Source organism: Phaseolus vulgaris, chromosome 10 (assembly GCF_000499845.2).
Source record: "Phaseolus vulgaris cultivar G19833 chromosome 10, P. vulgaris v2.0, whole genome shotgun sequence".
Classification (NCBI taxonomy): domain Eukaryota; kingdom Viridiplantae; phylum Streptophyta; class Magnoliopsida; order Fabales; family Fabaceae; genus Phaseolus; species Phaseolus vulgaris.
In genome coordinates this window covers 28,156,764-28,228,852 of record NC_023750.2, presented here as the reverse complement: position 1 = coordinate 28,228,852, position 72,089 = coordinate 28,156,764, and the positions used below count along the sequence as shown (strand labels likewise).

Sequence of the window (72,089 nt, the reverse complement as noted above, 5' to 3'; positions counted from 1 at the left end):
GGATATCACAAGAGACCTCCCGTGGTTTCTTGGAATGATTTGAAAGAGTGTATGCGCGTGAGGTTTGTTCCTCCTTTTAGGAAGGAACACTTGTTGAAGTTCCAAAGGCTTCATCAAGGACATAGGATGGTAGATGAATATTTTCAAGAATTTGAAACATCTTTGATTAAAATGAATATGCATGTTAATGAAGAATCAAAGATAAAATAGTTTGTAAGTGGTTTACGAAGAGAAATTAAAGATTTGGTAAAACTACATGAGTATACTTCTTTAAAGAAAGTGTTTCACTTAGCCATTAAGGTAGAATCACACCTTTTGAAAACAACTTTCAAAAATACTCATGATGATAGTTTCTACAACTCTTCTAGGAAGGATGCAACCAAAGTTTCTACTCAAAATTCTCCTTCAAATTTTTGCAAAGAAACCACTTCTTCCCAACAAGTTTCTACCTAAAATCCTTCTACCCCTAAGTCATCCACCAAAACTTTAAAAACCAAATGTTTTAAATGTTTAAGTTTTGAGCATATAGCTGCCAATTGTCCAAATAAACAACCAACAAAGTTAAATGAGGTAAAGCAAGACCAATTTACCATAAACAACAAAAGCGAAAATGAAAGAGAAAGAGAAGGACAAGATAAATTAGGCCTCATTCCTTTACCTCCAAGGTTTTTTCCTTCCTTATCTTTTTCATTACCCAAGGTTCCTACTCATACACCATATTGGATAAAGAATGTTAAGGATGAATTTTTCATACATTCTAGATTTCCAAATAAATTCATTTCTAATCAATCTTTTCCAACATGGGCTATGTATAGGACATCTTTTTCTGAACTCCCAACATTTCAATGTACTAAGTCATGTTTGCCTATTTCTTCTTGTATTCTCTTATCTAATTGCAAACTGACTTTGTTTTATGCAGGAGTACTGAATTCGTGGACGAATTCTCTCCAACTTGGGGAGTATGAAGAGAATCAGAAAGATGTTATCAATAGAAGAAATGGACAAGGGCCAAAGCATTTAAAGTTCTTCTTATTAGTCTTTGCAAAAGATGAGGCCCAAGCCCAAAGCCCAAGCCCAAGAAGGCCCAAGCCCAAGTCCAAACCATGACGGGCAAGGCCAAACATTAAATAAAAGAGCATCATTTGAATGACTCTTGTAGGAGGTGTGGATATTAAATAAATAGGTGTGAATGTATTAGAGAGAGTCACATTGTCCATGTGACTTAGTAGGGGGTGTAGGTGTAGTTTTTTAGGAGGTGTCATAGTAGAAAAAGGTCACACCTCCCATGTGACTTGTTTTTGGTGGGAATTTCAAATGAGTTTTATTTGAAATTTCCCACCTATTTTTCAGCACCTCTAGGCTATAAATAAGGTGCTTTCCTTTGTAATTTTTAGATTGGAATTTTATAGTAGAGAGACTATACTCAAATTTGGAGAGAAATTGTGAGTTTTGAGTCTTCTTCTTCCTTTGCCTTATCTTGTGAGCAATGATGAGCTTCAAGTGGCGGCACTCCATCACTTATCTTGGTTCAAGGTTCCAAGTGGCGTGAATGGCTTCTTCCAATTCTCAAAATCCAGCAAGCATCTTCCTATAAGTGTTCTTCTTCCTTTTTTTTCAATTTTCCATTTGGTAGTTTTTGATTCCTAGAGTTTTACTTCATTTTCTACCGTTTAATTTTGTGTTTCCAACATTGTTTCCTTGATTCTGTTTGGTGCAGTATCTTAGCTTTTCAATTCTGTCCAGTTTTCAATTTGTGTTCTTCCTTTCTTGTTGTTTGATTCCATTTGACAATATATGGACTTCCATATGAGTTTTGGTTGGTGCAAAGTCTTGGTGAGTTCTTGAATTAGAACATTGATCCAATTCTAAGTAAAGTGCCACTATGACCAGCTCAAGTTGCTCCTAAGAATGTCAAAGAATCATGTATTCTTGTAGTTACATTCACATCAAGGAGGGTGCACCGCTTCTCAGCGGAAGAAGTATGCACGAGCAGTGATGTCGGTAGAAGCGCAAGAGGCAGACGACGCCCTTGACATCGACCTTGTCTTCACCGGGGCCGACCTCCGAGATGTTGTCCCCCACGACAATGACCTGGTGGTGATCTCAGTAGTGACCGCAGGGAGAAAGGTACACCATGTGCTGATGGACCAGGGAAGCTCGGCAGACGTGATGTTCTGGACGACCTTCAACAAGTTGCAATTGTCCCCCGACCTACTAAGGCCTTATACTGGCTGCCTGTACGGCTTCGCGGGAGACCAGGTGGAGGTGCGTGGGCACTTGGAGTTGAGGACCACCTTCACAGATGGTGTCGCGTCCCGTACGGAGAACATCAGGTACCTCATCATCAATGCCCCCTCTGCATATAACGTACTGTTGGGTAGACTTACGTTGAACAGGCTGAGGGCGTTGGCGTCGAAGAAGCACATGAAGATGAAGCTGTATGACTTGGGAGGGAAGGTGATTACGATCAAGTCAGATCAGAAGGAAGCTAAGAGGTGTTATGAGAACAACCTCAAGACGAAGAGAGGGGTATTCATGGTCACCACCAGGGCCCCAAGTGAAGAAGGGATCGCCCCAGTAGAGATTGCCCGAGTAGAGATTGCCCGAGCAGAGATCGCCCAGGAGAGGCGACCTGAACCAGCAGGGGAAGTCCTGGAGAGGGAGATTGGAGGTAGGACGTTCAAGCTTGGCAAATCACTGGGCCAAGTAGCACAGGACCAGATCGCCAAGGTCATAGCACGACATCTGGATGCCTTTGCATGGTCCGCCTCGGACATGTCAGGCATAGACCCAGACTTCCTGTGCCACCGCCTCACCATGGACCCCAAGGTCATGCCAGTCCGTCAGAGAAGAAGGAAGTTCAATGAAGAGAGGCGGCAGGTCATCAAAGAAGATACGAAGAAGTTGCTGAGCGCCGACCACATAAGGGAGATCCAGTACCCTGAGTTGTTGGCCAACGTGGTCTTGGTGAAGAAGGCCAACGGGAAGTGGAGAATGTACGTTGACTTCACCGACCTCAACAAAGCATACCCGAAGAACTCCTATCCTCTACCAAGAATCGACGCCTTGGTAGACGGTGCCGCGGGCTGCAAGATGCTCAGCTTCCTGGATGCTTTTTTTTGGGTACAACCAGATCAAGATGCACCCCAGAGACGAGTGCAAGACAACGTTCATGACAAAGTTGTCTTGTTACTGTTATACAGTGATGCCCTTTGGGCTCAAGAATGCAGGCGCCACCTACCAGAGGCTAATGGATAAAGTGCTCGTGCCCATGATAGGGCGAAATGTGCAAGCCTACATGGACGACATGGTGGTGACCTCGCAAGTGAAAGATCAGCATGTGGCTGACTTAAAAAAGCTATTTACAACAATAGCCAAGTACAGACTGAAGCTGAACCCCGAGAAGTGCGTGTTCAGAGTGGAAGCGGGTAAGTTCTTGGGTTTCCTTCACACCGAGCATGGGATAGAGGCAAACCCCCGAGAAGTGCGCTACAATCCTTGCGATGAGAAGCCCAATCTCAGTAAAGGAGGTGCAACAGCTGACTGGGCGGATGACCGCTCTGTCCAGACTTGTATCAGCTGGAGGAGACAAGGGTCACCCTTACTTCCAGTGTCTGAGGAGGAATAACAGGTTTTTCTGGACCGGGGAGTGCGAAGAGGCGTTCCTCAAGCTGAAGGAGTACCTGACCAGTCCTCCAGTGTTGTGCAAACCACAACTAGGTTCTCCGCTCCGCCTGTACTTCACTGTGACGGAGTGGGCAATCAGTTCGATCCTCGTGCAGGAGTAGGACCAAGTGCAAAGGCCTATATACTTTGTGAGCAAAGTATTGCAAGGGCCTGAGGTAAGGTACCAGGCCCTAGAGAAGGCGGCTCTGGCGGTGGTGTTCTCAGCTAAGAGACTTCGCCATTACTTTCAAAGCTTTACAGTGGTGGTAATGACAAACCTGCCTATTCACAAGGTCCTGCAGAAACGGAATGTGGCGGGAAGGATGGTACGATGGGCAATGGAAATCTCAGAGTTCGATGTCCAGTACGAGCCCCGAGGTCCTATCAAAGGTCAAGTTTACGCAGATTTCGTGGTAGAGCTCTCCTAGGCAGATGCACACCAAGAGGAAGCCAACTTTCGGTGGATGCTCTCTGTAGACGGGTCCTCTAACCAACAAGGCAGCGGGGCAGGCGTCATCTTGGAGGGATCAAACGGGCTATTGATCAAGCAGGCCTTACGGTTCGCCTTCAAGGCCAATAATAATCAGGCGGAGTACGAAGCCCTCATCGCAGGCATGTTGTTGGCGAAGGAGATGGGAGCGCGGAGCCTGTTAGCGAAGAGTGAGTCCCTATTAGTCACAGGTCAGGTGATTGGTGAATACCAAGCCAAGGACCCTCAGATGGCTGCCTACCTAGGGTATGTCCAGATTCTGAAGGGGTCATTCGCGGTGTTCGAGTAGGTGCATGTCCCAAGAGAGCAGAATGCCCGAGATGACTAGCTAGCTAAGCTCACTAGTTCAGGCAAGGGGGGCAGGAAGAGGACAGTCATACAGGAAACCTTGAAGACACCTCAAAAATTCACCGTAGATAATTGGGTGGGGGTGCATCAGTCAGCACGACAAGAGGAGGGGCGAGGAGTCATCAGTCATTGACTCAGGAAACACTGCAAACTCCCAAGGTAAGCCTGTATCCAGTCCTGGGGGTGGAATCAATGCTGGTTTGCCTGGTCGAACAAGGAGACACCTGGATGACGCCCTAAAAGCGCTACCTGGCCGATGGGATACTCCCGCTAGAACCCACAGAATCCAGGAAAATCAAGAAAAATTCTGCCAAGTACACTCTCATTAACGGAGAGCTGTACAGACATGGGTTCACCCACCCAATCTTGGTATGTGTAAGCGGAGACCAATGCGTACGGATAATGGCAAAGCTTCACGAAGGGGTATGTGGGAGTCACATCGGTGGACGATCTCTAGCATCAAAGGCCATTCGTGCAGGATACTATTGGCCAACCGTAAGGGAAGACTGCACGAGGTACGCACAACAGTGCAAGCAGTGTCAACAGCATGCTGACTGGCACAAGGCGCCGCCAGAGGAGCTCAGATCGATTTATAGCCCTTGGCCTTTTCATACATGGGGATTTGATATCCTGGGACCTTTTCCTTTGGCGATAAGGCATATGAAGTACCTCGTCGTCGCCATAGAGTACTTCACGAAGTGGATCGAGGTTGAGCCTGTGACCCAGATCACGGCCCACAAGATCACGCACTTCGTGTGGAAGAGTATAGTGTGCTGCTTCGGGGGTACCGAAACGCTTGGTTTCTGACAATGGCACACAGTTCGCAAGTCAACAGCTGGGCAAGTTATGCTCAGAAGTCGGAATAAAGCAGGTGTTCGCATCAGCCGAGCACCCCAGACAAACGGGCAGGTCGAGTCTGCCAACAGAGTCCTGCTCAGAGGTCTGAAGAGGAGGCTCGAGAAGGCCAAAGGAACTTGGGCAGAGGAGGTTCCTAGAATAGTGTGGGCTTACCACACCACTCCCCAGTCCACCACCAGAGAGACACCATTCAGTTTCGTGTATGGGTCGAACGCGATGATCCCAATAGAGATCCAGGAGAGCTCGCCACGCTTCCAGAACTTCGTAGATGAAAAGTCCAACGAAGAGAGAAAGGTGAACCTGGACCTACTGGACGAAGTCAGGGAGGAAGCGAGAATTAAGGCTGAAGCATTGAAGAGAAGGGTGGAGTACAAGTACAGCTCGAAGCTGAAACCTCGTCAGTTCCAGGTCGCCGACCTGGTGATGTGGAAGGCCCACCCGTATCAGCTAGAGAACAAGTTGTCCCCCAAGTGGACTGGTTCTTTCAGAGTGATAGAGGCCCTTGGGAATGGAGCATACAGGCTTGAAACGCTAGAGGGAGGTGCGATTCCTCGTACATGGAATGCGACCAACCTCAAGTTTTATTTTAGTTGAACAGTAACATTGTACATTGTTCTTAGGGGACACTTTTTTTCCCTTATAAGGGTTTTTTAATGAGGTCACCCAATAAATTTTGATTGAAGTATGTTCTCGAATTTTTGTACAATGCAGTTACGAACTGTTCACCTTGCGTTAGAGGTCTCGAGAGCGGGAAAGGTAGGTTCGTAGAGAACACCTCCCCCCTCGAGTGAGAACGCCAAGGCTGAACAAAATAGTTTGCCAGTTAAATCCTCCTCGCCTTTGAGCGAACATGAGGTCAGGTACGAACTGTTCACCTTGCGTTAGAGGTCTCGAGAGCGGGAAAGGTAGGTTCGTAGAGAACACTTTCCCCCTCGAGTGAGAACACCAAGGCTGAACGAAATAGTTCGCCAGTTAAATCGTCCTCGCCTTTGAGCGAAGATGAGGTCAGGTACGAACTGTTCACCTTGCATTAGAGGTCTCGAGAGCGGGAAAGGTAGGTTCGTAGAGAACACTTTCCCCCTCGAGTGAGAACGCCAAGGCTGAACGAAATAGTTCGCCAGTTAAATCCTCCTCGCCCTTGAGTGAAGATGAGGTCAGGTACGAACTATTCACCTTGCGTTAGAGGTCTCGAGAGCGGGAAAGGTAGGTTCGTAGAGAACACCTCCCCCCTCGAGTGAGAACGCCAAGGCTGAACAAAATAGTTCGCCAGTTAAATCATCCTCGCCTTTGAGCGAAGATGAGGTCAGGTACAAACTGTTCACCTTGCGTTAGAGGTCTCGAGAGCGGGAAAGGTAGGTTCGTAGAGAACACTTTCCCCCTCGAGTGAGAACGCCAAGGCTGAACGAAATAATTCGCCAGTTAAATCCTCCTCGCCCTTGAGTGAAGATGAGGTCAGGTACGAACTGTTCACCTTGCGTTAGAGGTCTCGAGAGCGGGAAAGGTAGGTTCGTAGAGAACACCTCCCCCCTCGAGTGAGAACGCCAAGTCTGAATGAAATAGTTCGCTAGTTAAATCCTCCTCGCCTTTGAGCGAAGATGAGGTTAATTACGAACCCGTTCCCTTGCGTTAGAGGTCTCGAGCGGAGGAAGGGAAGATTCATGGAGAATGCCTTTCCCCCTCGAGTGAGAACGCCAAGGTCAAACGAAATGGTTCACTAGAGAAATCCTCCTTCGCCTTTGAGCGAAGGTAAGGTCAGATATGAACTTTTCCCTTGCGTTAGAGGTTTCGGGACTGGGAAGGGTATGTTCGCAGAGAACACCCCCCCCCCCCCCCACCTCGAGTGAGAGCGCCAAGGTTGAATGAAACAGTTCACCAGTGAAATCCTCCTTCGCCTTTTGAGCGAAGACGATCGCTTGGGTTAGAGGTCTTGATGGTGGGATAGGTAGGTTCGGGAAGAACGCTGCCCCCCATCGAGTGAGAACGCCAAGGCCGAACGAAATAGTTCACCAGATAAATCCTCTTCCGCCTTTGAGTGGAGAGGAGACCAGTTAGAAGTTTTCCCTTGGGTTAGAAGTCTCGAGAGAGGGGAAGGTAGGTCCTCAGCGAACACCTCCCCCCTCGAGTGAGAACGCCTAAGCTAAATAGCCCAGTTCACAACTAAATTCCCCCTTGACTTTGCACAACAAGGAAGAGGTCAGATAGAGGGTCTCACCTTCTCAGGCTTTATGAAACAAGTTTGAAGGGTGATTCTCATAAGTTCCCTCACCTTTTGCGTAGGGGGATGAGATCAGTTACAGGTTAGTACGCGAACCCTCACTGCCTATGAAGGAGCCTACGGTAGGGTCTGGGTAGAGAAGCGTGCTACCTAAGGTACAAGTGTTGGTCAAAGGCGTTGTTAATAGCGTCAGCGCGAGGTCCAACAATTAGTAGTCGAAGACGAAGAGCGTAAGTTAAGCGAAATAGAATAGCAGCATTCAAACAGACTAAGATCGATAAAGTTAAGGCAGTTAAAGGACACAAACAGATGTAAGTAAATAAAGCATTCATAAGAAATAAAGATTGTTTGATAGAAGACCGAGTACAGTTTAAGATGGTGGTGCCCTGGGCACGATCTGTCCATCCACAACTTGGTTCGATGTTGCGAAGGGGGAGGCGTCCATCTCAAGATGCGCACAGGAATCCTGAGTAAGGGTGTCCTCGGACCCCGCGGCATATGCATCAGCCGCATCCTCAATCAGTTCAGCCTCAACTTGCTTGAACTTCTCAGCTTGTTGAGTGAGCTCAGCCTCCACGCGACCAAGCTGCACTTCCTGATTAGTGGCTCTTTCTTCAAGCTTGGCCATCTTGGCCTTAGTCGCCTCAGCCCTTTTCCAGCTCCACCGCCCTGGTGCGCAAGGGCAAGACCTTTTACTCGAGATCGGTGTACTCTTGACCTTTGTCGAATACTCGTTTCTTGATCTCCTTCTTAGTCTGGCGGAGACTGCTTATCTCTTGATCCGCGGTTTTCCGGTTGGTAAAGATGAAGACCAGCTGGGCCTGTTCCTCCTTCTTTTTCTCCTCTGCCAGTATCCAGAATTTCACAATTTTTCTTCAACGGATTTTAATTTGATAAGTAAAAACAGCCAGCACAAAATTAAAACAGAGTGATCCTAATCCTGGAATTAAAAACAGTCTGAAGAAACTTCAAGAGCATAATGGAATTGATGTATAGAATTTGTATGGATCTAACACACAAATATGAACTCAAATCTAAAAGGAAAAAAGCACCAAAGGATCAAACAATTTCAGAATAAAAAACTGGACTCAAAGCAAATCAAGCAACCAAAAATATCAAAAACAGCACTACATGAAATTGATGACAATTTAGGAGAAACATGACTTGACAAAACATAATTGGATTCAAAAATCAAAATGACTCAAATGAACATAATATGAACCGATTAAAATTGCAATAAAGACTCAATTAAACCAAAAACAGAACAATAACACAAATCTATATGGAATCCTACATAAAATTTGCAAAATAGAAGCTCAAGAACAAATTGAACATGAATGCACCGATTGGATTAAACCAAAATAGCATCTAACATAAAAACAAACTAAAAAACAACAAGACAATCAAGGATTCATGAAGAACAACATGGAATTGAATGAACACAAAAAAAAAACGAAATAAGGCATTTATCTCTTGAAGACCATGGCTCTAGATACCAAATGATAGAGAAGTGCCTTCATGATTTGTAGAATTGTTGGTGATTGGCGGAAGCTTTATGGAGTGTAAGCGAAACAAGGTCCTCCTAGGAGCTATGGTGACCTTGAAGGTGCATGTTAGGTAGGGATTGAGAGTGGTGAGGCCATCTCTCTTTGGTAAGGGGGAAATTTGAAGATCAATAGTCTAACCTAAGAGGTTTTTGGGCAAGAAGTGAAATTGGCACAATTTGTCAGCAATTCACTAAGTATATTAATCTTGCAAATACATGAGCTAAGCCCTCTTATTTATAGTGTTTAAAGGGCTGGAAATTCAAAAGAAAGTGGAGGGAAATTCAAATGAATTCCCTTCCAAAAGTAGCGCCTAAATGAGCACATGGGGAGGGGTGTGTCTAGTTTGTAAGCTCACCCCCTCCATGGGCTTTCTAGATCGGCCTTGTAAATTTAGAGGTTTTTAGAAACTCTAAGTTTACCTAGGTTGGTGTTTTTAGGTGCCAAAATTAATTCTAAGAAAAATTACAAATAAAGTTCCTATACTAATTTTGACAAGAAATTAAAGTCTACTCTAAACTAGAGTTTATGGCATTTGAACATGTAAAAGAACGTCCTATTGGATCCTTTTGGCCATAAATCTAGTGGTTGACCTAATTTGACATGTTGGTGGCCTTTCAATGGAGTTGGTGTTGGGGTCTCTTCCATCACAAAGGGAGGGAGAGACACTAAAAGACTATCTAAATAGGTTCTATGCGGTCACAGTGAGACTTCAAACACACGATGAAGAGATGATGGTTGCCACTTTCATACAAGGGATGACAGTAGGGTCGTTCAACGATTCGTTAATTAGGAATCCAGCAGAGACATTCCCCGAGGTACGTGAACGAGCTTTCGCTCACATTGAGGCGAAAGAGGCCGTGCTCAGGAAGAATGACAGTTCACGCTCAAAGCAACCTAGGCCTAAGGAGAGCAACTGAGATCGATCCCTAAGGGCTAATCAAAGGCCAAGTGTACGTAAACTTTATGGTGGAACTTTCATCCAAGGACTCTCAGCCTGATCCTAATGACTTCCAATGGGTCCTTTCGGTAGATGGATCCTCCAACCAATAAGGGAGTGGAGCTGGGGTCCTTTTAGAAGGACCAAACGGGCTCTTAATCGAGCAAGTCCTCAAGTTTGCATTTAAAGCAAGCAACAATCAAGCTAAGTATGAAGCCTTGATAGCAGGGATGTTGCCAGCCAAAGAGTTGGGAGCTCAGTGATGAGGAGTTTAGTTGATCTGGTATATGGTGAAGATGATCGAGCCTGGGATAGGTGTAACTACCTAAATAGGCACCCTATGAAGTAAGGCATCATGAAATTGATGCAGTAATCATACCAAGGGCCGCTCAGTAAGGGGGCCGGAGTTATTCGTGAGATTCAACTTGAGGTAAAGATTGTCCTAACCCTTAATGCATCACTTACTTAAAGGTAGACGTTTTACCAAGGTAAGCAAATTATTGCTTTACGCTTAAGTTAGCAGAAATTTGTTATATTGGTTGTGTTAAGGTGAAAAGAATGAGTTAAGCATTGAGGCACACATTTGTATACAAAAGAAGGTCTAGAAATGCTAAGGAAAAGAGAAACACGCATAAATTGTTCAAAGGATCATAAAGTCAAGTAAGTGTGGCAAGCCAATAAATATTACAGTACATAGCTATTATGAAAGTTAAGTTTGTCCTCTCTCAGTTCGCCGTCGACCACGGTTTTGCCCGGGTCCAGTGCAGAAAGGTCCATGGTAGAATGGACTACTGTTCCTTGCTCTAGGGCAATTTCAAAGATGGCTAAGAAGGATCGAGTAACGTCATCTTTGAAAGACTCATTCATCTTGTTGGAGTCTTCTTCTTTATGAGCCATCTCTTTCTTTAGGTTTTCTATCTCGCCTAGAAGCTTGTCCTTCTCTTCGGATAGGGCCAGTGCCTTTTGGGTCTTCTCGGTATAGAGATGCTAAGCTTTTTGGTGTAGGCCATTACGTCGACTGATCTCCACTTGAAGGTCGTCCATTTCTTGGCTGAGTTCCATGATCTCCTTACTTTTGTGGTCTTCGGACACTTTGCGATCTTCCACTTTGTCATCGGCCAGGTAAGCCAAGGAAAAAGCTTGGCTGAATTTAAGGAGTCGCGATGAAGGGAGTCTTCGTCATGGATTGATAACCTGTTTTTGTCTTCGTGGGGTAGAAAGAAAGCCTTACCATGAGCAAGGTCTTCGAAGTCAGCATCCCATAAGCTTTTTTTGCATGAACTTTCAGCCTCACACTCTTGGATGGTAACAACCTTCTAGTGTGGAGCTCGACCATCCGAGTTGGAGTGTTCAGGGAGAGGAGCTGCCTCTCGCCTTTTTCTCTTGAAAACAAGGCCTGAGTTGGTTTGCTTGTCCTTGTCAGAGGGGACTGGAGCAACCTCGGCATGGGCCTTCCTTTTTGGTGCCAACGATTCCTTGCTCATACGGGAAGCTACTCTCATATTTCTAACGCGCTCAACCATCTCTGCTTTGCCAATGTTCGAAAACATCCTTTCTACAAAGAATAAGACAAGTAAGTGGTTAATAACAGTGGTATAGGTACCTTTACAAGGGAAGGAAATGAGAAGTACCAGTATAGGCCTTCAAGGCGTCAGGGAGATACTCTTTAGTTAGTAGATAAGAGGTGTTAAAGACAACCTTCAAACTTGTCAAAAATTCACATATACCCTGGTCTTTTGGAGACAAATCTTCTAAGCGCCAAACACCTTAGAATTTAGGCTCAAGGGTCCAATACAGGGGAAATCAACCCATAAGGGTTGGATCTCTTGTTGAAGCTCAGAATTTAAGAAATTTACCTTTAAAATTTTTGTATGAAGGCTGGAAGAGGGTAAGCAAAGGTCTTCCAGGGGCACCGTTCAAGGACACCCACAGTTTACTACTCATGTGTTTACCCTCAAAGAAATAAAGAAAAACTTCCATAGTTGGTGAGATGCCAAGCTGTGAACACAAAATAATAAAAGCTCGGATGAATGCCCAGTTATTCAGATGTAGCTGGGAAGGAGCTACATTAAGCTCGATCAGTATCTCCTTTTAAAAAATGGATAGGGGAAGACGAAGGAGAACCTTCTTGAAAAAGGTGGCGTAAAACTAGAAAAATGGACCATCGAAGTCCGATGACTCATCACAGTAAATAGGTTCCCCCTCCCTACACTCCACAATTTTTACACATCCCTCATATTTTTTACTCATGGCACACCCGTTTTCTCTCAACTTCCTGAGACATAAATGGGTAGTGTAATAAGAAACCTCTTTTAAAAGCTCTTTTTTGGCCTAGGGATACATTTAACCATAATCCATTGCAGATATAGCTAGAACGTAGGTATAAACACAAACAAAATACAAGCACAATTTAGAACAAGAAAAGAAAGCGAATCAAAATAAGATTACAGTTTAGGCAATGCAATCAGTAAGATGAACAAGTAATTGGAAATAGAGATTAGTGGGGAAAAATACCTGGTGTGACGGAGGTGGGTGATAGCTCGACGGTGAGAAGGAGTGTGCGAAGAAAGTTTTTGAGTAAGAGAAAGTTTTGACAGTGGAAGTTTACGTAATGGATAAGGGAGGAAAAATGGGTTTTTAATTATTTGATAGAAGGAGATGAAGCGGCAGCGCTTCCTCGTCGTTGATACACGTGCCACGTGGACGCTCTAGATTTAGTGTGGTGGGATGTCTCATCAGGAAACACTTTGGTAACCGCGCCTCACCTACCCTCTGCGAAAGCGACATGTCAGTTTCCAACACTAGAAAGACTCTTCGCCTAGTCAAGCTCAGCTCGAACCTGGGGGGCTAGTGTATTGGACAGGAGTGCTCGGGACCTCGGTCCAAGCGTTTAGGTCAGCTCAGTTTTTAGGCAAATATGGGCCCAAAGGGTGGCCCATGAGCTTGACCCAGATGCTAATAAAGAGCTAAAAAAAGATAGTTAAAATAAAGGTGCACGTAAAATGTTTTATTGTTGTTAACCACTCGAGAATAAAGGTGCACGTAAACAATATGTTTTTCTGTTATAATTATATGCTTTCTGTTGAGATTGTATTTTCATTAGTGAAAACTGTTGAAGGGATATCTATAAAAGGGGTTTGAGACCCCGAGTAAAGGTACGCTATTTCTGAATACTTAAGACTAAAACTGATTTGATATCTTGAATGCTCTCACTGACTTGATCGTCAGAGTGTGATCAACAGGTAGAGCCCCCTTTGTCCCAACAAAGCGGCATCCCAGAGCAACAATTGGAGACAAAGCAGAAGAGGAGCTTGCCCATTTAGTCTATTCGAGGTCAACCGACGAGAACAATTATGATTGTACTTCCAACCTATAACATCGATTTTGGTTATTTCTCTAACCTTGCGACAAATTGTTTGACTTGAATTACTAGAATTGGAAAAATTACCTTGCCTTTGTCAGTTGCTCATGCATTGCACCTCACTCTTGATTAGTTTCTAGATAATGACAATGACCATTTGGATTGGTCACCTCGACAAAAGTTACATCTAAGAACTTATGGAGAGGAACTAGAATTTTCAACACGCAATTGTTAAGGAAGTGTGAGAATCAAAATCTCTCCCAAATTTCATAGAATACTTCATCTCATCCTTGTCTAAATCTACAAATTTTAGATTTGACATAAACAAAATGGAAAAAATGGTCAAAAACTTACTTTTCACATCATTCCAACACGTTAAGTTGATTTGATTGTGACTATTAAGATAAGTTTACAAAGATTGCCAAAGAAAATTCACTCCAGTTTGAAGATGCAACAAGACAATCAAATCCGTTAAGTTTTCAAGATTAAGTTTCTTTGTTTGTTTCTTGCTTTTGTTTGTTATGGTGTTGACATTAAAGATTCTAGGACCTAGTGTGAAATGGATTTTTGGAAGAATTGAAACAAGTCTTCGAGAGTTGCTTAAATAAAAATATTAAGAAAGTTGGAGAAATTTGCACAAACTATCAAATAAAAAGGTAGTGCTTTTTATTGTCTTTGTTAATGTACTGGACAAGAATGTTCGGGACCTCGACCTAGGTAGGGATCGACTCAAGAAAGGTAATTAAGATAAAAGATATTTTATCTGTTGTGATATTATTTTGAAGATGAAAGATATAATTGAGCACTTGAGAATAATGGTGCACATGTTAAACAAAATATTTTATTGTTGTTAGTCCCCGAAGATAAGTGGTGTCCATGAGCTGGTGGTTATTTGTTATTATTTTATGCTTTCAATAGAGATTATATTCTCGTGAGTGAAAGTTGTTAAATGAATAACTATAAAAGGGGCTGAAGACCCCAAGTAAAAAGACGTTGTTTTTTAATACTAGACTGAAGCCAAATACTTATCTTATTTTAGTAAGTTCTCACTGACTTGATCATCGGAGTGTGATAAACAAGTAGAGCCCCTCTGTCTGTCCCAACAGAGCCATGTTCCAATGCAACAAGAAGACACAAAACAGAATCTAGAGGAGATAGGTTAGAAGCGAAACTTTTCACTTAAGTCAAATGGCGAGAAAATCAACCGACGATAAAAGTTAATATTTTTTAAAAGCTAATCGTTAAGGTTTGTTAGGAATAAAATGCATGTTTATTACGACATACTTCACAAATAATATTAACTTTAATTTTCAGTTGTTTTAGAATTATTTATCAAACAAAGTTAGAGTTTTATTTTAATAATTGATAATCAATGTTGAGTTTGAATATAATTTTTATTATATAAATGATCAAGATAATATCATAATTCATAAAGAAACCAGTTAAACATAAATTTGTGATAATACGGTTGCTTTGCCAGATTTCTTTTATAGCTACACGGTTTTATTTCTTTAAATTTCAAGTAAGTTTGTTGTACTTCACAAAAATTAAAATTAATGACTTTAATTCTAAAATTAAAAAACATATTTTAATCTCTTTTTCACAAATATTATTAAACATTTCATTTACGTTATTAATAAACTATAAATAATTTCTATAGGAATTTATGTTGATTTTTTGCGTTCTTAATATCTAATATCATGTTATATTTGTCTTTCATATTCAAAATATTCAATTTTAAGGATGTTCAAATATAAAAGCTTTAAGCAGAATGAATAAACCCATTTTGTTTCAAATTATAGTAATTAAAGATCAATTTTAAATTTAAAAAACTAAAAAAAAAAGTATATACAAATTTAATAGACTATGCAGAGAAAATTGGTGGTGTCCAAACAATAACTATTAAAAAATTTCATATTTCATAAAACTTTTCTTACAAATATTTACTAAAACTTAGAAAAATGTATGAAAAAGTAAAAAAAAAACACTCATTTTTTTATGTGTTTTAGATAAACTCTACTAAAGAAAAAAAATGTAATAATAACTTTAAAACTTTTAAGGACGCTCACATGTTTTACTCAAATGTATTAATATTATACACTCTTTTTTTTTTCTTTTCCCTTTTGCACTTATTCATTTACTTTACATTTATAAGCATGTTTCAATTTTACCACCCAAAATTTATATATTTATAATTTGATTAGATTTTTAATTAATATATTATATTATTTTGATACATAAGTGATAAATCACATAGAAATCGAGATCAATAATACTATATTTTTTTTTTTCTTAATTTATTTCGAAAACAAAACTATAATAATGTCAAATCCTAATAATATTATCTCAACAAAGTCCAACATATATATTATAACTTATAATCCTATATTAATGTTCTAATTGTAATAGATAGAATCAAGTCATATGTGCAGGTTTTAAATAATTACGTTATTTTGAATAATTTCTAATTCTAGAGAAACTCAATCGAATTTAAACATGGAAATACATTTATATGATGATAGAAATGAAACTATATGATAACCAGACAAGTTGATATGAGAACAGAAGAAAATTTTATGCATGCATGTACATAATAGACGTGCACTTGAATTTGTCACAACATTGCCAAAAATATTTGATTCCAAGTATCAGGAACTCCAGGCAAACACCAATGAATGCAATCTGCATTTCTTGGGTTAGCCTTTTCCTCCTCACTCAATAATTTTCCTCCACTTTCAGTGTAAACAGAGGAATGAGCATCAATCCTGTAGTCTGAGATCTGTGTTATGTTGATAAATGTCACTGCCACTTTCATTCTCTTCACCACTTTTTCCACCACCCTCATCATGCCCTTGTTAGACCCACTTCCCCAATGGTTCTTTTTCCCAATTGGCTTTGTCTCATTGAAACATTTCACACCATCTTTCTTGCCCCAGTCTGCACTTCTGAAAACATCACACATTCATTTCACAAACTTTAGAGTTGCTTAGTCATGACCAGGTTTTCAGTTTGTGTTTAAATCATTGCTTCAAGGTACAAATTTGGTGGCTAAAACTTTAAGAAATTAAGATAAAGCTTAAAGTTAAGACCTTGTGTGTGTTGGGGACATGGTTGTGAAGAAAACTTGGGTTTTGGTTGGATCAATAGTTGAGTCAACCCAGTTGGCCCATGTCCTTAGACCTAAGTTGTAAGCAATTTGATTGTCCAATTCTTCATACCCTTCTTCTCCATTGGCAAATGAACCCCATCTACAATCAAGATAAACACATTAGACAACATTTTTTCCCCGTTGATTATATTAACCATTAGAAATCAGTCTTGATTGAAAAAAAAACTTAGGTTTTAGTCCATTTTTTGCTAACATTCTATAAATATAATTATAAATTATCTACTTATTTTTTCGAAACATTTATTGGTTAATGTCATGAAATGAAAATTCAACCAAAATGTTAATCTATCATGTAAAAGAGCCTCAAGCTTTGAATATCACATTAAATAAGCTTTGGATTTGGTTTCATTTCAAGTACTGTAATGTTATTGAGCTGAATCTTTAGTCTTCATCAAAACTTACAGAAGCTAAAATTTAAGTTACTCACATGACTAAATAGTGAATTCAACCTTTGGTTTTGGTGGAGGATCAAAGTTATGGTTGACTTAGTTTTGATGGAAGAAAATGATCATGAACAAAAAAAGGGATGAGTGTGACACAGACAATGATGATCTTTTACATAATTTATTTTAGGTGACATGATGTAATAGCCTTTATCTAGGTTCAAATTAAAGATAACTTACAGTGCTTTAACCTTTATATCACTCATCCACCATACATAGGTATTGAAAACAAGGATATCCACCCCTGTCCAGTTTCTTGCACGATCCATGATCGAATCAACTCTCACTATCTGCTTCTTGGGATCCCTTATGGTAAAGAACTCAGTGTTGGACTCCACAAGCATTGGTGCCCAATAGAATTCTATAGTGGTATTGTATTCCTACATGATATGAAGCACATATACAGTAAACAAGGATCAATAGTTTTTGAATTTTCACGACAGAATATACAAAATTAAGACTACTTATATTTTTTTCTAGTTTGAGATGAGTAAGATTATCTAAATCAATTGCATATCTAACACTAAAACAGCACAAATCTTGATTCACACTACTGATAGAGATGTTGATTATTTAAGAATAACTGTTATTAGTTCTGTAGCATATGTTTAATCTATTAATGCTTAATCTACATGATTCACCATCAATCCATTATCAATACCTTGGCTCTGAAGACTGAATGAGTCCCTCGTTTCATTGACTTCTGCTTTTCAGGTATGATCCATTCAACCATACACACAAAGGATTCCCATTGGCTTTTTTGCAGTGAATCCCCTACGAATACCAGCCTCTTTCCTTGAAGCTTCTTGAGAGCCAGCACTGGATTAAACCTATAAAATTTTGTAATTTTAATTTGGGTTATATAAGGTAAACACACATCTCAATAATCTTTTCATAGTTATTTTATATATTTATACATTGTTATAATGAGATTATTTTTTATACACTTATAGTGTACTCTTTTTTACATATGAATCAATTAGAAACTACTGTATGAATTATTTCAAAGTAGATAACTTTCAACTATATATACAACAATTCATGATTGGAGAATAGTTGCAACCTGATATTATATAATCTATGAAGTTAAATCTGCAATCATAATAATATGTAGGCATGTTATGAAGTTTGAGACCTACTTGGGCAAGGTGCAATCTTCTGGCTGCCATTGCCAATAGTGGTAGTCAGAATCTACCCTCCCATTCTTGACACAAGAATAAGGCCTACTTATATAAGGGCAAATTTTGTCTGAATACAAAGGCTTTATTGAACTGTTAAACACCCATTTTCCATTGGTAAAATCGCACTCCTCAGGGTCATAAACAAATCCATCATTAAACCATGCAGCATCAGCAATAGGAACCATCTCTTGTGTCTTTTTATCATCTTTTGGGCAAAATACAACACGAGACATCATTAATATGCATTAGAGGCAAACACTCGTGATAAAAATTTAATGAACACTAAGTTGGTTAAATATAGTTTTCATTTTCATTTTCATTTTACAATTGACCAAAGTGTTGTGTGAAGAAGGATGATAAATAACAACACCAAAAGAAACAACACACATGTTCATAATGTATGAGGACTTACTTGATTTAGGCTTGGTACCATTTGTAGGACAAGGTTTGAGATTGGAAATGGATCTGGAAGAAATTAAGTTGAAACTCTCTGCATACAAGATGACAATGAAAAGTAGAACACAGATTTTGATGGTAGGAAATTTTCCACTGGGGGGCTTCATTATTTTTCCTGAAGTGATTCTGATGATGGGGGTGAGGGAATTGAAGCTTAAAATGTTGGAAGAAAAAGTTTTAATTGATGGAGAGTACTTACCTTGGAGGAAATTGTTCATGGTCTTTTTGAGTATGAGTGAAGTTGAATCATAGGCATTGGTTCAAAATAAACTTAGTTAAAGTATACTGGAGGCAAATAAATGACTTGAAGAGTGACTCGTGCTTCTCTTCTTTTGTTCCTGTAACTGGAAGACAAGCATTTCTTCAGTTTCTGTGATTTGTTTATTGCTTGTGTGAAACGTGTGAGATTTATAATTTATTGGAAGCTTTGTTAAGTCTCTCTTGCTCCATATGATTTGTACTAAATAAGAGCTCATAGTAAAAGAGAACTCATATTTTTTACATTACTTTTCTAATATTCAGTATCAATTACTATACTCTTTTGATCTTAAAAACTATAAAAATTATGCTTACTAAAAGTATGTTTGATAAAAAAAATTAAATGTTTGATGATCTTAAACCATTATATTCTCAATCATTCTCCTTATGAAGTTATGATACACGGTCAAATTTAATTAATTCTTTTTTCTAAAATTTTAAGTACTTATCACATGAACATTTGTCAAATTAATTCTATTGACATATTAGTATCGACTTTTATTTAATAATATCTTTTTAATTGACATTAAATTTTTATTATCGAGTAATGAGAAAATTAGTTTATACATTTACATTTACATGTTTTGCTCATATTTCTTTGTTTAAGAATCTCTTAACAAAATATAAATTTCAAACAATCTCATTAGAACTAATTGGTATGCCATCAATCCTCTCCATGGCAATTAGTTTAATTAGCTCTATTCCTGTATACAAACATAGTTCATTATTATTATTATTGGTTAAATCATATAAAAATAAAAAATACACAAAGGAATACATATAAAAAACATATTTGTTTTACTTTTTAAGAGTGTCCTAAACCCTAAACCCTCACATTCTAATATAAGTCTTAATTATCACTAATAAATTTGATCTTTCTTCTTTCATATCATTGAGATACCCTTACACCAGTTATACTTCTGCTAGCAGAGAAGAGAATATTATATGTTAAGATAGATGAATAAAAAATACTAAACAAAAGAGTGACCTAAATTAGAATCAAATAGAGAAGGAGTGTTAAATGAATTAGGGAAAGAGTACAAGGAAAAATAATTAAGGAGAGTACAAAAGAGGAATTTGTTTTAAAAAAAATAAACTGAATTACGTAAGATACTATAAAAGTAAGCAAAGGTTCTTCAAAAGTTTGAATATTGTAATAGGAAAATGGAAGCCAATAAAAAATTGATTTTATTCATCGGTTCAAGCAATTCATGAACTCATATCTAGTTATTTTAATTAGTTTTTCATGTGGGATTTCTCTTTTTAGTTATGGGACTCACTTTAAAAAAGTGGTTGAAAATTTCATTTACTTATTTATTTATATATCTAAATAATATTATTAGTTACATTTATATTCTCATTTATTTCTTTTAAAACTCTTTGTATATTTAAGGTATATACATCCCATTTAAAAGTTAAAGTATCCCTTTTTCTTATAAACATCATTTACAAGTGTTTTTGTCTTAAGCTAATTTAGTTTGACTATGAAATAAGTAATCCAATAATTTTTTTCCACCAAAGATCAATTTTATACAATATTTAGAAAATTTGATCTTAAGTTTAATGCAATTTTTATATAATAATTAAAAAGTTTGAGTAGGTGACTCGTGTGTTATTGGAATAACGTGACACTTGACATTTATTTGAAACGGATGTTTAAAACTAAATTAACCTAATTTAAAAGTTGAAAACTAAATAAAAAATTATAAATTGTGAAAAAGTAAATTCTGTTGAATATGATTTTTTTTTTATAAAACTAAATTAAATTGTATAATATATTATATTTATCTTAGCATGAGTGACACTACAAGAAAATAGCAATTTAGTCACCGAGTTTAGTGACCAAAATATAGTCGTCGTAAATTGTGACTGAAATAGCCACCAACTATTTTCAATATCGAATTTGCGACCAAAAAAACGATTGAATAAAGTATCAATGATTTTAGTTAGTTTTCGACTGAAACTACGACCGAAAGTGAAAGTAGCAAAAAAATGTGATCGCTAAGTCAGTGACTATATTGAGAAAATTAAAAATAGTTAAATTTGCGATCGAATTAGCGACCGATTTTGTGTATTTTTTTGCGACTGAAATAAATTCGGTGGCTAAATAGAAATGCTAATTTCTGTCACCAAATTAGTGACCAAAATTTGTTTATTTTTTAGCGATCAAATTCATTTTGGTGGCTAAATGGAAGTGCTAATTTCTATCACCAAATTAACGACCAAATCTATTTATTTTTCAGCGACCAAATTTATTTTAATGGCTAATTGGAAGTGTTAATTTTCGTCACCTATTTAGCGACCAAAGTTGTTTATTGTACTGGATAGAGTGCTCGGTGCACAGTTGGAACTCGGTACACGGGGTGAGTAGGTCAGCTCGGTTATTGGGCCTAGGGTACGGGTCATGAGTTTGGCCCAGGTTGTTGGTAAGCCTGTTGTGACATAATTAAAGTAATCTTTTTATACAACAGTATAAGACGACTTGTAAATGGGCATTTTTGAACCTAGGAGTACGCTTGGTACATGTGGTGCCTAAGTCAAGTAAATGTTTCTCTTAACTTAACTACATGTGTTATAAGACACATATTGGTTAAGTTGCATGTATGATAAAAGATAACATTGCACCATGAGTAGGGTGCCCACATGAGAAGAATATCTCCCTGATGTTGGCGTATAAGTTAATGCCTTGCTGGCAGGTGGTTGTTCTGTTATTATTTTATGCTCTCCTTAGAGATAAGATTCTTTTTTGTTGTAGTACCTTGAGAGAAAGTGCTCATAAACAAAAAAAAATTCTGTTGAGTATGCTTTCTTATATGATTCCACTAGCAAAGTAGAGATGATTCTTTGACATTCTATGGAATCAACTTGAGTTGGATAAAGAATAGGCACTTTTAATAGAATTGGATCAATGTTCTATGTTTCAAGAACTCACAAAAACTTGCACCAAACACCAAACTCACATGGAAGATCCATCTATTGCCAATTGAACCGATTAAAAAGTGTATAAAAGCAAATGAACCGAATAGAATTGCTTAAAATTGAAAAGCACCGAACCAAAAGCAAAGCAAAGGAAGAAGAACCGAACAAAGCTAGAAATAAGCTGAATTACCGAACATAAAGAAGTTAAACATGTTTAGAAATTTCGTATGACATGTAGATGAAATGAAAAGATGAAGAAGAGAAGAACTTATGGAGATGAAGGACTTGGTTTGGTGATCACGCCACTTGGATGGTGAAGGCTCCAAGATAAGTGAGCTAATGCCGCCACTTGAGAGAACCAAATGCACTCAAGATAAGACAAGGTGAAGGAGAAAACAAAGTTCTCACAATTCTCTCTCAAATTGAGTAGAGTTTCTCTATTACCAATTTCAATTCTGAATTTTACAAGAACCCACACCTCTATTTATAGTGTGAGGGTGCTGGAAAATAGGTGGGAAAATTCAAATAAAACTCATTTGAAATTCCCACAAAAAACAAGTCACATGGGAGGTGTGACCTTTTTCTACTATGACACCTCCTAAAAACTACACCTACTCTCCTAAGTCACATGGACAATGTGACTTTATTTTACATATTCATACTCCTTTATTTAATATCCACATCTCCTACAAGAGTAAATCAAATGATGCTCTTTTATTTAATGCTTGGCCTTGCCCCTCATGGGATGGACTTGGGCTTTGGCCTTCTTGGGCTTGGGCTTGGGCCTCATCTTTATTTTATGTCTTCTTTTAATTTTGAGAAGACTAGAAGGAAGAACTTCAAATGTGAAGGCGAATGTCCTCTTCCTTCATTAATAAAAGCCTCTTTTATTTGATTCTCATCATACTCATCGAGTTGGAGAGAATCGTCCACGAATTTTGAATCCCTGCATATAACAAAGTCAGTTTATTTTTACAATTAAAAGTGGAAGAAAAAGGCAAACATGACTTAGCATTTGTAAACAATGGGATTTCAGAAAAGGAGGTTCTATAAATCGACCAAGTTGGAAAAAATTGTTTGGGAATGATGATATGTTTTGGAAAAAGACCTCTTAAATGGTGAAACCCATTAAGAGGTAAGAAAAAATCATCCCTAACATTTTTTAACCAATTTGGTGTTGAAATAAGAACCTTGGGTAATGAAAAAGATAAAGAAGAAGAAGACCTTGGAGGTTCCTTTTGAGGCATAGCACGAGTCAACATGTTGGATTTAGTGGGCAAAGTGGTGTGACTCGGTTTAGTACTTACTTCTTTTTCTTTCTCATTTTCTCTTTTAGTTTTCATTTTTATTTGGTCCCCATGAACCTCTTTGGGAGAGAGGGGTTTTAAGATAACCTTGCACCCTTGGAAAGAAAAAGACATTGTATTGGATAGGCCATCATGTAAAACATGTCTATCATATTGCCAAGGCCTTCCTAAAAGAAGATGAGTTGCTTCCATGGGCACAACATCACATAAAACCTCATCTTTATACTTTCCTATTGCAAAGTTAATGAGGACTTGTTTATTAACCATGATTTCACCTTTGGGACTTAACCATTGCAATTTATAAGGCTTGGTATGAGAGATAGTGGGTAAGGCTAACTTCTCCACAACTCTTGTACTAGCCACATTAGTGCAACTACCCCCATCAATAATCAAGGAACATAACTTGTTGTTGATAAGACATCGAGTGTGAAAAATATTTTCTCTTTGAGCATCATCCAAAGATTTTGGAATTGTTCCCAACATACGCCTTATCATCAATAAGTCACCTTCACAAGGATTTTCGCTCTCAATCTCACTTGATGGCTTGGAAGGTGAAGAATGCCTAGATGAATTGGAATCATGCTCACTAACTACTACCGCATTATGCACAAACATATTCCTTTTAGAAGGGCAATTAGAAGCTATGTGACCATAACCCATACATTTAAAACATTTCTTGCTAGACGGTTTAGTTGGTGATTTAGGCATAGAAGTAGAAGGCTTAGATTCCTTTGGTTTGAAAGAAGAATCTTTAGAAGGAAATTTAGAAAAAGACTTTTTGTTCTTCCAAGAATTGTTGTAGTAACCATCATTGGGAGTATTTTTTAAAGTATTTTTCTTAGCAAGTTGGGCTTCCACCTTCATTGCAAGATGAACCAAAGAACCCAATGATGAATACTCTTGAAGTTCAACAATATCTTGAATATCCTTCCTTAGACCACTCACAAACCTAGCTATCATAGCTTCCTCACTCTCACGCATTTTAACCTTAAGCAAAAGCATTTTGAATTCTTTGTAATAAGCATCCACACTTCTTAATAGAACATATTCCAGAAGAGGCAGATCGGGACTAGAGCTGGTCGCCAAGGTCAACCGGTGAGGAGGTAAACCAGCAAGAATATTTATATATACTTCTTAATTCTATAAATGGTTAGGGTTGTCGACGGATTGAGACACTTTAAATGTCCCTTTTAATATGTTTTTATTTTTTGAAAAAAAAAATATTAGAAATGTTAGCATTGAAAAAGTATATCTATTAAATACAACAAATTTATATATAAAATAAAAAATATAATTATTTGAAGTGTTTTTTACTTTTAAGAAAAACTCAATGATATTACATTAAACATTTTTAACTTTGTATTATATTTGAGTTGAGAACTTGAATTCCCTATATTGATAAAAAAAAAACATAACACTATAAAACTAGTAATGTAACATATGTTGGGTGGAAAGAGTTTTGTTGCGGCAGCGTTGGTTTTGATCCTTCTGAATGTAGGGGTGGTTTGCCATGGCGGAAAGACAAGCCCTTTCATCAGGAAAGGTAAAGAGGACAGATGATATGCCGTTTCACAGTGATGTATTTGCTCTTTCTCCTCAGCAGGTTCCTCTTTCTCCTCTCTCTTCATATTTTAGGATCATAACTCACAATTTGGTAGGTTCAACTTTTTTTTAATAACTTTCTCACTTCAATCACAATTTTAAACGCTTTTCAAAACTCTGTCATGTATTTTAAAATGATAAGAGCTTGGTTCTCTTTCTTAATTATAAAGGTCTATAAAAAAACGTTAACCTAAATACAAATATTACAATTAATTAAAATATATATAAATATGGACTAAAAAAATAAAAGAGTAACTTTGATTTATCTTTTTAATATAATAATTTATAAATAAATCAAAATTGACTCTTTTATATTTTAAATTTATATTTATATATATTTTATAGTAAATAAATTATAATATCAGAGTAATATTTATAATTTTTTTCAAATTTAATCTAGCATACTTGAATAAATCAAATTAGTTTAATTTTGGATTAAATTTGTTTAGATCAAGTATTAAATTGGATTACGTATTTTTTATAAACTCTAAAATGATAAACAGCGGTTTAAGTCAGCTTAGAAATTATATATTAAAAAAACTTTAATATCATGTTACTATTTGAACTAAAAATGCAAAATAAATTATTATTTTAGAGATCTAAATTCCCGTGTCTATAGGTGGGTCGTATTGCATTTAGGCGATTTGGAGGTTCAACCCACCAAGATGTAGTTGGAAGACAATCCATCAAATATCTTTATGGTGTGGTTGAAGATGTTTTTGTAATGAGGAAGAATGCACACAACAGGATACAACAAAGGGAGTTGCCCACCTTGAAATAAATCGGCGTCAAGCTAGATGATGTTAAACGAGCGTTTACTAGGAGACAACCCAGTCCACATTTAGTTTTATGTTGTTTTGTTATCATTATTTTGATTTTACCTTTCATAAACCATGTTTTCTTGTAGGGATTCTCGCCCAGGCTAGTCCAATCTCGCTTAGGCGAGTCAGACGACGAAAAAAATGGTGCTCTCTAGAGTCATCTCGCTCAAGCGAGACAAATTTCATTCAAGTGAGTTTGGCGTCGAAAAATCTCGCTCAAGCGAGGGAATTCTAGCTCAAACGAGCAATTTTTGCAAAAACAAAAATAAAATAAAATTCTCAAAGGTAACTCAATCCTTATATGTCTTCCGATCAGTTTGGAACTTATGTATTTTGGCCTGGGGACATGTTCTATTTTTCAGAGGGGCGGATCCAACAAATGAAGTAAGACTATAGATGGAGACTATAACAAAGAGCTTGATGACTTCTTAGGAAGAGAGGATTGAATAAAGATATGGTTTTATCTTTCTAATTTTCTTTTCTTGTCAGTTATTTGAATTTTGTTTTTTTTTTTGGGTTGTTTTGTTTTCTGTTTATTTGTTTAGTTTTTTTTTATTTACTTTTTGTTTTAATTTTCTATTAGCTGCTTATTTGGTTATTTTTTGAATTATTTTTTAATAAATTTCAGTTTTAATTGTTGAATAGTTTTCTATTTTTATTTTTCTCAAATAAAAAAGAACTAGAATATTAATTTTGAATTGTGGAAAAAAATTGTGTTTAAATGTTAAATAGTAAGATGAATTAGACACAAAATTATGAATGAATCCTTATTCAAATGTAGTTGAGATTGTGATACATGAAAATTTAACTGGATGATTGATTAAGACAGATAATGACAAAACAAAAAGGAATGAGACCATTTAAACCAAGTGAGTGTGTGAACCTTAAACAGTTTTGAGAGTTTTACTGATGAATTAACCATTGTGGTTGCTTATTTTTAATTTTTGTCATAAAAGAGCATGAAGATGATTGAGGCATTTGTTTGTGTTAATTAGGAATCTAGGGCCAAATAGACAACCTTAATTTTATTAAAAATGTTTTATATATATATATATATATATATCATATCCCTTTTGAGCTAAGAATTTTTGTTATTATTGCACCCTAAACCTTTAATGCTATATTTTCCAATCCTTTGACATCTTTAAGGAAGGAGAACATAGAGGCAATATATATATATATATATATATTGAAAAGGGAATGGTTGGTTCTAATTGTTGAAAGCTCAAGAAGTTAAAAATAGGAAGAATTTATTCCTATTAATGAGAAAATGGTGATTAGATAATACATATGTGCTATAATTGGATTGTAGGTATGTTCTTCTTCTTTAAGATGTGCATTTTGTTATCTGAAAAAACCAATATTTTTTGGAAGTCGAGCCTCATTACAACCCTGGAAAAGACATCAAGATTCATGTTTTTGATATATTTGTGATTTAAAGATGAAATGAAAAGCAACTGTGATTTGTTATGATTCAATGAAAATAGAAAGAAACACTGACCTGTAAGCATATGAGAATAAAATCCTTAATGAATTGTCTTTTTATTGTTTTGATTTGATCCTAGAAGTTGATTGTATCTATATTTCAATTTGGAAGCATCATAAGTTTGTAATTTAATTTGTTGTTTAGTAAATTAAGTTGTTTGATATTTAAATTCAAATATATTCATTTACTTTGCTTGAGGACAAGCAAAATTCTAAATCGGGGAGAGTGATAAGTGCTTAATTTCAGTAATATTTCATATTAAAATATAGACACTTATGAATATTAATTGCAAATTTACACATAAAATAATCCCTAATTTATGAATTTATACCTTTTTACATATTTTATGATCTTTATTTGAATAAGAGCATTTTATTCCCAAATTTAGTGTTAATTTCAGGTTTATAGGGAAAAATAGAGATGATTGGGCTAAAGACAATAAGATAAGTTAAAAGGAGAAAGCTAGAAGGCCCAGAACGCACAAAAAAAAAGCAAAAAGTCAAACTCAACAACGAAGTTTCTCGCTTGAGCGAGAATGTTCCAGTGAAGTTTTCAGAAATCAACGCCTTTCTCGCTCAAGTGAGATATTCTCACTCAAGCGAGAATGCATCAGAAAAGTTGGACCATTTTATGTTTTTATCAATAAGCCCATCAGTGCGACGCAAGAAGTCACCTAACCCTAGTAAATTAGGTTAAATAGGGGACTAAAGGCTCAACCCTAGTGTGCCAGATTGAGATGAAAACACCATTGAGTGACTTGTAATCCAATTGGAAGAATAGGAGGAGTAGGAAACATTAGAGGAGACAGTCGCCAAGGATAAACATCCTGGATCTTCTTTTCATGTCATCCTTGCGTGTACTAGTCATCATGAGTGACTAATTCTACCCTTTGGGATTGAGAGTAATCTGTTTGAACTCTTATGTATTCAGGTGATATCTAAATATAGTATAATTTTTTTTCTTGATTGATTATTGGTATTGTTGTTTTGTTTATAACTCTTGATCTAGAATCTTAAATCTGACTGAAAAATATTTTTATGATTTTGACCTAAATAACAAAACTTAACATATTTGAGTGCTAGGAATATACACTTGAAATGTTAATTGCTATTAACGTCTGAGTTTGATTATAAGTTGTTTTTATAAATATGCGAGGAATCGATATTTAGGAAATATTCTTGATAATATTATATGTGAGGAATCAATATAAATGAATTTTATACAGACATCAATTTCAATCAAAAAACATAATGTTACCATGCTAATGAAAATACATGAGAGTGAGAAAGATGAAACCTAATCCCTATTTTTCCAACTTGAAGCAACCAATTCTTTGTTTGTTTTCTTATTAATCATCACCAACACAACCACTTTCAACACACTTTTAATTGTTCTATTTCATATTTAGTGAGTATTGTACTTGATAATTCAACTCTTCCTTGTGGGATCGATATCCGTTCTTAGGGAAAAATTATTACTTATGACAATGTGGTGTACTTGTCGTAAAAATTCATCATTGAGCGTAAAATTAATGCAAACAATTAAAGTACCTCCGCTCGCACCTCCGTTCGCACCTCCGTTCGCACCTCTGCTCGCACCTCCGTTCTACTCCTACATTGCCAATGCCTCCACCAGCACCACAACCACCACCCGCTCGGCTCCAATGCAACCACCACCTCCTAAACCACCATCGCCACTTGCTCTTGCTCTAGTGTTGCACTTGCTCTTACTCCAGTGTCGCCGCTTACTCCTCCTCCTCTTAGTATCGCAGCTTACTCCTCCTCCTCCAATGACTCTCTGTAATAAGGTGATTTATGAAAACTTATCCACTCCAATACCTAAAAGCTAACAATAGTTATGAAGCTTGAAGAAGAGCAAGAGAATTAAAAAAAAAAAAAAAAAAATTTAATTAATTATATTATTCATTTAGTGACCAAAGTCATAAACATGTAAATAAATTAAAAAAATATATAATTAGTTTAGATATTTCTTTTATATTATAATTTTTTTTGTAATTTTAAAAATTAGAGTATTTTTGTACACTTAAGAATAAAATGTCTACCTAATTATATAATTTTAATTATATAAAACAATAATAATATTAACTAAGGTATTTTTTATTTTAAAATAAAATAATTGTTCAGTTATTTTAATTATTTTTGGTGTATGATAGGTAGGGAGAATGATTGGTTGGACTATATCACTTGGAGAATGTGAAGAAGAAGATTAAGGTGTCTATCCTAGAGAGGCAAGACAAGAGATTGAGAAAACATGCAATTTTGACAGCAATTCATTCATTCATTCATTAATCTTCCAAATTCATGAGCCAAACACCCCTTTATATAGCTTAGAGGTTCGGTCATTGTACAAGAGAATTGGTTGGAAAATTCAAATAAAAAATGTTTGAATTAGGCGCCTAAAATGAGTTCACAATACAAGCATGACAAGGTGTGCTCCATGTGACTCATTGAGGTCTAAATGACCGACATAGGTTAATTAGGAGTCTTCTAGAAACCTTAATTTAACCTATGTTGGTTTTTAGATGTCTACATCCAACCCTAATTACAATCAAGAAAAAATACAAGTAAAATTCTTATTCTACTTTTGACAAGAAATTAAATTCTACTCTACAATTCTACTCTAGGTTTATGACATTTTTGAACATGTATAAAAATGTTTCTATGTAGCAAAGTCTCAGTTTTCTTATATCTTCCTTACCATATACCTAGTAGTTGGACCTAAACTTGGACCTAAGTTTGACCTTCTTCCATCAATATCTCAACCCTTAGTCCAAACCGAAGCAATCGTCCAAACCCAAGCAATCAAGCACCCTTCAATTTTTTTTCTTTGACATATTTCATATGCGTGTGTGATCAAAGGGTATCTATAGGCAATTGAGTGATGAGAGGTATCTCCTCTAGGAAGAGATACCAACATTAGGTGGAAGTTGATTTACGCAGAGGAATCTCGGAAAGGTACCTGGTCAATGATCGTGTTCCATTTATACATATTTATTCATTTTCTTCTTTATCATTCTTAGCTCGTTTCTTCTTATTTTGTAGATTTCATTTTTTAAAAGCTATCAATTTTTTAAAGGATAATTAAAATTAAAGTGATATTGTTTTATGCTTCAAACTATTTTTCTATGATTTTTTTTTCTTATCATGTTAGTTCCGCATTTGTTTTCTTCGTAACTTTTTCTATATTATCTCACCTATTCTTATTCTTATATTTTATAAAAAAAATCAGTCAATGATAAAAAAATAAATAAAAAATCTCGAAGCGTTTTTAAAAAAGACTAAAATCCAAAATTAAAATTCTTTTATTTGTCAAATAAAGACATCCAAAATTTTAATTATTTTATCTAATAAGAATTTAGAGTATTGTTATGTCTTTGCCTATTACAATAACATGGTATTCAATGTGTGAGAGCTAAAAAAAATATACTATACACACTTCTTTAATTAATACTACAGAATTGTGATGTTGGTATATGCAATATGCATTCCATGATCTCCAATTTTAATTATGTCAAAAGATAAGTTAACATGTTAGTTGAATACTCAAAATGACTAGTCCCAATAAATCATTTAATTCATGGTCTAATCCTGTGAATTATTTTGTTCTGCATGGCAGGATTTTGACTTGGTGAATATGGTGGAGTGCATGATAATTGAATGGATGTCGTCTTTTTTTAAGGATTGTCTTTACCTATAAATTTCGGACACTTCTTTTAAATTGTGTGTCTGTGTCGGACATACGTATCGAACACGACACTTATAAGACACTCATAGAACACTTATTGGTGAAATTTCCAATTTAAAAAATATTTGTTGGATTTCTGACAATTTTAGTACGATTCTAATATAATTTTAAAAAGGAGAAATACATTAGTTTTCTAAAATTTTAAATTTATTATATAAATTTTTAGTATGCTTATAAAAATAAGAACAAATCCTTTTGAATCAATCATAAAAAATATATTTATGTTCCAGAAAAAACATACACGTACTTGTGCACATAAATCTTTATTGTCAATTTATATAATTCATATTTATACAATATATACATTTTAAAAATTATACGTATTTTCGTGTCCGTGTCCATTTCCGTCTCCGTGTCAGTGTCCGTATCGGTTTGAGTAAATAGGTCTTTACTTTGAGTTGATGTTTCCGGTTCTCAAGTGACAGATAATGGACTACGACTCCTAAAGGATTGCTCATCAAATCTTCAAGCACTGATTCTCAATTACTGTCATCAATTTTTAAAATATGGACTGAAGCACACCTATGTCTTTGCTTGTGTGGTATATAGTGCAGAATTATTCTTAGATTAATTAATGTTATTTTTCCTTATAATTGTTGTAAAAGAAATACAAATAATGAAAAGAAATCCTAATTGAGAGCTATGGTTTGAATAAGACTACTATATGCATTGATTTGGGAGAGATTAAATGAAAGTATCCGTAACCTTTTGTATAACTAATTATTATTGTTAACTATCAATTATCATCACCAGGTTTTACTCCTAGTGTCTTTTGATGTTAGTGCTTCTTTCACCAACTAATCTGTTTCTTCCGGCACCTTCATATATTCTTCTCCCACCTCCATAAATTTTTATATTTTCAAAAATATCCTCAGTAATATTGTGGATTACGTAATCCGGAAGTCTTTTTTCAAATTCATAATTAGCTTCTAGATTACATAATCTGAAAATCTTTTTTCAGATCCATAATTAGTTTTCGGATTATGTAATCCAGAAGTCTTTTTTAGCTTCCAGATTACATAATTCGGAAGTTTTTTTTCAAATGCGTGTCTGAATTACATAATTCGAAAACTATTCTATGGAGATAACACAAGAAGGTTAAAAAGGTATTTTTACGTTGTGTACATGGATGACAGAAGAACCTATGAAGGTGCAGGAAGAAACAGTCATCTCATTAATATACAAATGTATAATGTGTAGGATGATCCAAGCGAAATCTTGTTATGCAGTTTGCTTATGTAATCTATATGTCATAAAAAAAAAAAGACTCTAGAGTTTTGGGCTTTACGCATACTTTTTTTTAATTAGTTTTTGAAGAACCTAGCCTATCCATTCCGCCCAACACTTTTGCTATTTACCACTGGAAATAATAGAGTTTCGAAACCGTCATAAATAATTGAGGTTTTGAAACTATAGAAAATAATAGAGGTTTTAAAATCATCAGAAATAATAGCCGTTGAAAATAACGAAGGTTTAAAAAACTGTTGAGAAAGTAATTGTTTTCTAGGAATTATTAAAAATCCTAGTAATTTGTTAACTATGTTGGATCCTCTAGGAAGAAAAGTAAACCACAGATAACGTATTTAATGATATTAAAATAAGTTAAAAGTAACCTGTTAAAAATAATTTTTTTGTTGTAATTTGATAAAAAAAGTAAAAATAAAGGATTAATAGATTTATTATATAAGATATTATAGTATATTATTAATAATGACTTATTAAAAAAATTAATTAATATTTAAACAATGTCGGTATTTACATTATCCTTTTACTTTAATAAAGTTATCCAATAATTAACTTATCAACTATTTTTAATTAAAAAAATCATTAAATAGTATTCAGCCATAAATAACTTTTTTAACTATTCATTGGCTATACATTTATTATTCTCTGCGTTACTTTTCAATGTCTTTTAAGGTTTTTTTTAGCTGTAAATTTTTTCTTAATTTTAATAAATATTTATAAGATATTTATTTTAATAATACTTTAACATATGATACTTAAAAAGAAATAGCGAAGTATTTAATAATTTATGTAATAAATTTATTTTCTATCCTTCATTTTTGAAAATTAAAATGGTTTAAATGTGGTCTACCTCAATGACTCATGCATCTGTGAAATTTATTTATCTTGGATGACAGTTGAGATTTTCAAGCTGAACTAATTAATAAAATATCATCAAGTTCATGTAGTTTTTCTTTTATATTTTACTTTTAACTGCAAAAAACAATTTGTAATTGTGGATTAATTATGTTTATTTTAAATTAGTCATGACTTATTTCTTATTTTACCCAATAAAAAAACTTCATAATTTTTCTATTTAAACAGTTGACTATAAAGTGCAAAATGTATGAAAGATTGTTTTTACTCCTCACTTATTCTTTTTGGTATATATTCATATTTGCTGTTTTAGGGCTTGAGTCTCCAAAGCACCAACTTTTTTTATCATATTTATATCACAGAATTGCTAAGGAAGGATGAATGTGAACACATCATGGCTTGATATATATAATTGACATCTTCATGTCAAGAAAAGACCAAAAGATGATACAAATGCTAATGAAGGATGAATGTTGGACATATTGGCTTTACATATTTGACATCTTCATGTCAGGAAAAACAAAAGCAAATGTCCTTGTTTCAACAATATTGCCAAAAAATGTGTTACAACATTGCCAAAAATATTTGATTCCATGTATCTGGAACTCCAGGTAAACACCAATGAATGCAATCTGCATTTCTTGGGTTGGCCCTTTCCTCCTCAGTCAAAATTTTGCCCCCAGTTTCACTGTAAATGGAAGAATGACCATCAATCCTATACTCTGAGATCTGTGTTATGTTTATCACATTCACAGGAACTTTCATTCTCTTCACCACTTTGGCCACCACACTCATCATATCCTTGTTAGACCCACTTCCCCAGTGGTTCTTCTTCTTCACTGGCTTTGTCTCATTGAAGCATTTGATACCATCCTTGTGGCCCCAGTCTGCACTTCTGAAAACATGACATTTTGAATTGTTAGAATCATAAGTTCATGGTTTATCTAACTTTTTTTAGAGCCACTTAACATAAAACTTAGGACCTATCTCTTACACTTTTACCATCAGGATAACTTTATATTTTCTGGAAATCTTTTAATTGATAATCCTGGACTAGTCTCTTTACAGATGGTGATCATTGAAATGAGTTTTTGCTCTATCAACATAGTCTTTCAAACCACCATATTGATTTTGAAAAAGAAAATAGTTAAAACTAAATTCCAAATGAACTGTTTGAACCACACAAACATGCAGTTAACTATGAGCTTAATTAGAGTGTATTAACAAACATATATCTAATGACAGTTATGCATGCTGTATTTTAAAATAATTAGATCAATGTAGAACAATGTTTAATCAGCTGATATTATAGAAGTTTTATTGATTATGGAATGCCAAAGCTTCGAGTTTGAGAGAGAAGTAGACAAACTTTGTGTGTGCAGGGGACATGGTTGTGAAGAAGACCCGGGTTTTGTTTGGATCAATAGTTGAGTCAACCCAATTGGCCCACGTCCTCAAACCAAATTTGTAAGCAACTGCTGTATCCAATTCTTCATACCCTTCTTCTCCATTGCCAAATGAACCCCATCTGCAATAATTAAGCTAAAGTTTAGTTAGACATCATCATTTTCCTAAGTTTAGTTAAACATCAAATGTTACCGAATTTTGAGAAATGAAAATGATGAAAGCTTGTACACTGATGGTGATTCACCAAAGAGAACTTACAGTGCTTTTATTCTAAGGCCACTCATCCACCATACATAGGTATTGAAAACAAGGATATCCACTCCTGTCCAGTTTTTGGCACGCTCCGTGATTTCATCCACTTTTATTATTCTCTTCTTGGGGTCTCCTATGATATGAATGTCAGTGTTGGACTCCACTAAAAATGGTGCCCAGTAGAACTCTATGGTTGCATTATATTCCTAAATGAAACACACATGTAATAGAAGAATTACCCTTGGTTTCTTAGTTCTTGAACTGATATCCAACATTTAGCATGTCCAATTCCTAACCAGTTTTTGTATTTATATTCTAGTTACACGATTCTATTTTGTCATGAACTATCTAAAAGCTGAAGCCAAGAGGTGAACATACACAGAATGGTATTCATTGTGTCATTACCTTGGCTTTGAAGACTGAATGCACACGCCCTCGTTTCATTGACTTTTTCTTTTCAGGTATCACACCTTGCACCAAACATACAAAAGATTCCCACTGGTTTCTTTGTAGTGAATCTCCTACAAATAGTAGCCTCTTCCCTTGAAGCTTTTTGAGGGCCAGCTCTGGACTAAACCTACCAATTGTTGCAAGTTCAAAATGTGGCCCACATCAGTATCGCATACTCCTCTATGAACATAAAGTACAAGATAAATAAAACATGGTTAAACTATTACTTGGTTTATACAGTTTTTTGTATTTTAAGTTCTAGTTTTTATGCAAAAAAAACTATGAAGTTTTAGTTTCTGCACAGTTTTTCTTGGTAGCTTATCACCACTAAAATGATTTTGTAGCAGTTTTTTATCACTGGACATTTTTTTCAAGTATTAGCGTTGAAGACCAAAATTTAACTTTTGGGTATGTATATGAACTAAACTTAAAAAGTAGAGATGACTATGGGAATCAAATGAATAGTTTAATCATAAAACAAAATGTTAAGTGTGAGAGTTACGGGGGCAAGGTGCAATCTTCTGGCTGCCACTCCCAATGGAGGTAGTCAGAATCATTCCTTCCATTCTTGACACATGAAAATTGTCTATCTATGTATGGACAGCTTCTGTCCGAGTACAAAGGCTTCAATGAACTATTAAATACCCATTTTCCATTTGCAACATTGCACTCTTCTGGGTCAAAATCGAACCTATCATCAGTCCATGAGGCATTTGCAAACACTTCCTCACTTTTTTTATCATCTGTTGAGCATCGCATAATGAGACATGGCTGAGTTAGAACCAAATTGGTGAGAAACAAAATCATGCAAAGATCATGAGATATAATTATGGAATTTGTGAAGCTAACTTACTAGACTTTGATTTGGTGTGCTTTCTAGAACATGCTTTGAACTTGAAAATGGAGCTGGAGTTAGGGAAACTTAGTCTCTCAGCATACAAGACTGCTATGAAGAGAAGAACACAGATTGTGGTGATAATGATGGGCAGAGGAAGCTTTACTCTGGGAGGCTTCATTGTCCCTGAAGGAATCATGGGAAGGGGGTGAGACAGGCTTAAAGGTAGACAAATAGGAAGAAAAAGTATGAACTAATGCACATCACAACAGAATGATGGTGACATTGTTCAGACTTGAGAAGCATTTGAGTAGGAGTGAAGTCAAAGCATAGTATGCTTTGGATGTGAATAATCTGTGTTAGAGGATACTGGAGTTTAAGAATTATTTGGAAGGCTAAGATCTTGAGCTTGTCTTATGTCTCCATGTTGTGGAAGCTATACATTGATCCAACCACTATGCTTATGTAGGCCATGAGGAACAAAGTTTAGAAGGTTTGTTGAATCTCTCAAATTCACACTCTTCCATGACTTGTGTTTTAGCATCATTACATATTTGTTCATACCAACTCATAGATGTTGGTCCGTAACAGCTTAGAGAAGTAATTATTCTTATACATTTTTTCTTCCTACCCAATCTTTTCACATATTTTTTTATTAGGTTGTGTTCTACAGAAGCCCCACATTACACATGGTGAATCTTTTGTACTAATTGTATTAAACCAATTTTTATAAATAACATGGACAACAGAAAAAAAACTGCCCGTGTCTAGCAATGTGTCATTCTCTATGTTCTATATTCATGACCTGAATCCAAACATTCTTAGGAAGTACAAACATTTGACAATAATTGTTGAATGTGTCATTGAAATGTGGTTGTGTCATTGGGACATTCTGATTGTTAGCCTAATGAATTTCAAGGATACAAATTTCATCAATGAAAACCACTCAAAAGGTCTTGGCTTTAAAGATTTCATAATTTGGTTAAACAATTGCAACTTGATACACAAACAATGGATAAAAAAGTGAAACCTAATAATAATGAACTTCCCTTAAACTAACAACAATGATAACATTAAAATAAAATTATCACAATAATCCTTAATCAACCAAATAAAAACTGATTGGGCACCAGACATGGAAGTTGACAACTAACAAAACCATCAATAATCAAATCATTATTCAAAAGAAACCTCCAACATAATCCATCATCAACATCCACTCATCACTGCCATTATTCACAACTTGCACTTTGGAAGACACTTTGAACAACCCGTCACTTAAAACGTTGATTTAACATATTGCCATCATTTTGATTTTTCAAACTGCACGTTAACAAATTATTTCCTCAAATTTTTTATTAATTTAATTGTTTTTACCTATAGAAATAAAGTATTTTCCGTTGAATAACTTGTGTACATTATCTTAAGTAATTTGTTATTACATTTTTTTATCTACTGAGACTTTATTTTAAAAACTGAATTTAATAAACTTAACTAAATATTGGTTTATTTTAATTTTTGTTTTATATTTGTAGAGTATTGGGTTGAGCCCAAGGTAAAAGGTAGAAGGATCGTTCGCATATTCTGGTATTGAAGATGTTTTATTCCATCAGAGCAAATTGTGGAAATTCCAGATTGTCGGTAGATGAATAAAGGAGAGCATTTATCACAAACAAGGTCGGGAATAGAGCCAAATTCAACGATAGCGGATATATATATATATATATATATATATATATATATATATATATATATATATATATCAAAGAAGACCAAGGAAAGGGACATATTATAGCACACTTACTCTTAGTTACACTGAATGTTCTAGGTTGGAGATTGTTCACACTCTTGTCTATAACATTTTGGCGCCCACCGTGGGGCTCATGTAAAATTTTTTTGTGCCACGAAAGCGATAGCCATGAGAGGCACTCGGAGAGCGACAATGGAGGACAAGGCTAATGGTGCGATGCCTGATGCGACTCAAAAATTAATGGAGATGGTGGAAACTATGAGAAAACAAAATGAGGAGCGAGCAGAGGAGTTTAGAAGAGCTCAAGAGGAATTTAGGAGGGAAAGTGTAGAAGCAAGAGAGAGAATGGAGGAGTCAGTAAGGGTGCAGGATCAATTGCAAAGAAGGAATGGGGAATTGCAATGACAAATCGATAGTCGAAATACAAATGTCCGACAGGAAAAGGAGGTAGATCCTGATTTTCAGCCATTCTCGGAAGACATATTGGCGGAACCAGTTCCAGTGAGGTATGTGTTTTCCAAAGATGGGGTCTTTCACGGAAGGAAAGACCCTAATGCCCATATCAAAAATTTTAGAGCTCAAATGCTAATTTGTGGTGGATCGGAAGTTGTCCAGTGTAAAATGTTAGGGAGTACGTTGGTGGGTGTGACGTTGGATTGATTCAGTAATTTGCCGAGAGGATCCCTTACGTCGTTGGAAGTATTCGTCAAATTGTTTATTGCTCATTTTGAGGCAAATAAGACGAAACCACTAGAGACTGCAGATCTGTTTGAACTAAAGCAGTCAAAAGAGGAATTTATGAAGCCCTTTTTAAGGCGATTCAATGAGGTGGTGGCTCAGATTCCAATGCCAAATGAGGGCATGTGTGTGGAAGCCTTTATTCGAGGGTTACAAGCAGGAAAATTCGGTGAGTCCTTGGTAAGAAAAAGGCTGGAGGATATGGCGACCGTTAACATACGGGCCACATCGCATATCAAGGTGGAGGAATTTACTAGGAAGAAAATGGAGGAAGAAATGAGGGTTGAGGGCCCACAATTCGGGACCCAATCAACATAAAACAAAAGGGGGTCAGGGAAGGGAAAAAGAGAAGGTGATTGGAGGGGAGGAAGGTTTGAGTGGAAGGCCCCAAAATTGGTGGCATCACAAGAAGAGACCGTGAAGGACGTCAATACTGCTAAACTGTTACTCTTTCTAGAAAGAACGACAAAAATATGGGAAGAAATCAGAATGCGTGGTGTTACTTTCACAGAACGTACGGGCATGATACAAAATACTGTTTTACTTTGTCAAGACAGATAGAGAGTTTGTTAAGGCAAGGGTTATTGAAAGTGTTCAAGGCCAATGAAGCTGAAGCGGTGAAGGAAGGAAAGCAAGATAGACAAGATAAGGTGATAATGGAGTGGACGTACAAAGTAGTGGAGGATAAGCATGAGAAACCGACGTTGGGAGAATTAAACTCCATCATCGGTGGGTTCTCAGGAGGAGGCTCGTTAAGTGAGAATAGGGAAAGATATGCCAAGTCTCTCATGATGCTAGCAGAAGAAGAGGTGCAAACGTCGTCTCTGAACTTTACAGAGGAAGATTTAAAAGATGTTTTTCCACATGATAATGATCTTGTTGTAATTTCTATTGTAATGAATAGTAGATGGGTTCACATAATGTTGGTGGACTAGGGAAGTTCAACAAATATTCTTTTTTGGGAAATTTTTCTGGCCATGGGAGGCTCGGTGGATGATCTGGAGCCCTATGATGGGATATTGGTAGGCTTCTCAGGAGACCCAATTCAAATGTGCGGATTTTTGGAGGCAAGGACGAAATTTGGAGAGGAAAGGAGTGTTAAGACGATCACAATAAGGTACATGGTGGTAAATTCACTTTATTCTTATAACATATTGTTGGGTAGACCTGCAATAAATAAGTTGAGAGCGATAGTATCATCGATACATTTAAAAATGAAGTACCCTACAAAAGAAGGGGGTGTGGGAGAGAATATGGGAGCATTTGCATGGTCGGTAGGTGGCATGTCGGGAATTGACCTTGATTTTATGTGTCATTGTCTGGCCGTGGATTCTAAAGCTAAACCAATAGTGCAGCGGAGAAGGAAGTTGGGAGAGGAAAAGAGGTTGATAGTGGTTCAGGAGCTGGAAAGGCTACGAAGTAGTGGGCATGTGATATTGGTTGGCGAATGTGGTATTGGTGTTAAAAAGTAATGGTAAGTGGAAAATGTGCATAGATTTCACGGATTTAAAAAAAGCTCACCCTAAGGACACTTATCCTTTACCGAATATTGATTCTTTGGTAGATGGAGTGTCAGGGTGTGAGCTTTTGAGTTTCATGGATGCATATTTAGGTTATAATCAGATTAGAATGCACCCGGGGGGATAAGATAAGACAACGTTTAGGGGGAGTCTGGCCAATTTCTGTTATACGGTGATGTCATTTGGATTGAAGAATGCAGGTGCAACATACTAGAGATTGATGGATAAGATATTGGAGGGTATGTCAGGGAGAAATATGGCAGCATATGTAGATGATATGGTTGTGAAATCTGTGGAATCTGGTTCTCATATGGAGGACTTAAAGGAGTTATTTCAAGGTTTGGGAAAGTATAATTTAAAGTTGAATCCAGAGAAGTGTGTCTTTAGAGTGAAGGCTGAAAAGTTCTTAGGGTTCATGCTGACCCAAAGGAGAATTCAGATGAATCCAGAAAAGTGTGCAACAATTGTTAATATGCGGAGCCCAACCTTGATAAAAAAAGGTACAACAACTAATAGGTAGGATTGCCTCGTTGTCCAGGTTTATTCCAAGAGTGGGAGAAAGATCGTATTCGTACTTTCAATCCTTGATGAACAAGGGGAGGTTCACATGGTCGGAAGAATGTGAGGAGGCCTTTAAAAGGTTGAAGGAAATGTTGTCAGCACCCCTGGTACTTATAAAGTTGAGAAGAGGTGAGTTTGTTTATTTATATCTTGGTGCGACAGAAAGGGTTGTTAGTATGGTTATGACGCAGAAAATGGAGAAGGATCATAAACCTATCTACTTCGTGAGTAGAACGCTTCAAGGGGCAGAGATGCAACATCAAAAGTTGGAGAAGGCAACACTAGCCATTGTGGTTACAGCTAGATGATTGAGGTATTATTTCCAGAATTTTCAGATTGTAGTCAAAACTGATTTACCTGTGAAGAATTTGTTGCAAGTTGGATTTGGCAAAGTGAGCGATTGAGTTATCTGGGTATGGACTCAAATACGAGAGTAGAGGGTTGGTAACAACACAAGCATTGGTGGATTTTGTGGTTGAGTTGACATTGTCGGTGGGTGAGCAAGAAGTGAATGATGTGATTGGAAGATGGATATTATCTGTGGGTGGTGCCTCTAATTTACAAGGAAGTGGGGCTGAAGTTATATTGAAAGGACCAGATGAAGTATTGATTGAACAATGGTTGAGGTTCGCCTTCAAGGAGAGCAATAATCAAGCGGAGTATGAGGCGTTAATAGTAGGGATGTGTTTGGCTGCGGATATGGGGGTCAAGAGGATGTTGGTGAGAAGTGACTCCCAGCTAGTAACAGAACAAGTGGCTGGAAACTTTCAGGATCGAGATCCGCATTTGGCGAGATATCTATCAAAGGTTCGGGAAATGGCATTGATGTTTGATGACTTTGGTTTGGTATACGTCCCACAGGATCAAAATTCTCGTGCAAACTTATTGTCAAAATTGGCAAGTACTAAGAGGATAGGCATGTTGGGTTTAATAGTGCCAAAGTTCAAGAGGGGGGGGGGGTGAATTGACCTTTTAAAACTTTCTCGCAGAGACAGTGTTTAACACAGTTTTACAGAAAATAAATCGATTTATGTGAAAATGAACAGATTTATTTCAGCACTGTTTTTGTTTGAAAAGCGTTTATACAGCAAGGTTAATCACAAGATTATGCAGATAGATTTTCCAGATGCACACACAGATATCAAATTGAAAAACAGTGAAACACAAAAACAACAAACCTTAATTCCAATTAATGTGATTTAGGTTCAGTTAAGGGCTTGACAATTAATGAGGCAATCTATCACACTCAACCTGTTTTATTAGCCTTTAACAAATTATCAGTGTTCTCATTGAAACCAGACAGTTTTCCAGAAATTAAGAACAGTATGCACAGCGCCCAGAAAGAACAGATTTATTTTCAATTGAACAGATTTATTTCTTTGCTGTTTTATCAATTATGCAGAAACGAAATTGCAGAGAGTGAGAGAGAATGAACACAAGCAGTTATACTGGTTCACTCAACTGAGCTACATCCAGTCTTCACCAAAACCAGGTGGAAATCACTAAAACACAGTACAACCAAGTACAATTCCCACTGTTCTTGAAACCTACAAGAACTTAGGTACTCTTGCTGAAAAAACTTATTTCAGCACACACCCACTCTTCAAAAAAACCTATCAAGAAGAGTGTTCAACCAAACTATTACAAGAAATGAGAAGTGAAACGACTACACCTGATTGAGGATACAAAGATCTGCCTTAAACCAGTAGGCAAGATTGCTAGAACAGTAGCTGCACCTCACACCAAGCTTTTGGAACCAAACCAAGAACAAGCACTTTTTGATTTTTGAAATCTTTTAAGAACAAATGCTAATCCTTTGTAAACTTTTAATCCTCTGCTGTCAAAACTTGTTTTTGCAAATGTATGAACGATGTTTAAACTCAGAAACAAGTTTTCATTTTATAGAAAACCAACTTATAACAGAATTTTGAAAAACAGTTAAAGCTGTTATAAAATGAACAGATTGAAAATAAAATGAACAGATTTATTTTCAAAAGCAGTTAGAGAATTTCTTAAGTGAGGAGACTTAGTCAACCATTCTGGTGCTGAGATAAAACTGAAAATCGTTTAAGCATGACATGGTACCAGAGACAAAAGGAATCTATTCATTTACAGATGAACAGATTTATTTTTCAAAACGAAAACAGAGAAAGTTTAACTATTTGAAACTCAGTCGTTTTGAAAAGAAGAAGACTTAGTCAAAATACCTGATGCACAAAATCTAATTTCCACAAGACTTAGCCAAGGCATCAGTTTAAAAATGAATCTGTTTATTTAGAAAAGAACAGATATATTTTTATGCAGTAAACGTGTTTTTTGTAATACATGTGAAAAACAGTTTAAGAAAACTTATGCTTGTTCTTATCACATGGTCAGTGGTTATGAGGTGAGTTACTCAGCAAAAAGCCCACTCTTAAACAACCTCTAAGCACTACCTAAGACACACTTAAAGCAAAGCAAAATACAAATGAAATGTACATAGAAGTCTTCATCAAACACAATCTTGAAGGGGCAACAATCATCTTCAACAATCTCCCCCTGTTTGATGGAGACAAATCCCCATAGCTAACCTCATAGCTTTGTTGCTTTAAGCACTTGCACTGCACCAGATTTTAAACCAGAAAAAAAACAACAGTATTGCATAGCATAAGACATGGTTTTAAGGTGCAGAATTAACTCCCTGTTTCAGTTTTCAGCAGCTATTTTTCTCCCCCTTTGGATTCATCAAACAACATATAAGCATAGGGAAAGCAAATATGAAACAAAAACCATAATCATAATAGTCCAGAAAAATAAAACCATATTGTTCAGCATTACAGACATTTGAAAAATGATAAAAACAGCATTAAAAACAGAAGACTACTGATCCTTGTAGTAAAGCTCTGCAAGCTGTGCCTGAACCCCTTCAATCTGATCATCAAGGTGTTGAAACCTTGCATGAGTAGTCTCAAAGTATGCCCTTTGTTCTGCAGACATTACATCAAGACGATACAACACTTGCCTTTCAATCATAGACATTGGTTCTCCTCGGTATTCTGGAGCTTGATAGGCAACTATGGCATTTGCAGCAACTTCCTCATGTACAGATTGGGTAGCAGGTGAGTCGTCATCCATAGGAACAGCTTCATCCTCATCCTCATGTTTTGCTTGAGGGTCCTTCTCCTTGAGAACCACCCACTTGTCCTCAATTTTGTGAAAACCCATTTTGGTGAGAATTGAATTATCAATCTCACTTATAACTTTAATAGGGTCGTTTCTCTCATTTGTAACATCAACACCAAAGTAATCAATTAATTTGGAAACAAGAATAGCATAGGGAAAGCAGTAATCAGCCAACCTTTTTGACTTGAGCATGTGTTCATTGACAATGAACACCCAGTTTACCTTAATCTGGTTCATGATGCAATATAGGAGAATTAGATCCTGTTCATGTAAAACAGCATGGTTTGTTCCTCTTGGAATAAGTTGCCATGCTATGATGTAGGCAACTAGGCGTGGAGTGAGGTTTAAGTGCCCTGCATGGAACCTGTTTATACTCTCTGTAGGATTCCTCATGCAGCTTTTATAGTATTGCAGCTTGTTGAATTCTTGGATTCCACTGGTGTTTCCCTTTCCTACTTTCAATCCAACATATTTTATTCCAGCCACAGAGTTCCACACCTCACTTGTGATCTTCATCTTGGTCCCTTTCACATAAGAGACAACATTCTTTCCATCTAATGTGAGGTTAGTGTAAAACACCTTAACCAAGTCAGGATATACATTACCCGTTAATTCCAGCATCTTTTTCAGTTTCTGGTGCTTCAACACAGCCCTTTGTTTCTACCAGTTTTTCAGATTTCAGCCAGTTGAAATCCAACACTTTAGGTATGTTAATCTGTTTTCTGCTTGTCTCGTGAATGTAGGCATTGATGCCTTCTTCATTTCCAGCGAACCAACCTTCTAGCACACCTTGAAAGGTGGTTTGCTTCCCCTTCTTTTTCTGTTTCTTGGAAGAAGAAGCCATGGTTGAACCTGAATTCTTTTCTTGGTTTCAAATGGTGAAAACAAAAAAGGAATAGCCAATGTGGGTAGCAAGTATTCACACAGATTTATATATAAATGAATGGGTTGATATGACAGTTATGAGTGGATATGCATGAAGATTTTATGCTCTGAATTTGTGCAGAGAATCTTTGAAAATATGCAGCAAATATTTAGGGTCACGATGCACATACTCATGCCTTTATTGAGCACCCAAACCATCAAATCGGTTACATAACCATGACCAAAACCGTCAAAGGTACAGAGGTTAATGCCCACTAGGTCAGTCAAGCAGTCAAATATCAAAATTTCTCTTTCCTAGTCATAAATGCATATCAGTGCAGAAAATAAACACATTCAATTACGAATAAACAGATTTAATTTTTCACTGCTAGGCACAATTGACATTTATAATACCCAATTCATTAAGCAAAAAATTAAACCTATCTTTGGCTAATGGTTTTGTGAACAAATCAGCAAGTTGTAAATCAGTACCAATGAACTTAATATCACATGTTCCATTAGATATGTGTTCCCTTAGAAAATGATGCCTAATTTCAATGTGTTTGGTTCTTGAATGCATGACAGGATTTTTGGTTAAGTTGATTGCACTTGTATTATCACACAGCAGAGGTATATGGTTGAGTAAGATACCAAAATCATTCAATTGTTGTCTTAGCCATATAGTTTGAGCACAGCAACTCCCTGCTGCAATGTATTATGCTTCAGCAGTGGAAAGAGCTACACAAGCCTGCTTTTTGCATTGCCATGAGATCAAGCTTGATCCAAGCAAATGACAGGTTCCACTTGTGCTCTTCCTATCAATTTTGCAACTTGCAAAATCTGAATCAGAATATCCAGTTAAGCTTAATGAAATATTACCTGGATACCACAAGCCAACTTCTTTAGTTCCTTGCAAATACTTCAAAATCCTTTTGACAGCATTGTAGTGTGATTCTTTAGGAGCAGATTGAAACCTTGCACACATGCACACTGCAAACATTATATCTGGCCTGCTGGCAGTGAGATACAGTAGTGATCCTATGAGTCCTCTGTATTTGGTTTCATCAACAGAAATTCCAGCTTCATCATGATCCAAATGACAGCTTGTTGAGAAGGGTGTGCTGATTGGTTTACACTTGTCCATTTCAAATTTCTTCAGCAGATCCTTGCAATACTTAGCTTGACTTAAGAAAATGCCATCCTTGAGTTGTTTGACCTGCAAGCCTAGAAAATAGTTCAACTCACCCATCATTGACATTTCAAACTCACTCTTCATGACTTTCACGAAAGCTTCACACAATTCTCCATTGTTTGATCCAAAAATGATATCATCCACATATACTTGTACTAGAATTGAGTCATCTCCTTTCTTCTTAATGAACAAGGTCTTATCTGAGGTGCCTCTGTCATAGCCTTGTGAGGTGAGAAAATCACTTAGCCTCTCATACCATTGCCTAGGAGCTTGCTTGAGTCCATAAAGAGCCTTTTGGAGTTTGAACACATATTCTGGATGTTGATGGTCTTCAAAACCTGGTGGTTGTGAAACAAATACCTCTTCATTTATATAGCCATTTAGAAAGGCACTTTTCACATCCATTTGAAATAGCTTGAACCCTTTGATGCAGGAGAAGGCAAGCAGCAATCTAACTGCTTCTAACCGAGCCACTGGTGCATAAGTCTCATCATAGTTTATCCCTTCTTCTTGATTGTACCCTTTAGCTACAAGCCTAGCCTTGTTTCTGGTGATCACTCCATGCTCATCCATCTTGTTTCTAAATACCCATTTTGTCCCAATTATATTCATCTCTGGTATTCTAGGAACAAGAGTCCAGACCTCATTAAGAGTAAATTGATTCAGTTCCTCTTGCATAGATAAAATCCAGTTGCTGTCCTTGAGAGCTTCATTCAAATTCTTGGGTTCAACTTGAGATACAAAGGCCATTGCTTCACAGAAATTGTTCAAGGATTTCTAGTTGACACTCCTTTCTCAATGTTCCCAATGACATTATCAAGGGTTAAATCTCTTGGGGTTTTCCACTCTTTTGGCAAACCTGTAGCTGCAGTAGATTCTTGTATAGCATGTGTATCAACAGTATCAAAATGAATCGATTCATTTTGATTTAAAACAGATTTAAATTCATTACTGTCAAGGTCATCAGCAGTAGTTTTAGATATGCTATGATCAGTTTCATCAAAAACAACATGCATTGATTCTTCTACTATAAGCAACCTTTTATTGAAGACTCTATATGCATGACCATTCAAAGCATAACCAATGTGCACACCTTCATCAGATTTAGCATCAAACTTACCAAGATTTTCTTTGCCATTATTCAATACAAAGCATTTACACCCAAATACTTTAAGGTGGCTCACACTAGGTTTTCTGCCCTTATACAATTCATATGGTGTTTTCTTAAGAATTGGTCTTATTAAGGTCCTATTTAACACATAAGCTGCAGTATAAACTGCATCAGCCCAAAAATACTTAGGAAGCTTAGATTCATTTAACATAGTTCTAGCTAGTTCCTCTAATGATCTATTTTTCCTTTCAACTACACCATTTTGTTGGGGTGTCCTAGGGGTTGAAAAGGTATGTGCTATCCCATGCTTCTCACAGAACCTCTCAAACTTAGCATTTTGAAACTCCCCCCCATGATCACTTCGAATTGATTTTATGCAGCAGCCATATTCATTTTGCAAAATCTTTGCTAATTTCTTAAAGGCAGAGTAAGCATCATGTTTATGTGCAAGAAATAGAGTCCATGTAAATCTAGAGTAATCATCCACAACAACTAAAGCATACAAATTTCCAGCCAAGCTAGCAACTCTAGATGGACCAAATAAGTCCATATGTAACACATCCAATGGATTTTTTGTAGAGACAATATCCTTTGACTTGAAAGAGGATTTGATTTGTTTACCTTTCACACAAACATCACAAAGCCTGTTGTCCTGAAATTTAATGTTAGGTAAACCAGAAACTAAATCTTTAGATTTCAATTTATTCAAGTGATTTGTGTGTATGTGAGCTAACCTCCTGTGCCACAACCAAGACTCATCACTTCTGGACAGCAAACACTCATTTGAAGAGTTAGTTTCCATGATATTCAGCAGATATATGTTATTCACTCTCTTACTAGTAAAAAGTACCTTACTAGATGAATTAATTGAGATTGTGCAGCCTCTTGACCCAAAGTTCACCTTGTATCCTTTGTCACAGAGCTGACTTATGCTGAGAAGACTATGCTTGAGTCCTTCTACATATAACACATTCTCAATGGTTGTTGAATCCCCTGTTCCAACAGTTCCTCTGCCCAAAATCCTCCCTCGGTTATTATCACCATAGGTTACATGTCCTTCTGCTTTGAGCTTCAAGCTGGTAAACTTTGTAAGATCTCCAGTCATATGCTTGGAACAGCCACTGTCCAAGTGCCACTGATTTTTCTTGCTGCCAATCTGCAAAACAAAATAAAAATGATACAAATGGTACCCTTTTCAGTATAGGGTCCAGCACAGATTAAAACCTTCTCTTTGGTAGCCATTTTGCTAAGTTCTTAGGAACAAGATGCTTTCTAGCAATGCAAGACCTAGATGTATGACCAGATTTCATGCAGTAAAAACAGGTTACATGAGATGCCTTTTTGCCACTATTAAAAGCTAAAAAAACTGATTTTGCTGGAACAAAAAAACTTGAAAGCCTTTTGACATTGGTTGCATTTCCAGGGGTATAACCAAGTCCATTCTTATTGAAAACAACATTCTGTGATCCAAGGAGAGACTCAAGGTTTTCTCTTCCCTTGGTGAAATTGGAAAGGGTTTTCAGCAAATACTCCACTTGTTTTTCCAATTTTTTGCAGTTTTCACAGGTTTTAATAGAGGCATGCAAGCAAGTTAGTTCAAGACTTACCAAATCTGTTTTGGCCTTATGCAATTCTTCCTCAAGTGTTTTTACTTTAGGTGCCAACACATTATTTACCTTTTGCAGCTTATTGCATATTATAGCTAGCCTATTTGCTTCATCATGTGTTTCCTTGAAGGCAGCAAGCAAATCATCATAGTTATCAGAATCAGCAGAAAAATTACTTACTGAATCAGAGCTTGACTCCTCAACCTCCATCATGAAGCACAAATTGTTCTCCTCATCTTCTGTTGAAGAGCTGCTGGTTGAGGATGCTTCATTTTCCTCCCATGAGATATAGGGTCTTCTTCCTTTGTTCCTTTCAAATTTCTTGCTGGCAGATTTGTCCTTAGTTTAATTGTCTGGACAATCTGTTTTGATATGCCCTGTTTTGCCATAGCCAAAGCAAGTATATTTAGAGGAACTTGAATCATTGGGTTTGAGATACCTTCTTTTCTGCTGGTTCCTATTTTTTCTTTTCTTCCTCAGGAATTTGCTGAATCTTTTTGTAAGAAGGCTGATTGTGTCATCATCTTCAGCATCTTCTTTTTCTTCCTTGATCTCATTTAGTTCAGTTGCTTTCAGTGCAAGACCTTTGGGTTTTCTCTCTGTTGTTTCCTGCTCTTTGAGTCTTTTGAGCTCTAGTTCATGCTCCATCAGCTTTCCAAACAGTGCAGCAGTTCCCAACTTTGACAGATCACGGCTTTCAGATATGGCAGTCACCTTTGGTTGCCAGCTTCTGTCGAGGCACTTCAATATCTTTATGTTGAGTTCCTCTCTGTCAAATTCTTTTCCCAAGCCAGTGAGGTGATTCACAATACGGGTGAATCTTTTCTGCACATCAGCAATGCTCTCCTCGGGTTGCATTCTGAACAGTTCATATTCTTGGATGAGAGCATGTTTCCTTGACCTCTTCACATCTTCAATACCCTCATGAGTCACTTCTAAGACTTCCCACATCTCCTTAGCTGACTTACATTGGGATATCCTGAAGAACTCATCCATTGTCAATGCAGAGGTTATGATGTTCTTGGCCACAAGATCATGTTGAGCTTTCCTCCTTTCAGTCTCATTCCATTCTGATCTTGGCTTTACCACTTCTTCATCCTTGACAACCTGCATTGGCACATAAGGTCCGTTGACCACAGCTTCCCAAATTAATGCATCAATGGATTCCATGAAAATTCTCATTCTAACTTTCCAAAATGCATAATTCATTCCATTGAACATAGGTGGTCTATTAACAGCAGATCCTTCAGCAAAAAGCACATTAAACTCAGACATTATTACAAACAAACTTGATTAAAATACAAGTCCTAGCTCTGATACCAATTGTTGGGTTTAATAGTGCCAAAGTTCAAGAGGGGGGGGGGGTGAATTGACCTTTTAAAACTTTCTCGTAGAGACAGTGTTTAACACAGTTTTACAGAAAATAAATCGATTTATGTGAAAATGAACAGATTTATTTCAGCACTGTTTTTGTTTGAAAAGCATTTATACAGCAAGGTTAATCACAAGATTATGCAGATAGATTTTCCAGATGCACACACACAGATATCAGATTGAAAAACAGTGAAACACAAAAACAGCAAACCTTAATTCCAATTAATGTGATTTAGGTTCAGTTAAGGGCTTGACAATTAGTGAGGCAATCTATCACACTCAACCTGTTTTATTAGCCTTTAACAGATTATCAGTGTTCTCATTGAAACCAGACAGTTTTCCAGAAATTAAGAACAGTATGCACAGCGCCCAGAAAGAACAGATTTATTTTCAATTGAACAGATTTATTTCTTTGCTGTTTTATCAATTATGCAGAAACGAAATTGCAGAGAGTGAGAGAGAATGAACACAAGCAGTTATACTGGTTCACTCAACTGAGCTACATCCAGTCTTCACCAAAACCAGGTGGAAATCACTAAAACACAGTACAACCAAGTACAATTCCCACTGTTCTTGAAACCTACAAGAACTTAGGTACTCTTGCTGAAAAAACTTATTTCAGCACACACCCACTCTTCAAAAAAACCTATCAAGAAGAGTGTTCAACCAAACTATTACAAGAAATGAGAAGTGAAACGACTACACCTGATTGAGGATACAAAGATCTGCCTTAAACCAGTAGGCAAGATTGCTAGAACAGTAGCTGCACCTCACACCAAGCTTTTGGAACCAAACCAAGAACAAGCACTTTTTGATTTTTGAAATCTTTTAAGAACAAATGCTAATCCTTTGTAAACTTTTAATCCTCTGCTGTCAAAACTTGTTTTTGCAAATGTATGAACGATGTTTAAACTCAGAAACAAGTTTTCATTTTATAGAAAACCAACTTATAACAGAATTTTGAAAAACAGTTAAAGCTGTTATAAAATGAACAGATTGAAAATAAAATGAACAGATTTATTTTCAAAAGCAGTTAGAGAATTTCATAAGTGAGGAGACTTAATCAACCATTCTGGTGCTGAGATAAAACTGAAAATCGTTTAAGCATGACATGGTACCAGAGACAAAAGGAATCTATTCATTTACAGATGAACAAATTTATTTTTCAAAACGAAAACAGAGAAAGTTTAACTATTTGAAACTCAGTCGTTTTGAAAAGAAGAAGACTTAGTCAAAATACCTGATGCACAAAATCTAATTTCCACAAGACTTAGCCAAGGCATCAGTTTAAAAATGAATCTGTTTATTTAGAAAAGAACAGATATATTTTTATGCAGTAAACGTGTTTTTTGTAATACATGTGAAAAACAGTTTAAGAAAACTTATGCTTGTTCTTATCACATGGTCAGTGGTTATGAGGTGAGTTACTCAGCAAAAAGCCCACTCTTAAACAACCTCTAAGCACTACCTAAGACACACTTAAAGCAAAGCAAAATACAAATGAAATGTACATAGAAGTCTTCATCAAACACAATCTTGAAGGGGCAGCAACCATCTTCAACAAGGCAATCATATATCTATCATACAAGAATGTTTGGAGTCGCCAAATGTATCGGTGGAAATTTTCAAAGTAACGAAGGGGTAGGGATGGATGGACATGTATGTGAGGTGGTTTAAGGAAGGAGAGGAACCTTTGGATGCACAAAAATAGGGGATGTTAAAAAATAATATTGCAAGATATGTGATGATTGATGGATTTTTATATAGAAAGGGATTTTAGATACCTCTGCTACGTTGTATGGAGGAGTCCCAACAAGTTAGAGTGATGAAGGAGTTACATGAGGGAGTTTCTGGTAGCCATATCGGGGGTCGAGCATTAGCGCTAAAAATATTGAGGGCAGGTTTTTATTGGCCATCGCTAAGGGAAGATTGTTAAGGGAAGGTTTGATAATTGTCAAAGACATTCCAATCAAATACATGCATCGGTTGAACGATTGTATTCTTTAGTTTCCCCATGGCCCTTCAGTAAATGAGGAATCAATATATTGGGTCCATTTCCAATTTTTGTTAAGCAATTCAAGTTTATTATGGTTGCGGTTGAGTACTTTACGAAGTGGGTGGAAGCTGAACCTCTAACAACAATTACTGTTGAAAAGATTTCAAAGTTTATTTGGAGGCCTATAAATAGGGAGGCCTACCTCATGTTACTATACACAAATTGTGTTAGAGTTTGTGAGCATTGTCTCTCTAAGCCTTGGTCTTATCTTGTGAGTGTTGTGAGCCTCAAGTGGCGACATCTACACTTATCTTGGATTCAATTCACCATCCAAGTGACGTGTTCCTTCACAATTCCACCATCTCCTAAGTTTCCTTTCACTCATCTTTTTCCATTCCATTTCCATTCCTATTTTCAATTCCAAAATATGTCTTGTTTTTGTTTTTGCTTCTTGAATTCATTTCGGTCTTTTATAATTGCTCACCATGTGTTTGCTTAAAATCCACACCTAATTGTCATTTATCTTCACCTTTAATTGTGTTTTCCTTTTGGCCTTATGGAAATGAACCTTCACATCTACTTAACACTTGTTAAGTTAATGTCCAGTAGGAATTTTCCTTAGGCTTCTCATCTATATTTGCTCTAAAATCTAAATCTAAGTAAACTGTCACTAATCAAATGAACAATCCTAAAATCAACTCACATCACAAACACTACAAGTCAGAACACCCTCTGCCTATAGACACCAGTACCTTACAAGTTTAACAAATACGAAATGAAATACAAGTAAGAAAAAGAAAGATCACACCTGATACAAAAGGATTACAACAATTCCCTATTCCACTCTTAACCAAAGCAAAGCCTTAAGCAATCTTGCAATCTTGAAAAACTTTCAATCTTTTTGGTAATCTGATCTCTCTTAATTTCAGAGATGTAAACACCAGTTATATAACCTCAAAAATAGTTGTTTAAGACTTTCAATCAAGGTCCAAAATAGTTTAGAATCATGGAAAACAGATTTACCAGACTTAATCAATTCTGTTAAGATTTTAAAAAAACAATCGATTGAAAGCTCGATTCAACCGATTGAATTGGACTTGACTGTGAGGTCAGCCAATTTCAGTTTTTTCAAATCCTTTTCAAAACCACCAAGTGTAAAACAACCAATTGAAATGATAAATCAACAGGTTGTTTTTCACTACTTTGAAAAACACTTTTCTTTTGAAAGAACTTGATTGATTCAATTTTGGATTAAGCTAAGAGTGGATTGAAAAATTCTAATCTACCCAAAACCTATGCCCATAAGCATCAACCTAGTCTTCAAACAATCTTCATGGATTTGGAGACATCAAAGCTTTAAGTTCAATAAGTTTGCCAGTGGGAAGGTTAGGCGATTATGTGAAGAGTTGGGAACACAACAAACATTTTCGTCAATAGAACATCCTCGGACTAATGGACAAATAGAGGCAGCAAATAAGGTTATATTACAAGGATTATAAAAGAAGTTAGGGGTTGCAAAGGCGAAGTGGATAAATATTCTTTCTAAAGTCATATGGTTTTACCATACCACGGTGCAGTCAACTACTAAAGAGACACCTTTCAGTTTGGTTTATGACAGTGACACGGTTTTACCAATCGAATTGGCGATTCCTTCTAGAATAGTGAAGGACTTTGAAAAATTGGCATCGGAAAAACGACAAATGTTTCAGTTGGATACGATAGAGGTGTTGTGAAATAAAGCTCGAATACGAGAGGCAGTCCAGAAGAAAAGAATCGAGGCGAGGCACATGAGCAGGGTGTATCCGAGGGAGTTCAAAGAAAGTGATTTGGTGTTAAGGAGAGCAAGTGAAGCAAATATGGATAGTAAGTTAGCCCCAAAATGGATAGGACCATATCGAGTTAAAGAAATGGTTGGGAAGGGGGCTTACAAACTAAAAACTCTGGATGGAGGCGTCATTCTAAGAATATGGAATATGGTGAATCTATGTTTTTCTTATTGTTCTCGCCGGTTGACTCGAACGGCAGTCTCTGGCCCTCCTATCTCCGCTTGAGAATCGAACTTCCTTGATTGAAGAATCTCTCACCTGCAAAGACAAAGAGCACCTTGACGGCCGTTTGCACTCCGACGCTCAAGTCAGTATTAGGGCAAAGAAACACCAAGTGTATAAAGTAGTTTCAGTCTTAGAAACTGTGTACCTTGCTAGGGTTCTTAGTCCCCTTTATATAGGTTGAAACTAGGGTTTACCTTTGTTCTGTTACCCATGACTAGGGTTCCTTACTTAGAAATAAAAATATTCCAACATATTAAGCATTCAAGAAGTCCTACCTTCCTACTAGATTTCAATGGAAAGGATCAACTATAGGAATATTACAATGTGTATATTTTTTTAAGGTTCATATTTTATACATTATTATGAATTTTGACTGCCCAATTAGGCTGACACATCAGAATCCATCATCATATGTCATCACATGAAAATCTGCATAAGAGAAAGGAAAAAAAAATAAAAAAACATGAGGACCAAACCAAACTCATTCTAAAAGCCATATAACTAAACTCCTACAAACGAAAAGTTATACAAAATGAAATTTTGGGAGTTTTACCTATTATAAATTACAACGTTAGCAAGATTATCCACATATTGATTGCCTTAAAAAAATGTGAGAAGCCTAAAAGTCTATAGCTTTGCAATTCTTCATGCATTTTATTCATCTTTCTATAATAACCAGGGAAATTGAGAACAAGAGAATGCTAGACAGACAAAGTAGAATCATATTCCAATCACAAACATCTATAACCATGAACCATAACATTATCTATAGCCAAGATAACAACCATAAGTTTTGTATAAAAAGATTTATTTGTTGCAGATATGTAGAAAAACCTCTGATGTATTCCCCTTGACTCCTTTTGAAAATACGACCATAAATAATTGTTGAAGAAGAGCTTTGATGACTCCAAATCTCCATGGATTGCTTGAAGGCTGATTGTAGCTTAGTTGTGTGTGTTCTGGGGTAGTTTGAATTTGTTAATTCACTCTTAGTTTGAATCCAAAGTTGGTTTAATTCAAATATTTTTTAAAAGAGTGTTTTATGTAGAAGCATAAAAATAACCAGTTGTTTTATCGTTTCAATCGGTTGTTTCATACTTCAGGTTTTTGAAACTAGTTTTAACAAATTTGAATTTGGTTGACTTTGCTGTCAAACCAATTCAATCGGTTATTTCGACAAAACAACCGACAGTTTTCTTAATTGTCTTAACAGAATTCTGTTAAGTTAGTTAAATATGCTTTAAATGATTTGAAACTGATTTGGCATTTATAATAAATGTTTTTAACTGTTAATAGGAGTATAGATGTTTTGTTTTACGCTCCTAGCATTAACACTTACAATATCAGTTTGTGAAATAAAATTTTCTCCAATATTGCTTAAGGCTTTGGATATTTCTCTAAGAGTGAAGTAGGACTTACTGTGTACTTTGATTTGATTTGTACCAGGTGTGATCAATCCTATTTCTTTCTTCATTTTGTAATTCTGTAAGTACTGGTTTTCACAGAGTTAGAGGGTGTTTTGATCTGTGGTGTGATTGTGGTGTGCCAAAGGAAGTGTGTGTTATTGAGGGGATCAAAATCACTTCTTTGGTGGTTGTGTGTTTGTAATCTGTGATTGATTGCATAGTGGATACCCAGTGATTTCTGGGAACTGGATATAGCTCTTGGGATGAGAGTGAACCAGTATAAATCTGTTTGTGTGCTTATCTCTTTCCATGATCTCTTTAATATCTGTTTTAAGTTGTTTTATTCGCTGCTGATAAAAACAACCGGTTGAATCGCAAAAACAACGGGTTGATTTTCTTGAAAATCAACTTAATCAGTTTGTTTCTTTGTCTTCCTCGATTTCTTTCTCTATGATTCATCATTGGATTTCATTATACCTTCAAAGTTTGTGAAAATTGTTTATAAACAATTCACCCCTTCTTGTTTAAGGCCATAAATTCTAACAATTGGTATCAGAGCTACGTTCTTGAAAGTTATTCAAGTTATGATCCTAAATTTTTTTTATGGCTGAAAAATTACCTTTTGGGGAGTGTGCCTCAATAAACAGGTCATCTATGTGTTGTGGTTTGAATTACTAGTTTTGGAAGGTACGAATGAAAATCTTTGTTGAATCATTAGATAGAGGAATTTGGGATGCAATTGAAAATGGTCCTTTTATTCCTAAGTTTGAAAAAGATGATGTTTTTATTGAAAAACCTTTGTCCCAATGGACTGAAGTTGAAAATAAAAGAGCCAAATTTGATTGTATTGCTAAAAGTATTATCACCTCTGCCTTAAATTCTAACGAGTTTTTCAGGGTGTCACAATGTGCATCTGCAAAGGAGATGTGGGATACTCTAGAAGTAACTCATGAAGGCACAAATGATGTAAAGAAGACAATGGAACATACTCTCATCTAAGAGTATGAAATGTTCAAGATGCAGAAAGGAGAATCAATTGCGGATGTGCAAAATCGATTCACTCATATTGTTAATCACCTTATGAGTCTTGGAAAGATCTTTGACAAAGAATAGCTAAACATCAAAATCCTCAAGTGTCTTTATAGAACATGGCAGCCAAAGGTCACGGCCATCTCAGAATCCAAAGATTTGACATCTTTTACTACGACTTCATTGTTTGGAAAGCTTAGAGAGCATGAGTTGAAGATGACCAGGCTCAATGTTCAAGAAAATGAGGACAAACACATGAGGAACATCGCTTTGAAGGCTGCTAGACACAAGAACAACCAAGATTCAAGTGATGAAAGTGAGGGAGAGACTCTTAGCTTGCTGTCCAAGAAATTTAGCAAGTTCTTGAAGAATAACTGCACAAAAAATCACACTCATGATAGGTATATAGCAAGAAACCTAGTGATTTCAATGCTAACAAATATACATGCTATGGTTGTAGTGAACAGGATCATATAAAAATTGAATGTCCCAACAAAGAGAGGAAAGACTACAAGAAGCATGAGAAGAAAGGAAATCAAGAAGAGCTTACAATGAGGACTCCTCAAGCTCCTCTTCAAGTGAAGAAGAAGAAGCAAATTTGTGTCTTATGACAAAGCAAGAAAGTGACACAAGGAGTGTAAGTTCTAGCTCCTATATTGATAGTGAAAATTATAGCCAACTTCTCAATGCTTTTAAAGAAACATATGAAGAAGCTAATAGATTGACTCTTTTAAACAACCGGTTGAAAGGTTTGAATAATTGGCTTGAAAATAGAGTCAAAGCACTAGAAGAAGAGTTGGAAAAGTCTAAAATTGATTTTGAAAATCTGGATTTGATTTACAAGAACTCTTCTTGCAAGAGTGACTCAATTGCTTGTGAAAATTGTGAATCTCTTGAAAAAAAGGTTCACTATCTTGTGAAAACTGTGGAAAAACTTTCAAAAGGAAAATCCAACTTTGAGACTGTCCCGGCATCTCAAAAATTGTGTTTTTGGAAAATTTGGTTTAGGATTTAATCCACAGAGTAAGAAGAATGGGATTTCAAAGCCTTTTTCACCTGTGTGAGAAAAACAACTTATTCAAAAATCGAAACAACCAGTTGTTACATGCTTTTATTGTATGAAAAGGGGTCATTCTGTTAGGTTCTACAAAATTAGGAAATTTTCTGTTCCTAAAGGTGTTATGAAGTGGGTTCCTAAGAATTCCAAGGTTCCTAATGATCAAACTAATGGCAAAGGACCCAAATTTGTAAGGGGACCAAATCTTGTTGTTTGATTTCATCTTTTTGCAGGAATTCTAAAGGTTCAAGAACTCTTGAGTTAAAGGACCAAGCTTAAGAAGGGAAAAGATTATATCTGGACATTATGTTGCAGATCTATACTGCACTCAGTTATCTTGAAAGTCAAGTGGATTTCTTTAATCATGCACTATGGCTCATTGAGAAAACAACATTGTCTAAAGGATAAGAATTTATGTTTTTCTTTTATTTTCTTTTTATGAGTTTCCTTTACACTTGAATTATGAAAGATCTTAATTGATGTCTAAATATGTAAAATCTTTCGTCTTTGTAAAAGTTATGTGAAGCATTTCCATTCTGATACTTCTTTGCCAATAATCCTTAGTTTGTAAAATGTCTTAATTACTGTCACAGAAAAACAATTGATTGTTTTCATGAAACAACCGTTTGTTTCTCCTCTGACAGCATTGCATTAAATTGGATTCATTTCTCTATGCATTGTTTCTGTTGTAGATTCTTTTTCCAAGCTGTTACAAGTCAAATTGCATTTATCATGGTGTGATTTCACTCTGAAAGGAAGTTACATTGCTCATAAATGGAATATATTCCATATCTTCTTGGAAAATTAAGAGCTTTTAAGACTAATCAAAGTCTACATGTGCTTTCCATGTGATTTTTGTGCTTTGACTACCATAAACCTGTCATCCTCTGCACATAATCTCTTTATGGAACATAACAACCCATTGAATGCAAAATTGTGCACTATTTTCACCTCTATATTGTTGAAGATGGGAGCTTTGATGTATCAAATCCACATGAAGCTTGAAGTTGTGTTGCTTTCTGGTTTGGGTTTAGATTAGGATGTTTAGAATCTTTGTTAAGACCAGTCCTTGATTCCTACACAAAGCTTGATCAATTAGTTTTAAAAGAGACAAAGTGTTTTTCCATGCAAAGGGAAAACAACCGGTTGGATTGTTGAGACAATCGGCTGTTTGTCACTTAGCTGACAATGAGGTTTTGAAACTGTTTTTTGAATTGGTTATGTAACTACCTGACCCATTCAATCGGTTAAATCGTGGTTTCAATCGGTTAAATGAGTGTTGTGCTAACAGTTTTTTGAAAACCTATTTCAACTGTTTTAAATGAGAACAAAACTGATTTGACTCTATTATGTTGCCTTAAACGGCTAGATTTCAAATGCTATAAATATAGCCTTCTTTCAAATGTTTAATATACGAGTTTAAGACAGTATTGTGGAATCAATAGAGAGTTTAAAGATTCGCTTTTTGAAAGAAGTTTTTCAAAGTTTAGCAAGATTGTTGTTAAAGCTTTGCTCTGGTGCAAGAACTGATCATAGGGCTTTGGGTTTTGTAATTCCAGGTGTTTTCTATTCTTGCTTAGTTTTCTGTAATTGTACTTTGATAAACCTGTGTAAGTGTTGGTAAAATCCTGTAAAGTCAGTGGGATTCCTAATTATACCATAAATTCTTTAACACATTTGATTTGATTTGGATTAGGTCATTTCTAATTGTCTCTTCAAATATATCCACATTATACATAATATCAAATCAAAAGTTTTTACCAAAAACATTAATATTATGTTCAAATCCACCAATTTACTATTGGTGAAGACGAAAATGCGGGTGACAAACACGTTTGGATTAACATATTTACTCAAATTCTCACATATCTTGTTTCGTCCGGTGGACCTGGGACGTCTTCGCGCGCGACCTCAACCGTCAGCTAGGGATTCCTTCCCACTGGTTACCTGTGGATTCCTGCAAAGAAGGACAAAAGGGCGCCCTAGCGGCCGTTTGCACTCCGACGCTCAAGTCAGCCAGCAAGAAACACAAAAAACTATGCACCTCCGTATCGGAGCACCGCGTATGGCACTCTGAAGGTGGTAAAAGGGAAACTGTGTCTAGTGTATATTTTCTCGTTCTGGCAAAGATCTTTCCCCAGTCCCTTGTACGTAACCTCAAGGCTCGAGCAAGCAACTAGAGAGTTTCTGGAAAATTTGTCAAAAGTTCGAACCCCGTTTCCAACATTCAAGGCGCTATTTAAGCTACTCCCGCATTCAAAGCGCCTTAAAGCGCATTTAATTATAAAACGTAGCGCATTTAAGACGTTTAAACCGATTGGGAGCATTTATAGTACCTTAAACGTTCGAAACGGAAACTGTATTAAATAACTTTAATTACCTTGTACCTGACAAAATGGCGTTTCTATTCTGACCTGGTTGCTGTACACGTGGAGGGCCTCACAACGCCGCGACCCCATCTGGGGCATTTCTTCGTGTGAGTCCTCTTACCTGGGAGTGCATCTGCGCTAGAGGTGACTTTTTGGGTGCCAACTCATGCCCCCAAACATCTAGTCACTTACTTTGAGAGCGTATCTGCCTTCCTCTCGTACCCTGCACCTGGCTACCCTGGGCGTGACCCTCCTCTTGAGTCGTATCTATCCCAAGGGCGTCTCTGGGGCGGCAGGGGCACTTCACGAGTCAGGCTGCCCTACACTGGCGCTATCACTATGGCCTTGAAGCCACCTTTCTTTTCTCTTTATCACTACCCCAGATTATCTGGACTTGAGGCCTTCCCACGGCGTCGCTCCCTCCATGGTCTTTCCTACCCATGGGTATCGGGGAACCACACTGTGATTGCCTTGCCTTAGTGATATTTGACCTTGGCGACGCCATGGTTGGGCGACACCTTAACTGGGCGATGCCTTCACCTAAGCGACGCCTTACCTTGGCGACGCTTCCTCTTGGCGACGCTGGCACTTGGCGTCTCTTCACCTAGGCGATGCCTTACGTTGACCTTGACCCCCGACGTTGACTTTGACCTTGACTTTTTCAACGCTCGGATACGGGACGGTACATATCTAGTTTTTCAAATTTTCACACATCCCCTCTTCAATCAAAACACATCCTAAGTTAATAGATAAGAAACTCCTCATTGAAGAAAGCTAAAAGTACAAACAAGGCTCACTTTGGTGCTAGCATTGATTTATGGTGCAATTCCCTAACAAAATTCTCATGAATTCATATATACTTAAATTTAAACAAAAGATAATAGGTGAATTATTTTTGGGTGTTTGAGTTTCAATCCAAACAAAAGCAATTGTTACGAATTATTTAATCTAAAATAACAAAGACAGGTGTTTTAGAATTTAAGAAAAAAATATATTTTTCAAATAATCCGAAAGGCTTATTCAACTTTCTTAAAAAAGTGTAATCTAGAAAACAATATGATACTATGAATATTTTTCTCAAATTATGTGAGTGCTAGAAAAAAGGTATCGGGGTGCTGGAAGAAACAGCCCATTTCAAAACAATCTCATTGGGCTTAGGCCCAAATTGTATCGACTTTGATGCAGCACTCACTCAATCGTTGAGAGATAGCTTCTTCTTTCTCACTACACCATTGCCATCGTTCATCAATGGCTTCCCTCAATCTCTCTTCGTTGCAATCTTTCTCCTTCCATCGTTTACTCTCTTCTTTTCCCCAAAATAACCCTACCCTTTCCTTCAATTGCCAACCAAAACCAGCCGCGAACCCGCGCCCAATTTCTCTGAAACCCTACGTTTTAGAGAAGCCTCGCACGCGTGTGATTGCGCTGGCCGTGAAAAGCCTTGACGAAACGGAGGCAGTGGCGATTTCTCCGGAGAACGACGGACCCGCCGGAGAATTACCGTCGGGCGCCGGTGTCTATGCCGTGTTCGACAAGGTCGGCGAGGTTCAGTTCATCGGTCTGTCACGAAACATTGCGTCGACCGTTTCGGCGCACTGGAAATCAGTGCCGGAGCTGTGTGGCTCCGTTAAGGTGAGGTTTTTTCTGGGTTCTGAATTTTGAAGTGTGTGAGAAAGAGGTGGTGTGTAAAGGAACTTTCAATTGTTTATTCTTGTTGTTTCACGTGGTTTTTGGTTAATGAAACCTTTCCTCTATATGTTGAGTATTGGGCAGCATTGAAACCTTTCCTCAATGCTATCTAGTTTCAAACTAAGCTAAGTTTAATGTTCATAGTGGCAGCAATGCTATGGAACTAGTAATTGCTTTCTTGGGTGGTATTCTTTCCATGGCAGAAACGAAGTAATATACATGTGGGCTATGGTTTCAGGAATACAATGTAAGATAAAAGAAATTAATTTTACAAAGGTTCCTTAATTAGTTTACCTTCCTACTCTCATGATTGAAATTGTGAATTTCAGAAATTTCATTTCAAATAGGAAAAGTAGTTGAAAAGGGGAAATGTATAATGGTATTGTTTTAGTTTGTTTGTTAGTTAGTTTATAGGAATGAATTAATAATTATGCTTTTGAGCCATTTGCATGCTCCTTGTTTCATTCTTAGTTAGTTTATAGGAACAAATTTTTACGCTGATTGATTGTTTTCATCCTTTCACTGGTTTTATGTAAAGCACTTATTTGCCCCCATCCCTTTTAACTTTCTTCATTTGCTTAGTTTGGTTCATAATCTCAGTGCTTTGTGTTAATACTAGAACTTTTTCTTCATTGAATGAAATTTATTCGACATGAACATGTTCTCTTACAATGTGCCAGCCCAAGATTAAACCCACATAAAATAGTGCTTGAGAATTCAGATATTCGTTTTACAATTGAGGGACTGTACTAAAATGTTTTAGTTTATGTAGTATAAGTTGTACTATTTTTTTTTTTCATTTCTTGTGATCTGGATGAGGTTAGTATTGACCCAACCTTGTAATAGAACTTAGATGAGGTTCAACAATGATGTTTAGACACTATATAGCATTTTTTCATGTGTAGTTTGTTTGGAGTTTCATGATCCAGCAACATTATAAGTGCGCTACATAATGTCTTCTCATAATATTGTCAGTTAGGAGCTTTGAGAAAGGTGATTTACTCATCTTCATAAACTACTTTGGTTAAAGAATAGAATAGAACACCATACAAATGGTCAGAGTAATCATATTAATACTAACATGAAATTCAGTATAACTTTTTTTGTTTTTGAAAATTATTTAAGACCATAAAGTAGACAAGAATACACAGATGTTGGAAGTAGTATGATCTCCTGAAAGCTCTTTTTCTCTTTAACCACATAAGAATTTGCTTTTCTTGAAATGTTTTTAATAGAAGTAAGACCATATTCTCCAGATTTCCACTTATACTTTTCTAATGGTGTGTTTTTCTTGGTGAAATTTTTTGTTGTAGGCTGGGATAGTGGAGGAACCAGACAGAGAAGCTCTAACCCAAGCATGGAAGTCTTGGATGGAAGAGTACATAAAAGTCAGTGGAAAAGTTCCACCTGGCAATGAATCAGGAAATGCCACTTGGGTCCGGCAGCCACCTAAAAGGAAGCCTGATCTTCGATTAACACCTGGTCGCCACGTGCAATTAACTGTCCCTCTCGAAAACCTCATTGACACCTTGGTTAAAGAAAACAAGGTAGTTGCATTCATTAAGGGCCCTAGAAGTGCACCATTATGTGGATTCTCACAGAGGGTGATTGCCATTCTTGAAAGTGAAGTAGTAGATTACGAGAGTGTAAATGTGCTGGATGAAGAGTATAACTACGGATTGAGGGAAACGCTTAAAAAGTATAGCAACTGGCCCACATTCCCTCAGATTTTTGTGGATGGTGAACTTGTTGGAGGTTGTGATATATTGACCTCCATGTATGAGAAAGGAGAACTGGCTAGTTTGTTCAAAAAATAAATTGCAAGTTACCTGCATTTGGGCTATTCTTTTTGAACTGGGGGAATAGGAGTAGGGAGTGGGAGAATATGGGACGGGTTAATGCAGGTCATTTCATGCTTTGTTGTACTAATTTAATCTTTTATACACATGGAGAGAAGAGAAAGAAAATGAAATATATTGCTTTTTATACAAAATGCTTGTGTTTTTCAGTTGCGGTCTGTGCACAAATCTGATTTGCATTTCATCCAGGACCTTGCAAGATAAATCCGAACTTGCTGGGTATATATCAGTGATTCCTTTCAAATTGGTGAGTGCAGCACAGGTGTAAAATGTTACTAATTTTTTTAATGAGAAAATGTTACTAAAATAAGAGAGATGTTGAACTAACATATTTCCAGATCATTAATGCCTCAAGCTTGTTTTTAACTTGTTCACGAAAAAGAAACTAGATGTCAAAATTGGTGACCTTATTTACTACTTGAATTTATAACTTGTTTTTATTTATTACTTGCAATCAATCTATGAATTTAAATTTTTGGAAAATTTTAATGGATATTTTATGAGAATAAAGTGTGTAAGTTTAATTTAGTTTATGAAAAAAAGTTTAAATCATTTTATTATTTCGATTTTTTAAAAAGTATTCAGTAAGATATTATTTAGATAGGACTTGTAAAGAGTCAAACTGTCTATTTTGCACTACTTATTGTTATATTATTAAATTCAGATATTATTAACGGGATGTTATGATTATCTAAATTGAACTTTAGAATTATTACTTTTTCATGGTTTTGCAAGATTTAATTTAACCACAAAGCATTCACTATTTTGGTTTAGAGACAATAATTTTACGTTAGATCGATGCGTTGAATACTTTTCCTGGCAGTATTGAAGAATCTTGTACATAGTAGTAGTATTAACTTCAGAAAAAGAAATAGCAAATTGGATATTGATTGATTTTAGATTGCTTCATTTATAGTAACATTTTACTTAGATTGAGATTTTTTTTAGCAATTGTAAGGTGAGAACCCAAAGAAGATCCCCTGCACACGAACTTAACAAAGTAATTAACTAAGTGTGAATGTTCACTTCTAGAGGACAAAGGTTCTAGAGGACAAAGGAAAAAATACAAGAATATGGTGATTGATGATGAAGGGCGAAAAGTAAAAGAGTATGGAAGGAAAAACAAGAACATAATGAAAATCGAATTGACAAAGGATGAACAAAAGAACATAAGAACACAAAGATTAATGGAATAATGGAAAGAATGGAAGAGATGAAGGAAAGGAAAAACTTATGTAATGGAAGAGAGGTGGATCATGCCACTTGGAGTGTCGTTTTCCTCCAAGATAAGTGTTGAGACCGCCACTTAAGAGCTCTCAAACACTCAAGATGAGACCTAAATGCTAAGAGGGCACAAGCCTCACTAACACCTCATACAATTTCTGCAGAGTAACTTTTCTCTTCAAATTCAACATGTAAAATACAATGGGTAGGTCTCCTATTTATAGGTGAAGGAGCCTTGAAAAACAAGCAAGAGGGATAGGATGGGAAAAGGGAAAAAATGGGCAGCCTTAGGGTTTGACTAAATCAAACTTGCATCCTAGGTTTGTCCTTCTAGAAACTAGGTCAAATTGCCTTCCTAAAGGGCTAGGAACAAGCTAAAATGATACCTACACCCTGTATTATGCTAAAGACAACTTATTCTAGTATATCTTTGCTATTTGAACCCCTAAAGAGAGCCTAAATTATATACAACATATTTGTATCTTATAAGAAGACTAAAAGGAAGAATAGTTGGTGTGCTGGTTTATGCTCAGCTCCTTTGGTGAGGTCCATGTGATCCTTGGTAGGGTTACGAATTGTTCGCTGAGATGATTGTTCATCATGTGCTTTGTCTTTTTCTTCCTTGGTCATCTTCATAGCTACTTGGGTTGTATTAATTTGGAGGAAGATGATCAACACGTACGGAATGGACTTTAAGGATCTGTTTGGATTAGGGAAGGGATTTGTGAAGATGGGAGGGAGTGGATTTGTGAAGATTAGAGAAGATGTGTGAGATTGTTTGAATTGAGGGATGAAAGAGTGGGTTTGTGAGGATGGTTTATTGAAATTTGTGAGTGATGTGATAGTTGGAAGGAAATTTATAATTTTTTTTAAAGGTGTAAAATGTAGTTTACAAATTTACCCTTGTTATTAAAAATATTTAAATAATGAGTTATGATATAATATTTTTTTTAGGTTTGATGTACTATCAATTTTTTTTTAGGTTTCAACTACACAACTCCAATCACTCAAGATCTAACCTGAAAAGCAAGAAAAAATATAAATATAATTTTTTAAAAATTAAAAAAACAGACAAAAAAACAAACAAACTTAGAGAATCAATTCTCTATGCAATTCAAATGCAAGGAGAATCGATTTTCAATGGCACCAAAGAAAGCAAAATCGATTGTGGGTGTTTTACAAAGACATGAGAATCGATTTTCAAAGGCACCAAAGAAAGCAAAATCGATTGTGGGTGTTTTACAAAGGCATGAGAATCGATTCTCTCATGAGTACAAAGTCTCAAAAATCGATTTTCATGCATGACAAGATCGATTTTTGTTCTCTACACGTTGCATGCAAAATCAATTTTACCTTTTCCAAAATGCTTTGATTCCTTGCACAGTGCCCAATCTGAGAAAATTGTGATGCATGCACAAGGCAAGGGTATCAACGTAAAAATGTATGCTCCTACGCGAAATCCTCTCAAATCCGCGCATTTGTGTGAAGATTACAATTTGCTACCTACCTGTTCCTCCATCCGCACAGGCACCTCCAAAACGGTGGAAACAAACAAGGTAGTCACTTGCTCGCCAATCCTCGCTCCAACCTCATCCCCAAAAGCAAAAAGGGCATAAAGCTAGTTCAAAACACCGAGTTAGATAAGAGGTATTGAAGCTTGTTGATGTGAGTTAATTTTTAGATGGATTCATTTTATGGTGACACTTTACTTAGAGTTGGGATTTTAGCAATTTAAGGTGAAATCTAAGGAAGATTTCCACTGGACACGAACTTAACCAAATTGTTAAGTAAGTGTGAAGACTCACTTCACAAAGGTAAAGATGAAAAATCAATATAAACTGATAGATGAGATGCAATGTGTAATGGAAATGGAATGGTCATGGCCGAACAAAATGATGAACCATAAGCATATAACAAAAGCAAAACCAAGAGAAATAATTCAAGACAAAGACATATATTAAATGGAAATGAAATGAAAAAAGTGGAAGAAGAGTAGCTTATGGAGTGGTTGTGAAAGTGGTTCACGCCACTTGGGGTGTGGTAGACACCAAGATGAGTGAAGGGTCGCCACTTGAGAGTCTCACACTACTCAAGATAAGACCTTTTACCAAATTTTCCAAGCACTTAGGATTGTCTATTGTCGATTCATTCCTAAGGGTTTTCTTTCGAAAAACAATAAAAATAGACTTTTGTGAAAACATTATCTTTTTAACCTCTTGTGATGAGATGAGAAGGCTTCTCTTAGAACCTTTTTTAACTTTTTCTTTTTCTCTCTTTTCTTTCATTTTAAGTTGGTCCGCATGGACTTCTTTTGGTGAGAGAGATTTTAGTGTGAATTTATCCCCATGGAAGGTGAAAGAGATTTTTGTTGGTAAGGCCATCATGTAGGGTTTTCCTATCATATTGTCATGGCCTACCCAAAAGAATATGTGTAGCTTTCATAGGGACAACATCACACAAGACCTCATCCTTATATTTTCCAATAGAAAAGACTATGAGGACTTGCTTGTTTACTATTATTTCCCCTTCTTCACTTAACCATTGAAATTTATAGGGCTTTGCATGAGAGATGGTAGGTAACCCAAGTTTGTCTAACCACTCTTGTGATTGCCACATTTGCACAACTTCTCCCATCCACAATTAAGGAACACAACTTATGCACCTAGTGTGGAAAATGTTTTCCCTTTGACTTTCATTAAAAGGCTTTAAAACTTGGCCTAGCATGCGCCTCACTACTAATAAGTCTCCTTCATATAAAATTTCACTTTCATCCTCACTTGAGGATCTAGAAGAGGTAGGGGACCTAGACCTCTGTGAGCTATGATCACTCATGACAACCACCGCTTTAACCATCATATTTCTCTTAGAAGGGCAATTGGATGCAATATGCCCAAAATCTAAACATTTAAAACACTTTTTACTTGAGGTTTTGGTAGGTGACTTAGGTGTAGAAATGGAAGGTTTAGAATTTATAGGATTGTAAGTGGAATCTTTTACAAAATGTGAAGGAAAAGTTTTTCAAGAAGATTTGTTTTAGTGTTTCCAAGAGGATTGGTAGTAGCCATCATTATGACAGTTTTTGAAATGAGTTTTCTTTGAAAGTTGAGATTCAACCTTGATGGCAAGGTGAACCAATTTTTCCAATGATGAATACTCATAAAGTTCTACCACATCTTGGATTTCCTTCTCAATCCACTTACAAATCTAGCAATTTTGGACTCCTCACTTTCATACATGTCAATTTTAGTTAAAATTGTTTCAAACTCTTTAAAGTACTCATTTACACTACTAGGTCCTTGTTGAAGCCGTTAGAGCTTCAACAAGAGTTCCTTCCTATAATAGAGAGGAACAAACATCACGCGCATGCATTCTTTCAAATCATACCAAGAGACCACGACAGACGTTTTGTTTAACCCAATGTTCATTACAGTCTTATGCCACCACTGCATGGCATAGTCTAAGAATTCTAAGGAGGTTAATTTTACCTTTTGGTCTTCTTGAACCTCATGTATATTAAAGATTTGCTCTACCTTAGCCTCCCATCCTAAGTAAATGTTGGGGTCACTTTCCCCACTAAAACTAGGCATTTTACATAGGGAAAATAAATTTTAGAAGGATGGTGTTGATGTTGGTGCCTTTCATCAAATTGATTCATTCTCCAATCTACATCTTCCTCATGGCTGCCATATTGATTATAGCTCCTTTAAGCTCTCTTATGCTCCCATCTCCTTGGTTGTCTTGTGCGATTTCAAGTCTTTGAAGTCTCTCCTTCAATTGCCTCATCTCTTCCTCCTTTTTGCCACGACCAACTCACCCATTAGGAAAGCCTTTTGGGGAGATTGAGGTTTTGATAATTCCCCTGAAGATAGATGAGCCATAAAATACAAAGAGTGAACAAACAATTAGTGAAAGAAAAGTTAGATCACTCTCCTTCAATCTTGCGTCACTCTTGTGTAAAACAAAGAGGAGAAGACACAAAGCACTCAAAAAGAAATTTTCCCCTAAATAAAGGTCTATCTTGGTGTTGAAATCTCTCAAATGAAAAAGGACAAAGCCCTTATTACTTTATTTCAATAGGAGCACAACAAAACTTAAGGAAATTTTAAAGGACAAACAAGAAAAGCACAAAACAAGAAAGCTAAACCAAGTTTGAGAAAAGATGTATGACAAAACTCTTAAAGAAAGCAAGCAAGAAAAAGGCACACAAAAAGACTCTAAGATACTTACTAAAACTTTTAACAATGAAATATTTCTTTTTTTTTAGAAATTGTTAAAGCAAAAGGATAAAAATTCCACAATTTTGAAATCAATTTTCCAATCAAAATGAACCCACTATTTGAAATGTTGCTATTTGAAAATATTGGAACCAAAAAGCTTGCGCAACTTCTCTTACTTTTTTTATACTTGTGTTTTTATTATGGAAATGAGATGTCCATAGTTTTGATCTTGCATATTTTCATAGATCTGCAATTTTCACAAAAAGTTTGGGATTCAAATTAATTGATCACTTGAAATCTTTTGTTTGGAACTTAAATCTATTTCTACTAAAACAAGTTTCTAATTACTTTTAAAGTTTCACAATTAAAAGAAAAGTAAGTAAAGGCAAAAATATAAGGACTCCTAGAAACACTAAAGAACATATGACTCAAAGCAAAAGAAGCAAGAACAAAAGAATACACAATTTATCATATTGAAGCTTGTTGATGTGAGTTGATTTTTAGATGGATTCATTTTATGGTGACACCTTACTTAGAGTTGGAATTTTAGCAATTTATGGTGAAACCTAAGGAAGATTCCCACTGGACACGAACTTAACCAAATGATTAAGTAAGTGTGAAGGTTCACTTCACAAAGGCAAAAATGAAAAATCAATATAAAGTGATAGATGAGATGCAATGTGGAATATAAATGGTAATAAGGTAAGCATCAATGGTGGTCATGGCCGATCGAAATGATGAACCATAAGCATATAACAAAATCAAAACCAAGAGCAAGAATTCAAGACAAAGACATATATGAAATGAAAATGAAATGAAAAGAGTGGAAGAAGAGTAGCTTATGGAGTGGTTGTGAGAGTGGTTCACGCCACTTAGGGTGTGGTAGCCACCAAGACGAGTGAAGGGCCGCTACTTGAGAGTATCACACTACTTAAGATAAGACCTAGCCAAGAGGATTCAAACCTCACACAATTTGTGTAGAGTAACTTTTCTATTCAAAATTAACATGTCAAATACAATGAGGAATGCCTCTTATTATAGGTGAAGGAGCCTTGGAGAACAAGAACAAAGGATATTATGGTAAGAACACATAAAGGTGCGGCTAGGTCATTGACTAAGTCAATGTCGCACCTATAAGCCAAATTTTCTAGATAGTAGGTTAAAATCCTACCCTAAAAGGCCATGTGATAAGCACACTCCCCCCAATTATACTAAAAATAATGACACCAACTGATGTTCAACACCTAAGGCCTGTGCTCTACTCTTCGTGATCCTCTGGGGCAAGCTAGGTGCTGAGGCAGTGGCGGGAGAATCCCGACCTAGCCCTGTGTCTGGAGTCATGCTCCTAGTCATCCTCCTAGGAGGCTGGGCTTGGTCACTAAGTGCACTCTCTTCTAGGTCATCATCACTTGTCCTCTCCATGTACGTATGTGTGGAAGAGATAGGATTTGAGATAGGATATGAAAAAGATTGGTTTTTACCTTATGTTTGTTGTTCTTCCATATGTATGAGTTTTGATCTAATCCTTCCATACTTGTTTGTACTATTTTTTTTTCTTAATAATATGTTTTCATATAATGATAGATGATTGTTAGATCTTAGAGTGTTAGCCTAGCTAAGATATCAGGTTCCATAGTGATGTTTACCTTGAAATTTTATAAAAAAAAGAGAAAGAAAATAAGATTTGACTTGATTTCGTTCATAGCACCTTCATTTGAAATAAGGAGAAAATTTTTCCCAACCCTCATTAATTTCAATCTTCTCTTTGTAAATAGTCTTGTGGTTGGAAATTAATGATAGGACAAACACACTTCTCACGACAAAGACTTCCTAAAAGTTGAGATGAAGGCAGAAACTCATGAATTTTCTTTTTGTTGAATTTTAAAAGAGTTTTGTATGACATTTATTGGTAGCAAGTGGAAGAAAATGAGTTCATAGTTGCTTAGAAATGAGGTTGGGTGTGGTAATGAATTTGTTGTTATAGTTTGTGGCACTTTTAGGGTGTGATTGGTCTACTTGCACTCAAGAGCTATATCTTATCACTAGGTTGGAATGGACCAAGAATGAGTTGAAATTGGGTTCATGGGTTTATAATAGAAGTAGCAATTGTTGTGCTTGGAACATAGTCAAATGTTCTAATAGCTTAAGGGATGCTCATTTGATAAACGGTTCATTGTTTAGTCCATTTGAAGGTTTATCAACCTCGACTTGTCTAGCAAAGGATATTAAGGTTAGATTGACAAAGGTTAGTTTGGCAAAGGTTAGTTTCTCCTTCCTACTTCACCATTCAAATTCATTTTTCAACTTCAAATTTTAATTCAAGCAAAATATAGGATTTTGTAATGAATTTTTTTTCTTTGAAGGAATTCCTAGATTAATGAAGTTGGAAACCTTAAACCATTAATATAACTTATTTAATGTTATTGCACCCTCCTAGTTCTTCGTCCCACGAGTGAATGGTTTAAGGTCTGACCTAACCATACGATGGGTTGATGTAAAGTTGAGGAGGTATTATTAAGATTATAATCAATGCTCCAAATCTTCCTAAGTTTGTTCTTGTGCTCTCAAGATGTGATCTCCTAAAGCGATTGATGAAATCTTTCATCTCTTATCTCTTTTGGATTTTGTGTTGAGATTTTCTCTCCATTACTTGAGAAGATTGCGGGAATGTTCTTCAATCAACACTAAATTCCTATAAATACAAAAAGATCATGACCTAAGTGGCTCAAGTCATATATTAAGCATAGAACATTGATATACGATAACTAAAAAGTTAAGAGTTATATCTAGTTCAAATCTTTTTCCGAATATTTGGCGCCTACCGTAAGGTAAGACAAAACTTTTCTCACTCACATGTTACCAGCTTTTCTCACAAATCAAGATGATAAATTCCAGGAAGATGACACAATAAAAAATAGAGAACAATACCACCCCTACCCTTCATCAAATTTTTGGTGATGCAAAATCTGCAACAAAAAAACGAGGAAGCAAGAAAATGAGCACAGTGGATCAACGTGATAGGGAGGCCCTTCGCTGTTAGTGGAAGAGGATCAACTTGAAAGAGAGGTCATGCGACAAAAGGCAGAAAAGTCTCGACACCCATTAAAAGACACATTGAAAGTCCATAAAGAGATGCAAAGAATTAACATCGAGTGGCACCAAACATTACGTAAGCAAATGGTGGCCAACAAAGGGTTAACTCAGATTCAATGTTATTACCACCTGATACCCAACCCTTATCTTAGGAGATTTTGCATGAACATGTGCCACCACATTACGTTATGCCCAAGGTTACATATTTTATGGGCATAACAGATCCTAAGGAGCATCTCCGAGTGTTTTGAGCTCATATGATGGTTTTCGGTGGTCAGATGTCATTTTGTTCAATGCAAAGTGTTCGTCATAACCCTTTCAGGAATTGCATCGTAGTGGTTCAACAA

At 36.3% G+C, this 72,089-nt stretch overlaps 5 protein-coding genes across 8 annotated transcripts; 3 read left to right on the top strand and 2 right to left on the bottom strand.

The window, feature by feature from the left end:
* Window positions 1-1,995: 1,995 nt before the first annotated feature.
* Window positions 1,996-3,258, top strand: LOC137817843 (uncharacterized). The gene has a single exon (XM_068621070.1). It carries the CDS (start codon window positions 1,996-1,998, stop codon window positions 3,256-3,258), a length of 1,263 nt encoding a protein of 420 aa, XP_068477171.1.
* Window positions 3,259-5,350: 2,092 nt separating this feature from the next.
* On the top strand, window positions 5,351-5,956 carry LOC137817842 (uncharacterized). The gene has a single exon (XM_068621069.1). The coding sequence runs from the start codon at window positions 5,351-5,353 to the stop codon at window positions 5,954-5,956; it is 606 nt and encodes a 201-aa protein (XP_068477170.1).
* Window positions 5,957-15,972: 10,016 nt separating this feature from the next.
* LOC137818699 (protein trichome birefringence-like 3) lies at window positions 15,973-19,029 on the bottom strand. 4 transcript variants are annotated; one of them, XM_068622264.1, is made up of 7 exons: window positions 18,871-19,029; window positions 18,628-18,786; window positions 18,174-18,420; window positions 17,696-17,864; window positions 17,215-17,414; window positions 16,512-16,670; window positions 15,973-16,367 (listed from the first exon to the last, which is right to left on the bottom strand). In XM_068622264.1, exons 1-7 carry the CDS (start codon window positions 18,887-18,889, stop codon window positions 16,037-16,039), a joined length of 1,284 nt encoding a protein of 427 aa, XP_068478365.1. In that variant the 5' UTR covers window positions 18,890-19,029; the 3' UTR covers window positions 15,973-16,036. The 4 variants fall into 4 exon arrangements, with proteins under 4 accessions (XP_068478365.1, XP_068478368.1, XP_068478366.1 ...); XM_068622267.1 differs by having other exon boundaries at window positions 18,628-18,705; XM_068622265.1 differs by having other exon boundaries at window positions 18,628-18,797; window positions 18,871-19,022.
* Window positions 19,030-33,307: 14,278 nt separating this feature from the next.
* Window positions 33,308-36,390, bottom strand: LOC137819538 (protein trichome birefringence-like 3). The gene is made up of 6 exons (XM_068623419.1): window positions 35,892-36,390; window positions 35,541-35,781; window positions 34,994-35,165; window positions 34,595-34,794; window positions 34,299-34,457; window positions 33,308-33,824 (listed from the first exon to the last, which is right to left on the bottom strand). Exons 1-6 carry the CDS (start codon window positions 36,070-36,072, stop codon window positions 33,494-33,496), a joined length of 1,284 nt encoding a protein of 427 aa, XP_068479520.1. The 5' UTR covers window positions 36,073-36,390; the 3' UTR covers window positions 33,308-33,493.
* Window positions 36,391-60,787: 24,397 nt separating this feature from the next.
* On the top strand, window positions 60,788-63,342 carry LOC137819603 (bifunctional monothiol glutaredoxin-S16, chloroplastic). The gene is made up of 2 exons (XM_068623498.1): window positions 60,788-61,292; window positions 62,663-63,342. Exons 1-2 carry the CDS (start codon window positions 60,909-60,911, stop codon window positions 63,164-63,166), a joined length of 888 nt encoding a protein of 295 aa, XP_068479599.1. The 5' UTR covers window positions 60,788-60,908; the 3' UTR covers window positions 63,167-63,342.
* The last annotated feature ends 8,747 nt before the right edge of the window (window positions 63,343-72,089 follow it).

Coding starts and splice junctions, on each gene's coding strand:
- LOC137817843 (XM_068621070.1), top strand. CDS start 1,996: ATGTCGGTAGAAGCGCAAGAGGCAGACGACGCCCTTGACATCGACCTT.
- LOC137817842 (XM_068621069.1), top strand. CDS start 5,351: ATGCTCAGAAGTCGGAATAAAGCAGGTGTTCGCATCAGCCGAGCACCC.
- LOC137819603 (XM_068623498.1), top strand. CDS start 60,909: ATGGCTTCCCTCAATCTCTCTTCGTTGCAATCTTTCTCCTTCCATCGT. Junction 61,293..62,662: donor AGCTGTGTGGCTCCGTTAAG/GTGAGGTTTTTT, acceptor TTTTTGTTGTAG/GCTGGGATAGTGGAGGAACC.
- LOC137819538 (XM_068623419.1), bottom strand. CDS start 36,072: ATGATTCCTTCAGGGACAATGAAGCCTCCCAGAGTAAAGCTTCCTCTG. Junction 35,782..35,891: donor GCACACCAAATCAAAGTCTA/GTAAGTTAGCTT, acceptor GATGCTCAACAG/ATGATAAAAAAAGTGAGGAA. Junction 34,795..34,993: donor ATTCAGTCTTCAAAGCCAAG/GTAATGACACAA, acceptor TGTTTCATTTAG/GAATATAATGCAACCATAGA.
- LOC137818699 (XM_068622264.1), bottom strand. Junction 18,421..18,627: donor TGGTACCAAGCCTAAATCAA/GTAAGTCCTCAT, acceptor TTTGCCCAAAAG/ATGATAAAAAGACACAAGAG. Junction 16,368..16,511: donor ATGTCCCCAACACACACAAG/GTCTTAACTTTA, acceptor TGATGTTTTCAG/AAGTGCAGACTGGGGCAAGA.